The sequence below is a fragment of the Lactuca sativa genome, chromosome 2, assembly GCF_002870075.4.
Source record: "Lactuca sativa cultivar Salinas chromosome 2, Lsat_Salinas_v11, whole genome shotgun sequence".
Classification (NCBI taxonomy): Eukaryota; Viridiplantae; Streptophyta; class Magnoliopsida; order Asterales; family Asteraceae; genus Lactuca; species Lactuca sativa.
The window spans coordinates 158,182,718-158,254,806 of NC_056624.2; the positions used below are offsets into that span (position 1 = coordinate 158,182,718).

The window sequence follows — 72,089 nt, forward strand, 5'->3', positions numbered from 1 at the left end:
AAAATTTGACAAACTTCATGTTATTTTTCTTTTTTTTTTCAACTTTGAAAATAAAATATTTGCATCAATATAACAGAAAACAACCCGTGGCTCTAATACCACTGTTGGGTTTTGAGCATTCTAACACTCCTAAGTGTACATGCAACCCTAAATATCTTGGATTTATGTTTTCTCTATTATACATACAAATATGAACATCCAAGGTATTATCCTAATATAGCATACAAAACAATGAATATAACAAGATAGAATACATACCTCTTTGATGTAGAATGTCTTCATGAAGCTTGAGTGCCTAGTGCCTCAAGTGTGACACCTCAAATGGTTCACACAACACCAAATACACTTGGGATGACTTAAGAGAAATCCACAACTCATGAAATCGGCTAGCCCTTCTTTTACACACACTAGTGGCCGATTTTCGTGAATAATATGATGCTTATATAGTGTGTTACAATTAGGGTAAACCCTAATGGTCATGGCCTTCCATTTCCTTGGATCCATGGGTTCAAATACACCATGGAGCATCCTATGGGTTTTAGCCCAACTTGATAATCCATGGAGCATTAGCCCACTATACAAGTATGGATGATTTACACAATCAACCCATATATTTAATTAGTCTTCTTTTGATCACTTAATTAATTCTAAATTAATTCTTGATCAATACTAATTAAATAATCCTATTAATATATTAAAACTTATAATATATTAATAATCCTTAAGTGTTATTTCTCTCATTATAGTCTATCCAAATGCATGATGCCATGCAACCCAAATGGACCATGTCGGGTCGGGTCGGGTCAAGTCTTACCAATTATAGTTATGGACTTAGAAATTAATCCAACACAAAGGGCGAACTTCTTTTCAAAAATCGACTTAAGATCCGGATATCACCAACTACGAGTGTCAGGGGAGGATGTTCCGAAGACAACCTTCTGAACTCGTTATGGGCACTACGAATTCGTAGTGATGCCGTTCCGATTAACAAACGCACCTGTTGTATTCATGGACTTAATGAATAGGGTGTGTCGTCCTTACTTGGATCAATTCGTCATCGTCTTCATCGATGACATACTTATCTACTCTAGTAGTAAGGAGGAGCATAGTCAACACCTGCGACAAGTCCTAGAAACATTACGTTCGGAGAAACTCTATGCAAAGTTCTCGAAATGCTAATTTTGGATCCGAAGAGTCGAATTCTTAGGGCACGTGGTTAGCAAAGAGGGAATACACGTGGACCCTTCCAAAATCAAAGCCATTGAGAACTGGTCAGCACCGAAGACGCCTACGGAAATTCGTCAATTTCTAGGCCTCGCTGGCTACTATTGCAGGTTCATTCAGAACTTCTCCCGCATTGCGAAACCTCTCACAACACTGACCCAGAAGGGAGTGGCCTTTAAATGGGAAGAGAAGCAGGAGAGAGCGTTCTAGATGCTCAAACGAGCCTTGTGCACCGCACCAATACTATCCCTCCCCAAAGGGATAGAAGACTTCGTAGTCTATTATGATGCGTCGAATCAAGGGCTCGGATGTGTTCTGATGTAGCGAGGTAAGGTCATCGCCTATGCTTCGAGGCAGCTGAAGACACACGAGGTCAACTACACCACCCACGATCTTGAACTAGGAGTAGTTGTGTTTGCTATGAAAATCTGGAGACACTAACTGTACGATACAAAAAGCACGATCTTTATAGACCACAAAAGCCTACAACACATATTCGACCAGAAAGAGCTCAACATGAGACAACGACGGTGGGTCGAGCTACTCAGTGATTACGAATTCAAAATTCGTAATCATCCGGGTAAAGCCAATGTAGTAGCTAACGCCCTATGTCGGAAAGAATATGTTGGTCGTAGAGTCAAATCATTGACTATGACTATCCATTCACATTTGTCCACACAAATTAAGGCGGCTCAGCTCGACGCTTTGAAACATGAAAATGTGGCAGGTGAATCCCTGAGAGGGATGGATAAGAACTTGGAGGTTAAGGGTGGCGGAGCTTATTATTTCATGGATCGGATCTGGACCCCAAAACTCGGTGGTTTCAGAGACTTGGTCATGAATGAGGCGCACAACACTTGTTATTCCGTCTACCCAAGTTCATATAAGATGTATCTGGATCTTAAAAAGTTATACTGGTGGCCTAACATGAAAGCAGAAATTGCTACATTCGTGAGTAAATTCCTTACTTGCGCCAAGGTCAAGGTCGAATACCAGAAACTCTTCGGTCTACTACAACAGCCTGAGATACCGGAATGGAAGTGGGAGCGGATCACTATGGATTTCATAACCAAGTTTTCCAAGACAACGGGTGGACTTGATACCATATGGGTCATCGTCGATAGATTGACCAAGTCTGCACACTTCCTGCCGATCAAAGAAACAGACAAGATGGAGAAGCTTACGAGAACTTACATTAGGGAGATTGTACGACTGCACGGTGTTCGCTTATCCATTATCTCGGACAGAGATAGTAGATTCACTTCAAGGTTCTGGCAGTCGTTACAAAGTTCCCTAGGAACTAGGTTGGACATGAGTACAACCTACCATCCACAGACCGACGGACAAAGTGAGAGAACTATCCTAACCTTGGAAGATATGTTGCGAGCCTGTGAGATCGACTTTGGGAAAGCATGGGATACTCACTTGCCCCTTGTCAAATTTTCCTACAATAACAGTTATCACACGAGCATAAAGGTTGCTCTATTCGAGGCCCTCTATGGCCGAAAGTGCAGATCCCCTCTGTGCTGGGCCGAGGTGGGTGATACCTAGTTAGCTAAAGGACGAGTTCCTGACAGTACTCTCATAGGTCCGGAGATCATACGGGAAACGATAGAGAAGATCGTTCAGATTCATGAATGATTGAAAGACTCTAGAGACCGACAGAAAAGCTATGCTGATAAGCAAAGGAAACCGTTGGAATTCCAGGTGGGCGACCGCGTTTTATTGAAGGTCTCACCCTGGAAGGGCTTGATACGCTTCGGAAAGCGTGGAAATCTAAATCCAAGTTACATAGGGCCTTTCGAGATTCTCTCAAGAATCGGCCCTGTAGCTTACAAACTTAACTTACCACGCGAACTCAGTAATGTACATTCTACCTTCCACGTCTCGAACTTGAAAAAGTGTATGTCCGACGAGACTCTTGTTATCCCACTCGTGAGATCGAGATCAACGAGAGCCTCAACTTCGTGGAAGAACTAGTAGAGATCATGGACCGGGAGGCCAAGCAAACGAAGCAAAGCCGTATCCTGATAGTGAAGGTTCGCTGGAACACCAAGCGAGGACCTGAATTCACTTGGGAGCGAGAGGATCAGATGAAACTGAAATATCCTCTTCTTTTTACTTAGTTATTTGTCACTACTTATTTGCTTAAAACTCTAATTTTGGGACGAAATTCCCTCTAACGGGGGGTTGATGTGACAACCTGAAATTTCTATTCTGTACAACATTATAATTCAATAGAAGTCATTACAGTTTCTGCTAACTTTCAAGCTTTTTGGAATAAGTTTGAGTCTTTTTAAGTTACTACTTCGAGAGATACCAGGAGAGAGGATGGTCTAGGGTTTATTGTGCAACAATAATGTTCCAAAAACTCCAAGATTTTGGAGTTTACGGCCCAAATGGTATTTGGACAGTAAACCCTAGTGGCTATATATATGGCACTTAGCCATTTTTCACACTTTTTCACCATTTCAAGCTAGAACTCAAATCCTCTCAAGTAGCATCCGACTTTTCCTCCTTGATCTTCAACTTGTAAGTATTCCTAGCCCTAATAAGTTGATATCTACCAAAATCTAGTGATCTAACACACTTCCATCCGTGAAATCATTCCAAAAGTGTAGATCTTCAAGTTTCACCAAGAACACTAAGAACACACACTAGTGTTCTTGGACTTTTAGCACCATTTCAAGCTTCTATCTTGTAAGTACTTATATCTTAGAGTATCTTAAGGCATGTTACACTTCCATATATCAAGAAATCACACAAGAAACACCAAGATCAAGGTGTTTACGGTCCAAGATGTTCTTGGACCGTAAACCCTAAAAAGGGTGCCAAAGTGTGCTCTAGTCCCTCCTAAGCCTTGGAAACTTGCTTAGATCCCTTCCTTGATGAGTTAAGGGCATGAAAACATCAAAAGACCATAAACCATATGTCACAACTAGGAATTTTGATGCCATGTAACTACAACACTTATATCAATTATGAATCAACAATGTGAAAGCATGTATGATGCTTATCCAATAACAACAAAACTTCATCAAATACTTCATTCAAGCACTACAAATAGTCAACAAAGAATTGGAAAACCCTTGAAATCCCGGTTTAAGTCCATTTTGGACTAGGATTTCCTTATTGGACCTAATGGACCAATAAGTTTATAATTTAACTATCTTGAACCTAGTACTCTCAAATGGGCCCAAATTGGACACATATACATGAAACTTAATATTTTGGGCCTTATAAGCCTAAAATAAACTAGGTTAACTTTAATGAGCCTTATTGGGTCACAACCAATTTAATTTAGCCCTAATAGGTCATAACAATCATTCTTTGATTTATGTTGGACCAAAAATCATCTAATTAAGTCAAGATGTGGGCTTAAGCATACATGGCCCAATTATTTTTCCTTCCCCTCTCCATTCTCGGCCCAAACCACAAAAGAAAGGAAGGAGTTGACTTTAGGATAGCCACCTCACCATTATCTATTGGATTTCCATGCATTCATCTCATATTTCCATGTAACTATCCCATCAAAGATCTCTCTCTTCCTCTCTCTTCTTCTCTCGGCCGAACACAACACAAACACACACAATTCACTTAAACTCTCTCAAGGAAACTCTCTCCACCAAATTTTCGAGATTTAGGAAGCTTTCAAGGATATTATTCCACAAATACATCATCTAAGGTAAGATCTTACTTGGATCCATGATCTAGCTACTTCATTTCATCAAAAAATCTCTTCTAAATCTATTCAAACTTGTGATCTTGCATCTTAGAAGCCTCTAAATTCGAGATCTTCCAAGAAGACTTGCTAGGATCGAAACTTTCTTCATTTCTCTCTTCAAAACCGAAACCACAACTCAAGGTGAGCTTCATACCCCTCTCTTTTCGGTTTTTATGTGTTTCATGGGGGAGAATACAAGAAAATGTGTAGATCTATGTGTATGTGTATGCCATGTGTGATTTTATGCATGTATGTGTGTTTTTATGTGTTTTTATGATGAATATGTAACCAAAAAGGGGTGATATTCGAGATCTATGACATGAGAAAGGAAAAAAACATGATCTAAGTTATTTTACACTAAACTAGTCAAGGATAATAACTTATAAGATTATGATGAACATATTTCCAACATAAAACCCATTTTTGGGCTTAAATTGTCAAAAATACAAAACTTGGGTTAAAAATTGCCAAGTCACGGTTTCTTAAGGGCCAAAAGAGTCAAAACAGTTTCCATAATTGTTTTTCTGAATATTAAAATTTTCAAAGGACTTGAAATGTAAATTTTTAGCTTAATGGGCTAATTTTGGGCCTTTTAGCCCAATAAGCCCAAAATTGCAAAAATGACAACTAAAGGGGCTGAAATGAAACTTTCTTCAAAACAGGGGATAAAAAGGGTAATAAAACTATTTCAAGGGTCAAAAATGATTTTTATTTCCAAAAAGGATAAAAAATGTAAAGTTTTTGGATTTCGGGCGAAAACTGTAAAAATTATGAAAAGTTGGGTTTTAACCGAAAATTACTAATCTAAAAGGACTAAAACAGTTAAAAAAATAAATTTTGAGTTAAAACCATCATTTCAACAAATTTATGATACAAAGGTGTCAAGAAAATGTTTTAAGGGCTAAAAATGTCTTTTCTTTTATATAAAGGACTAAATTTGGTATTTTTATAAAAAGAAAGGTGTGAAAAGGGTCAAACTTCTACTTTTAAACAAATTGTTTCATTGAGTCAAAATACAAAAACCACGACTGCCGAAAAATCAAAAGATGAATACACGTTTAACTCCAAATATCGTTACAAACGAATCGATCGATCTCGAATCGATACCATTACAACAACCGTAAAATCGAACCCTCCAATAGATATGTGAAACCTAAGATGAGTAATTATTCCAAACTTTGGGCTTAGAAGTTTCAAATCATGCTTGTTGGACCTTGCAAGTCCATTAACATGATCTTTGGGCCCAAGGGATAATATTTATATGTTATTGGGCCTTCTATGGCCCAATTCCATATAAAGGGACCTTCAATGGCTCTCCAGTGCTTTTGGGCCCTAGTGATCCAATAGTATTGTCAGTAAGGTCAAAGTAATCAAATGCGAGATGGGCCAACGAGTCTTTCGCATCCCCGACGGCCTAAAGTAAACTCACGGAAGTAGCAGGATTTGTACTCCTCTTTTCCTCGTTTGCTAGGCTTATGAGTAATCAATGTAAATAGATTCAGGTTGATAATCGAGAGTAATCAAGGTGGTTGGATTAAGTGAGTTATAACGGGCGACGCCTCTAAGGATCGTTCGTAAACTATAGTTATAACTAGTCATTACTAATGCATGATTATAACAACTCACAAACCTTAATTAATCCAACACCACCCGAGTAATCAAGGAAGAGTAATCAAAATCATTCATTGTGGCGATATAATAAGTTGAGAAATCACTGTATTTTATGTTTTTGGAAAACATCGGGTTTTCCGGGGAAGTTCACCATTTTCACTTGTACGTTTAATACTAAGTTCTTCAATTATACATGTTTTGAAATCATCATGCATATTGTACGGATCTTCACACCTTTTTACAAACAATGGCCTTTTCAGAAAATATTGGATTTTCTGGGTTATACAAACTACACAAATCATTTTATCACAACATACTTATGAACTCACCAACATTCCATATGTTGACCGTTTTTCAAAATAACTTGTATTCTCAGGTAATAGGTAGGCCGAGGAATAAGTACCAAGTATGTTAGGGTGTTTTGCTTATGAAATCTATCAAACAATTTATGTATGGATTTGTAATGTTAAAACAATGTACTTGATGTGAACAATTCCTGTTGTAATATATTGATGCATGGTGATGTTTATGTTATGATTCATGTATATTCATTGTGATGATATTCAATTTAAGTCACGAGAGCCCTCGGACGTTTTCGCCGTCTGGTTCGGGGGTGTGACACCATAGGGGTTTACGACCGTAAACCCAAAGGAAAATGGTCTAAGGACCGTAAACTCCATTTAGGAGTGAAATGGTGCCCTAATCCCTTCCATAGGCTTATACTTCAAGTGGAAATGCTTCTAAGGACTTGTAGATCTTCAAAACAACATTTGGTCAAAGAAGTATGAGTTTACGACCGTAAACTCAATGGGTTATGGTCACAAAACCGTAAACTCGTATAAGGGGTTCCCTTGAACCCTAAACTCAATAACAATGTCCTACCACACTTAGATGCAATCATTAGGACTTATAGCACTTATACAAGGTGTATAACATGTCCTAGGATGTCTTAACTTTGTTAATTAGTTGTTTAAAGACTAATTGGATACATATATGTGTCATTATATGTTAACTAGGATCCTTGTGTGTGTTCAAGACTTCACTTGACACCTAGCAATCCTGTTTCATGAGTTCATCCATACCACTCACTACAGGTGAGTTCATACCCCCTTAATCAATATTTTAAATGTTTTTAAATGCTTTTATGGGGGGGGGGGGATACAAGTTGAATCATGCTAGTTATTATATCAATCACATGTGATTAATAAGTAGCATACGAATGGATTTACTACTCTTTTAGCTATTTTACCAGACAGATCACTTCAAATGGTTTTCCAAAACGTTTTTACTTGTTTAAAACTCTTTATCAAACTGTCTTACATACTAAATGTTTCTTTTCAAACTCTGTTACAATTGTGTTTCAAACAAAGGTTCCTTATACTTTAAACTGTTCTTATCAAACAAACTGGTTTCAAAACGTTTTACAAACTAACACCAAGTCATCCTTTCTTAGTTACTAAACTTTTCAATGGTTTTACAAAACTTGTTTTATACTTTTATATTGTCAAATGCATGCCTATGTATGTATAGTTATATAAGAAATGTTTAATGGACTTACGAAGGCTAGCTCGCTTTATCTCCTTTTCCTCGTTGGGATGTGGCTTTAGGGCATCGGTTATCCGTCCGAAGGTCGTCTAAATATTAGTTATATATTATGTATACATATATAGACATAAAATTCTATCAGTCAGTTCAATACCTTTGGGTAGCAAGGGTATACGTTCATGTTCATACGTACAGGTCATATTACTAGTAAACTACGATAGGCGTAGTTTAGGAAGTTACTAATACTATTACTAGAACAAAGAATCATACAATGAGTCAGTTCATTCATGAGTCAATACTTGCTAGATAGAGAGAACACACAGTACAGCTAGTACACACATTACATTTCAATACTTGCTAAATAGAGAGAGAACACACAATATAGCTAGTACACGCAGAACATTACAATACATATAGGCTAGACAGAGGGAGAACATACAATACAGCTAGCACATTCGTTACATATACATTCATGCAGTTATGTGACCCACTAAACGGGGACCATTTTTGCATCCAGAATCTCCTTAATTGGGGAGTGTATGAGTTTGCGTATAGATCTATACTGGATTGACTATCCTACACCTTGTTGCTCGCTACAGTGAGACTTGCAAGTCTACGGGTGTCAAATGTCATTTCTTACGGCGTCTTACATTATCGCTTTACTAGAGTTTGTAGCAGGATACAAGCCGATCACATGGTACTTTAAATAACAATTGGTTTAAGGTAGTTAGTACAAGAGTAGTTACTTATTACAGTACTACAGTACTATAATATTTTTCCCATTACATTCATTTGGTGAACATTCACACGATGCACGGTAATGTAAAAGCTATGTTTTTGGGTAATGATAGTCGGATTTGGGAAAATACACACTCTTACAAGAGACACACACAGATACTAGATGCCAGTGTAGAAGGCTACTTTTAGTTGGAAACATAGGTTTTTCTAGGAGGTTCAAAACTTTTACATACTTACACTTCATACTTACAAATACTTTCTTACAAATTAAGACACTAAAATACTTATGATCTCACCAAATCTAAAGCTGATACTCTCTTTCAAAATAACTTGTATCCTCAGGTCAACGGTAGACAGGTTCCGATGCAAGGTTTAAAGAAGATGGAGCTCGTTCAAGACTCATATTTCATTTTGATTTATACTTTAGTGTCTATTAAACATGTCAGAACACACTTGTATTAAAATTATATTATTAATGCAATGGATGATGTTGTTGCTTGTTTACTACTATTCATTGTTGTGATACTATACATGACGTCCTCCGCCCAGAACATTTCCGTCGTTCCTGGTTTTGGGGTGTGACAAGAGAGAACAGAGATTTTGTTTTGGATGGTTGCAAAAGCTTATCGGCAGTTTGATTTCGAAGAAAGCTTGGGTAGACTACATTGTGCACTAAATGAAGATTGTCGTACATAACTATAGAGAATCAGTTACGAGAAAATGGGCAAGGTCGTGTTTCCTTGTGGTCTGGTACAATATTATGACATAAAACAGTGTTGAGTCCATCAATGTGTTATAAAGAGACGCACGAAAACTACCAATAACAATGTTGATTGATTTCTTTCAAGCAACTATGCAAAAATGGTGGTGTCAACGACATAAAGCTGGAGGTAATTATTTATATTATATTACTTCCATTATAGTTTGGGTAAATGTCACTATAGCCCAATCAACTATCGTCATTTATCGGATGTGGTCACTAAAGTATTTTTTTTTTGCACAATAGGTCATTAAACTTACAACTTACCTGCCTATTAAGTCATTTTCGTTAGTTTTTAACATACCATCCGTTAACCAATTATTATAAATTACACGAATGGTCCCTATGATTTCAATTTCTTTCGTGGTTGGTAAAGTATAGATCTATATGGGGCCATGAAAACCCCACTTGCGATTGCTAGCTACAATCCTGATAACATACCTTCCATATAAGTAACTATTCGACGTCCAATGAACCGTCGTAATTAGGGGTATATTTACGGACATAGCATTGATTATAGGGGCTCACGTTAATACATTAAAATTGCTTTAGAGCTTAGATTACCATTAGGGACGCCTGGTATGATAATTAAAATACGTTAGGATCATTAGAAATCCTTAAAAGATAGTAAATTAGGGTTAACAAAAGATAATCCTAATTAAAATACGTTAGGATCGTTAGATATCCTAAAACGATGGTAATTTAAGATTTATAAAAGATACCCTAAAAAGATAGAAGGCTAGGTAAATAAGCAAGAAAGGTTTTCATAGAAGAATAGTATTCTAAAAAGAAATTCAAAATAAAAACTCGTGCACTCACCAACATTATGTTGACTTTCAAAATGCATATATTCTCAGGTTAATAGGATTAACGCTTTTATATGGTCACACTGCTCGGTGTTTCCGCCACAAAGCGGGCAAGGGGTTTGATAGAGATTGTATCAGAGTATAGGTTTAGCTATAGCAAATTAGTATTTCCTTAGGAATAACGGCTTAGTATTTCTTTAGGAATTACGACTATAGCTTAGATCAAATACTCCGGTTGGGTTTGTCCTCAAACCTATAACTAAAAATTTTATGCCATAAAATTTCCTACTGATAGATTACATATTGGAAAGATGACTAGACTGGAACTATCGTATTGGGTTGCTAGATTTCAGAACAGCTATAAGCCAAAATGGTCATGCCCACCGACTTTTCCTACCTGGTCGATCCATACATAGTCTAAAAGTATAAAACAAATAATAAACCACTAATCACAAATAAAAATATGTGGAAACACAACACAAAAACATAAATATCTAGGAAATTCAGTGTGTAAAAGTTGAATCACTCCTAAGCATAGTCTGATCAACTATGTTTAGTCTTGACTGAACCAATACACCATCTGAATTGGGATAGACAAATGAAACATAAAAACCATAAACATATACATACAATCCCAAACCAAATAAAATATGTTAGAATACATCAAAAAGTATCAAAATACATAACAAAACCCACAAATCTACTCCTCACTACCCTCCGACTCCTTGTCGTCATCATCGTCGTCATCGGAGTCTCCAGGATTGTAGCCTGAAGGACCAACACCATCGTAATCAATGTTTCGTGGTTAAAAAGGGGGTGGTACAACAGGATCCACACTAAGAAAAGGTGGATGGTCCATCCTCAGATGTCGCATCACCGCGACAAGAGAAGCCATCGTCCAACGGCTCTCCTCTTGTGCAACGGTGAGACCTCACATCACATCTCCAAGAGTAGGCTCCGGACGATCAGGTTGCGTGTGTCTAGGTCTCTAATGCCTCCCAAAGGTAGGCTTAGGAATGACCTCCGACACCACCTTTCGAATCGGCTCGATGATGTCATCCCCCGGTACCCGCCATGGCTGACCAACCTCCTTAGTCAACACCCGCATCTTCTTGAGAGTCGCATCACCCAACTCCCAGATAGATATGGGGACCATACCACTAGTAGCAACCCATAGGATAGGGATAACCTAGTAACCCAGTGACCCCTGCAAATCCTGCTCGAGGATGTGGTACCTAGAGCCATACCAGACAAGTAAACAACAAAGGAGAAAGGAAGGTAAAGATGAACCTCCGTCTGAGTGAGGCACCATATATAGAAAAGGTTGCCAAAAGGAACCTTGTCACACTCCTATCTATGAAAAATGGTTGATGAAACTAGTCATTTAAGCAACCGATATACAGGAGAACGGAAGGCACTCTCCTTGGCAGACCGGGAGACATAGGTCCTCCGAGCATGGGCCCAAACCTGCATAAAGTCATACTCCTGCAGAAGAGAAATTATATAATTGTCCAAAAATGCATAAAAATGAGGACTCAGAGTCTGCTCAATGTGTAAATCCCTAGACGCCTCCCCGGCTCGATGAGGCTACAGGAGCGAGATACGCCTCCCAAGCGAAAAGAAAACACTGAATGATCGGACCAGAGCCTCGACTCCTTGTCAAAGCTGACCGTCAAAAAGAACTCCCAGCAGAGCTCCTGGTAGATCACCTCCCGAATCTCGATAATCCGCCACTACCTGTGGCAGACAAAAAGCTCGAGACCGCTATCATCCCAAAGTAATCGGGTGAGGAATGGTGCTAGTTGAGCAGACAAGCCAGTGTTATCCGACACATTCCTAGATAGAGACTGAGGAATGATGACCTTATTGTATAGAAGGGAAATGAGGCGAGAAATGAAAGTACTCCGATCAGGAAGGTCATAGGGGAACTGTAACAAAGGATGCATTGGCCGATTATGAGGTAACTGACCCGTAGCCTGACGACCCCGTCTCGACATATCTGCAGGAAAATAAGGCAAGGAAATAGTTAGTATTAAGTTAGGATAAACTAAGAGGGGATTTAAGTAGGGCAGTCACGCCAGATACACGCCATATGTGAGTGCATGCGGCGCGCCCCAAGAACACAAAGAACAACAGGAATGACAACAAGTTGTTTCGTCTAATTTTCAACCTAAAAATCATTTAGGAATGTTTGCTTAGTACTCTAGAACACGTATAGGCTTAACATTTCATCCAAAACAACACCAAATTCCCATTTTTAGTTCAAAATATTCAAAAATTTAAAAATTCAAAATGAGAATCAATAGATGAATTAAACCCAAAATTGAGTATGTAGGAAGTAAAATTGGTAGTATAGGGCACTATATTACACCTCAATTTCAAAAAATACAACAAAATTTTGTCAAAAGATAAAATCCTCTAAAAACCCTAAAAATATGAAATTTAGCCCACAATTTAGGTTAAGATTAGCATAGAGGTTACCTAGTAGTAGTGTGATTGAATAGGGTGAAGAAATCAACGAAAAGCATAGGCGCGCCAAACGTTCGTCGCACGTGTGGCCCCGATAGTGACAAAGCAGATAAAGACAAAAGGAATATTCGAGTGAAGCCACAAAATCAATTTTAATGCTGATCTTTTATCTGTGCACTATGTGTGGATCATATGCCTGGCAAGCACACACAAGATTTTTTTTACAATTTTTACCCTACTGATACCCTAAAATAACCAAGGCCTTTAGGAGTCAAATTTTATGACAAGGAAGAAGGAACTACCTTGAGATGATCAGTAAGTTGCTAGGAAAGGAACGGTAAGTTGCTAGGAAAGCAACGACAACATGTTATGATCAGTAAGTTGTTAGGGAAACAAGAGTAAGTTTCTAGGAAAGCAACAACAATATGCTATGATTAGTATGTTGTTAGGTAAACAACAGTAAGTAGCTATGAATGAAAAGGCAACATTCTATGATCAGTGAGTTGTTAGGAAAACAATAGTAAGTTGCTAGGGAAGTAACAACAGCATGCTATAATCGGTAAGTTGCTAATGAAGCAACAATAGCATGCTATTATGTACCATTCGTCACTTGAGGTATTATTTATTTTAAAAACTTATTATTTATTTGTTGGGATATGAGATAGATAAGTGGATTATTGAGTTGGACTTTAGCAAAGTGGGCCGATAAGTAGGCTACCCGAAGACGTATGTTGGGCGTAAGCTTGGCGTACACGGGGCATAGTGCAACATTGGATGCAGGGGGGAGGCACGTACGTGCAGCGTACCAAGATGTACACGTAACGTACGCGAGCAAACTCAAAACCCTAATTTTTAGGGTTTAAGCCATATAAAAGCAACATTATGACTCAAACCCTAGCCTCCTTACCAGCCTCTCAACCTCAGAAACCCTAGATAGCCTCTCATCCTTCATCCTTGTGTGTTTTTGGCTTTGTGAAGTTCTTGGTGATGTTTAGAAGCTTGAAAGAAGAAAGGAGAAGTTGGAGAAAAAGAACTTGAGTATCTTGAGCTCAAGGATTCGAGATTTCATCACCATTTGGCACTCATTGGAGGTATAAAGCTTTCAACTTGCCTCATTACTGCTTAAATCTATGTTAATGGAGTTTTGGACCTCCTTAGGTCCCAAGAAAGGATTTTTATGATTCAACTTTGTTTCTAGGCTTAGGGTTGCCACCCTTGGTGCTAAATGTGTCCTTATGGCAGTAAAGTTTCAATCTTTAAGGTCCTTTTGTGACCATGCATGAGTTCTAGTCATTTTCATGGAAGTTAGTTGTTATATTCCAAGTTTGGGTCCATTTGGTGGGTTGCAAGCCACCAAGTAATCGACTTTATGGGTTAAGACATGTTAATGGACTCAGATCTATAAATTGGACTAAAGGTCTTAAGGGATTAAGCAGTTTTGAAGAATATGGCTTAACAGGGTAGTACGTTGGGCGTACAAGCCAGTACGCGCAACGTACAAGCCATGTAAGCTGTACGCTTAGCGTATAGAGGAGTACGCCCTATGTACTCACAGTTTTAACTGAATTCATGAATTTCATTTGCATTTGTTGAAATTTTTTAATAAGATAACAAAATTATATATATATATATATATATATATATATATATATATATATACTATTGTAATTTGGCAATATAGGAAAATCAAAAGGAATATAATTAACTATAAACATAAGAAATAAAGCGTTGATTATAAACATTTATATTAAAATGTATAAATGTGCAAAATAATTACAAAATGTTCATCATAATCAAAATAATAGAATATTCTTCATATGCATTAAACACAAAATTATATCACCTTGTACCACATCCCAAAAATATATATTAGGCCTTTATCAAAACATCTATTTTTAATCACAAAGCCATGCTAGCACCTTTTCTCTTGTAATCTTAAGACCTTACCAACATTCTCCTCGTCAATTCAAACTCCAAACTTTTCATGAATGTAGTTTCTTGTTCTCCATACTCTTTCACTTTAATTATTTTCTATAAAAAGACTGATCATTGATGCTATTCGGGATACATGTGCACTTTTCAAAGTTTTGGGGTAGAAAATAGTAACCGTTGGGAATAATGTTCAACATATAAATGTTGAAGTGTATTACACCCTTCACTGCGGATAATGTTGATGAAATTGGTGAAGTCTTTTGTTATAAAGAGGCATTGCAAGCCATAGTCTAAAGTTTCATCTTTTTTACAAGCTTTGAAGAAAAAAAATTTATTTGTATCTTAATTCGGTCATGACTGAATTAAGGACTTGCATAGAGAAACTTTCAATGTTAACAAAGTCGACATGATGAACAATCCCCCTTTTGTAATAGCGGTTAGGAGTACCATTTAAATCTCTATTATGATGTAGTTTGAAGCTGAATAAAGTGGTGTTTTATTCTCCTGTTGCAAAATGATAATGTAAATCAAGACAACATTATAAACTAGGTGTAACCTCACGCGTTGTGCAAGAATGCATTTTAGTGGTTGAAATAATTATGGGAAAAAATAGAAATATATTGAAATTTACGTTTTTAGTCATGTTTTGGGCATTAACTAAATTATCAAATAACATAACAATCTATCAACTTATATTTTGATACTATCTAATATAGTCCATACCTTATAAACTTTATTTTTACTTTTATAATATCCTATATAAATTATAAGTTTTTGTATAATGTAACGTCCGCAGATCCAGGCTAGTCAATTTAGAGGCAATAAGTGTCGAAAATGACTTTTTGCAAAAGATTATCTAGAATAAATAGTCTTAACCAAGTTGTAGTACATATTACAAGGTTTCCGTACATATAAAGAACGCCGAAATCCGAGTTATAACGAAGAAGTTATGGCTCGTCGAAGTTTCGCGACGGAATCGGCACGACACCGGGAAACGTAAATAGTGAATTTACGATAGAGCAATATTCAGCCTTAGCGATCTAAACGAAAGTCATAGAATACATTAAACTGAGATTGTCCATAAAAAGAACGCCCAAATCTGACTTCGTATGAGGAAGTTATGATTTTTCGAAGTTTCGGCTTAGCAGTGTACAGCCCGAAGTTCGAATATTAGATCGAGCGGTTTTTAGCCGACACAACCTAAACGAGAATCGAAGATCTCGTTAATAGTATCGTAACGATAAAAAGACAGACGAAAACGGACCAATCATGTCTCGACCTGTTAATAATATAACTTTTAAAATAAAGTCAAAATTAGTCGACGAAGTCTAAATAAAAGTTGTAGAGTACGTTCCTGTCTATGCGTGGATATAAAGAATGTCGAAAACGGAGCTCGTATGTGAAAGTTACGAATTTTTAAAGTCGAATGTGCAATTTGCGAAATCTGCGAGAAGGGTGATGACGTGGCCGCATCTGAGTCGTTACTTGTTGCCCAAGGCTTCGCTTCGGATCACGCCACGTAGCCTCGCAATTACGCCCCGCGTCCGAGGCCGGGTATGCCCCACGTACTTCGATTCTTATCCATCCGATGTGCAAGCCAGCTGGTGCGAAGCTGGCACCCTCATCCGAGCACTACGCCGAGCGTAGCCAAGGTTATGCCCAGCGTAATCCGAGGCCTCGCAGGCTATAAAAGGGGGCGAGGGTTTCCAGATTTTTCACACCAAAATCACTTCTCTCTCTAGTTTCTTTCTCTCTCTAAGTGCCCTAAACCCCCCTAAACCCTAGGGAACCCCCTAGCACTCGAGGGAAGCCTCGAGGCTCCCGGAGTCCCAAGAAAAAGCGTCTTTCGGTTTCGAAACGCTGCTCCGAGCAAAGCCCGGTGTTCTTTAAAATCCGATGTAAGTGAGCTACGCTTACGCAATTTTTAATATAGCTTTCAAATAATTATAGTAATGTTATTAGGTCCTTAAAATAATTATTTGGGCTATTATTATGAGTTATATAAGTATCGTTTAACGCTTATATAATAGTAATAGTAGTCAGACTATTAATTAGTCGCGGTTATCGTTAGACTAAACCCTAATGGTATTGATACTAGGTTTTATCGAAGGAAAATTGTTTTGAGAGTATTGAAGCGTTGTCCGAGTGCTGAGTCACCACCGTATCAGGTGAGTGCATAGTTTCTTTCATCTTACACATAGATATGAAGTATTTTAATATAAATTACGTGCTATGTGTGCATATTGTCTGAATACTTGCTGTCTATGCTGGTGAAAGATTTTTATACATGTTTTAAATGATGTAAACTGTATAAAGTATTTTATATCTACAAAATATGTTGGGTAAAACATGGGTAGATGAATGATGAGGGATAAAATCTGAAATAGAGGAACATTAGTAGTATGGTCCTAGTGCCCTATAGGTAAACATTGGCAACAATGGATCTAGTACCCTATAGATGAGCACTGACAGCTGCGCCACAACCCGTAGATGTTGTAGATCTATGGTAAACGTTCTAGCAGCTGCGCTCTAAGGATAGTATCGGCAGTTGCGCCTAATAGGGAGCCTTATGACCACGACAGTAGCGTTTAAAGGTCAATACCGACATAAGCGCCTCATAGAAAAAGTCCCAATTCTGGCAGCTGCGCCTAAGTGATAATATTAGCAGCTGCGCTTGACCACTGTGTCCTTGGCAACAATGGACTTCATGTTGTTTCCTTAGGATGATCCTTAGGAATGAATGAACAAGGGTTAGCTGATCCTTAGGGTAAATCCTTAAGAAGATAATAGGAATGGGTAATTGAGTTGATTGTTTGATGTTTAAATATAATAATTATATTATTGTGGGTTGAAAACCCTATGTACTTACCAGGTTTCCCAACCTGACCCATTCCAGCTTATTTGCTTCACAGGTGTCGATACAAAGCTACTATACACTAAGAGATTTAAAAGAGATGTAGATCACTAGTGTAAATAAATGTAAGTTCTGTTTATGTTTATGTTTCTGTATTGACGATGACATCCCAATGTTTTAAAATGAATAAAAAAAATACATTTCTTCGGAAATGCTTTGATAATGTATTTATCATGTTTTACTGGGAACAAATTCCGCAACATTTTTATTAAAAGAGACACTCTAATTTTCATAAAGCATAAACAAAATCAGTCTTTTCTGGCCGTGAAAATGGGGATGTCACATATAACATTAATATAATCTACTTTTATTATGTCCGATAATATTTTTTGGATAAAATAAGAAATAAGTTGTTTTGAATGAGCTATTAATAAACAATATTGAACTAATAAACTTTGTATTATACTATTTATATTACACCAAAACATCCAAGGTTTCATATATGAACTTTCAAATATTAAACATTGAAATTAAGAATGAAGTCATACAAAATAGATCATTATACATAAATGTCATCAAGAGTTTTAAAATAAGTTGATTAGTAAATATGATATTTAATTTTAATTACATATTTTGCAAGGCGTACGTTTGACTTTATGTTGGTGCGCCGAGAATCCTCTTCGTTAATTAGTACCTAGAAAATTAAGGTGAATAGGAATATAAAATAGATATTACTAAGCATTAATATAAATAATTAAAAAGTGTATGTGGATCTCCTACCACTGGTTAAAGATAACATATCTTTCTAGTGATATTGATTCCTATGTGAAATTGAAGTAGTCATTCTATGTACACATTGTTTTCTAATTACATAAACAAATATGATTAACCAAACATAAAAAGGTTATCTTTATGTAGGAAAAATATTTTAGTTAACTAACAAATTAAATAATATAATTTTAAGAGTTAGGAGTTTCAAAACATTAATCTTTTTATTAATCAATCAATTAAGTAGCACATGTTGAAAATTTTACAATCATTATTAAAAAACATTTGAAATATTAGATTTTAAATGAATTTTGGTTGAAGCGTTTTGATCTCTATTTTATATATATATATATATATATATATATATATATATATATATATATATATATATATAGAGAGAGAGAGAGAGAGAGAGAGAGATGGAAAGTATAACATATGTATTAGTTTTAATTAATTATCTTTTTGAAACGGTACAATATTTAATTAAATATTTTCGACATTACCCTATATAACATACGACCAATATATTAACGATTAAAACACAATATATAACGACTATATTACAATAATCCAAAAACGAAGAAAATATAAAAACGAATTACTATAATAAACTTACAAATTAAAATCTCTAATATAATAGCATATCTCCAAAAGTGGTCATAAGACCTCAACCCAAGACAAAAAACTTTAAGTTTGTTATCTTTCTGAAATTTGTATATGATTTGTATGTATATATTCCCAAAAGATTGACATTTTTATAGTAAACTTTTCACTAAATGCTAATTAAACATAATATAAGTTATAAAACTTTTGAGTGTTAAATCATAATTAAGAAAACTTTTGCGTTGCATTAGTTAAAAAATGGGGTTTTAAATGAATGTGGTTTGAGGAAGTTAAAAAATGGGGTTTCAAATGCATGAGATTCAAGAAAAAATGTTAAGTTTATAAGTATGTATGATGTATGATTTAAAAATTTATAATGATGACATTCTAAAAACACCGTAAAGCAGGCACAGTTGCACATTCTGCGTTGAATGTCTCATAATCCATGTTTGGTTATTTACTATTATTGTTTTGATCTAGAGAATTACAGTAGAACTTACTTTATTATTATTTTTATTACTATTATTATTATTTGCAGAAGATGATGTACCATTTCAAACCCTTATTGATCTTTATAAGAAACTAGGTGAATGTCCGCACGTTGAACAGAAAAAAGAAAACCAGCTTGTGTTTGATAGAAAATAATCCAAATTTATTTATACATTTTATATTATTAACCATATTTTCAGAAACATATATAAGTCTACATTTTGCTATAAAAATATTTATGCACAACATACAATGTTCGCCTAATTTATATGAATATAATGAAGTTTATATGTATTTTTTAACAAAGAGTCAACCAAGTAAATATTATAATATTTTAAAACCAAAATTTTGTACGGTATGTTATTTTGAGACATATAAATTACACTGTAATTTTTCTACCTACAACACATTAGTTAGGTTATCCAAATATTTTATGTAAGTCAAAAGTGTATTATAATTTACTTAAATCTAAGAAAGTAATTGACTAATTAAGTGCCATAAATAATAATTAGTTGTATTAAGTTATAAAACTTTTGAGTTGTGGCTAAGTATTCAAATGTTGAAGAGTTGTGGGAGTTTTTGTTTAAAATATAAGTTAAAGAAACTCTTGAATGGTTGTTCTTAATTATTGGAAAGTAAAGAGTCTTGAAGGTTTTAAATTAGTAGGGTGAAAAAATAACCTCTATTATAATAGATATATACATGACATACATAGTAATATAAGCTAGATGAAAGTGATAAAATGAGATATTGCAAGATCAAAATGACAAACCTGCATGCTTATATATAGAAGATACCATTCAACTTAAAAACAATGTAATATGATCAAGATCAAAGTGAGAAACTAGAATGTTTATATAGCCTTGCACTTATTTAACATTATAGTCATTAATGTAAAGAATATAAAAATACATGAGAGTTTAAATCAACATGGTGCTTGAAATTGTGATATGGAAGTTTCAAATCAATATAGTTTCTTGGATTTGTGCCTCTATTATTATAGATACTAATCCCCACACGCGTTGTGCAGGAAAACAATTATGTTAATAAAATATGTTAGAATTTACGTTTTAACTATGTTACTTTTGGCATTTTCTGTATCACTATAATAGCTTTTATGAACATGTTTTTGTTTAATAAAAGTGAGCAAACGAAAATAATACAATATTTTGTGTAATGTGTTCAATCATAAATGACGATGGGTATGTTATACCAGTATTACGTTGAAGATTTGGTATCTTTTATACACAACATCTACAAAAACGTTACTTTATAATGAAGTGATAAAATGATATTGTAAGACCAAAAATTGTTGAATACGTTGTTTGTTATTTCATATTGCAATATAAGTAGGGGTGACAACTCTCGACCAAACCCGTAATCCGACACTGACCCAACCCGAAAATAGACGAGTTTGGGTTGAGATTTTTGACCCGCCAACCCACCAACCTGTTTATTTCATGGGTTGGGTTGGGTTCTCTAGTTGGGTTCGTGGGTCAACCCGCCAACCCGTGTATATATATATATATATATATATATATATATATATATATATATATATATATATATATATGTGACTAGGTTATAATGTGGATGGACAACTATTGTGTGGACGTATGGATAATGCTATTTTATGAAAATTACTAAGAGAATATGTTGTTTAGTAATGTGCATACGTTCAATCTCACGGAACTATTGTTATTTTAATGGATTCTCAAAAATTCTAATTCATTTTAGTTCTCATTCATCGTTTTTTTATTTATATTAATTCTTACAGAATACGACTCAATAAACATCCTGATAACATTCCGACATAATGAGAATAATTAAAAAAAGTGTATAATAACCTTATAGACGATTTAATTAGTGAAAATGTTTAATAGTTAAAATAATTATTTAAACGGGTTATATGGGTTGGGTTTGATCCATTAACTTGTAAACCCGCGGACCTATATACTTAAACGGGTTATATGGGTTGGGTTGAGTTGAGGCTTCCAACCCACTAACCTATGACCCGCCAACTCGTCAACCCATATATTATATGAGTTGGGTTGAGTTTATGTTTTTTGACCCGTCAACCCGCCAATCCGAACCCAACTCAATTGCTAGGCATAAATATAAGTTTATATTTGAAGGCTGATAAAAATGAAACGGTCTCGGCAATACTTCGATATACCAAACTTTATAAAATTTTATTAAGTTCACTTAACATATGATATAAAAATTTATATTTGAAAGATATGATAAAAAAATTTATTAAGTTCACTTAACATATGTCATTTCAATTTTGAAAACAACAAAACTATTAGTAAAATTGAAGTGTTTTGAAATAACTATATATATATATATATATATATATATATATATATATATATATATATATATATATATATATATATATATATATATATATATATATATATATATATAGGTTCATGTGTTCTAACTATCTATTGTGTGGATATAAGAATGATTGTGGACCAATCATTTCAAAAACTTAGATAAGTGTAAGTTTGCAATTTTAAATTTTAGTGAATAATGCTAATTAATAAAATCAGTTATTAATCCCCTATAATTGTGGCATTACCTTAATTTTCTCACTAACCCTATTTATCTTTCTCTAAAACCATCGGTGTATATATATATATATATATATATATATATATATATATATATATATATATATATATATATATATATAATATTAAATAATTAAATAAATATATATATTAAATGAATATATATTTATTTAGTAATTAAATAACATTCTGAAAGAATGTTATTGCTGACATTAATGACAGATTTAATTAGTTTCCATATAAAGAGAATTATAATTATGGATATCATTTAATATACATATAATTATGAAAATCTTTTAATATCTATATTTATTTAATTAAATAATTATTTAATTTACTAAATTCCTATTGGTGTATTCTAGTACACAATAAATATAAGAAACAAAATAATCTAGCCCTATATATATATATATATATATATATATATATATATATATATATATATATATATATATATATATATATATATATATATATATATATATATATATGCCTTCAACCATAATAATATGATTAAAATTCGTTAATTTTGAATTAATTTCTTTTAATATGACAACCATTTAAATGCAATTTAAAATTAAACAACTGAATAGATCTTTTTATTTATATAATTACTTATAAGAATTAATTAAACATGACTGAAATATTTAATTTTTGTTTAGTCAATTAAAAGAATAATACGATTATCTAATGTGTAGACTGAATAACATGACTAAAATCTTGGAATCTACTATTAAACATTTAATTATGTGCATCCAATATTTAATGTGTTATTCATACAAGATTAATTGTATAAGGCTCGAAGTTATTATACAAATTTGTGATTATTTAACTTAGTATTGGTAAGAATAATATATATATATTAAATGCATTAAAGTGCTACTTTAATATTACGACTCTCCAAATTTCAATTAAAGGATATTTATAATTAGATCAAAGAGATTTTACATTCATTGTATTTAAATGACCCTTATGAGACATAAATAATTAGGATAAAAATATTTAAATTATGTTTACTCAATTAAATGCATAATATAATCATTTTTGAGTTATCCAAATATTATACCCAAATTCTTCAAACCAATTATTAAAAAACATAATTATGTGTCTCTATTATTTTGTGTGTATTTATATATATAAGAGTGTATGTTCTGTTTTTTTTTTGTGCACATATTAATGAAATATATAATACAAAGTTTTATATTTGAGACAACTAGAGAAGAACCCCACGCTGCGGAGTAGATTAGTAGATGGCAAAAGTATAGGGATCCAGAAAGCAGTGGCGGGAACAGAAGGTCAAGATGTGACGAACATTGGATAGTCCGATGGTGGTGATGATTATCCCCACATTTTCATTTTCATTCTATCTGTTAAAGTCAAGCTGACACTAATCCATGAAGTGCCAATCAAGTTTCACATCGATTTTGGTCCCTAGAACTTTGAAATAAGGACCAAAATCGATATGAAACCTTGAAATAATCACCAAAACTGAACAATCTTTCAATTTTGGACTAAACAATAAAAAAATAAAAAACACTAAGGTTATTTTATGTAATAATAATAATAATAATAATAATAATAATAAATGGTCATTCACAAAATTTAACAGATGAGGTGAGTTGTTAATTTAAACGGCCTAATAAAAAACAGTGAAATGAGAACCAAAATTGCAAAAAAGATTTCTTTTTGGACATAAACCAAAAAACAACTAAACTCAGGGACCATATTTGTAACTTACTCTATAAAAAAAACGAAGTGAAGTAGAGAAAGAATATTAAGGTTATTATTACGAAGTGAAGTAGAGAGAATATTAAGGTTATTATTGTAATAATAAAATAAAATATAAATCTACAACATCCTTTAAATGGTAGGGCATGATCGCTGCAAAGGCCAACAGAGAGGCTACCTATTGGAAGTAAAACAGATCCTAAACAATCTTTCAGATCATCACTGCACTCCTTCCACATTGAAAACAACTCATCTTCATCGGTTACAGTTGTGCCCCTTGAAATAAGATAATAAAAAATAAATCATAAGATAAAAAAATGATGCATAAATTTTTCAAAGTGTAGTGTTTGGCATTATTAGGATGGAACTGGAGAAGGAATGGAATCATACATTATATTGGAATGGTCTATTCCATTGTTCATTCCTTTGCTAGGCATGTATTGTTTCATTGCATCATGGAATGGAATAGAAAATTGCAATATAATCCATTTTTATTTATATGTTAATAATACTGGCACAACTTTGTTCATATTTTCAGAATTTTTATTAGATTGCAATTTCATTTTCTAAAAAATACTAATGAGTTTATATTTTATGGTATTGGTGTATAACTGTACATTACCTGTATATTTTCATTTGAGCTTTTTCTAGGTTTTGGTAAACCACTATCATGCTCGTGTAGCCTTTGGCTGCTGCAAATCAGGTCATCCAGATTTTTATCTTTTTTCAACACCCCTCATCTCCAAGTTCAAACACTTCCTGTTTAAAACAAAATACAAACAACAATCAAATAGTGTAACAAAGAAAGGAAAAAAAAGTATATTCCATTGTAGTAAAAATTATAAAGCATATTTTCTGAATCACTATCTTCAAGTATTCAATGGAAGAAACCTATATGGTCATCAGCATTCGTCTCTTTTGTAGTCTGGTTACTGTATGTAACCTATCAAGATTCAAGATGCTTAAAAATCAATAATGGAAATAGAAACATTAAAGATATTCACAAAAGTTAACCAATCTTGATAGATTGCATCCTTACAAACAAAAGTTAACAAAGTTTATTATACCCAAATAAATAAACGAACAAAAACAAAATAAAAAGAAAAATAGTTGGTTATATTGAAAATAAATGAAAAGTTTGAAAATTTTATTAAATGGCCTTACGTTTTTTGTTAGTCTCTGCTCTAACCTTTGTATGACCCATCATACCTTCTATATCAGTGTTATCGATAGCGATAGCGAAGTAATAACGATAACCTACCTATATGCTATGTAGCGATGGCGATAGAATAGCGACGACTATTTCATTTTAGCGATTGCCTATTAAAAAATTAATACTATTTATACCTTCACCTATTTAACAATTATAACTAATAAATAAGCTAAAACCCAATACTAGTGGCTCGAATAAGTTCTAAAACATGAATATTAAATAACTGATTCACAATAAGCATTCAAACTATAATTGAGAAGAACAAAAATTGTAAGTACATAGGTGTACGACAAAGAAAGAAACGAAGTGTAAAAGAATCTAGAACAAAAACCTTTGAAGCTGATATGGAGAGAAGGAGCAGTGCAGGAAAACTTTCCTTTATCACTCTACTTGGCATCAAACTAACATAAATCTCAGAAAACTTTGCTCCTATTTGTTTCAATAATATTTAACATAAAAACAAATGTTCAAGTTTCCTTAAAAATAGAACCAAATTTCCAGCAACTAATACTTAAAACAACTTCAAACAGGGAAGCAGAACTGGAACAAAAGTGGTAACACTGGAATTGTGATATAGGCAATTAAAGGAATTGTAGAATAGGAGTACAGAAATATGGAATATATAATCAATTGAATGTATTAGAAGCATTAATCATAACATCAGAAGTCAGAAACTAAATCGAAGAGGTGAAGCACAACTTTTTTTTTTCCGATCGATGTGCCAATCTTCAAATTGGTGATCCAAACACCAAATTGGCGATACCAAATGCAAAATTGGCAATACCAATCAATAATTAGACCAATTCCGATCAGTAAAAACATGTTCCAGCAATCAATTTTTCCATTTTATAAGAAAAATCGATTTAATTAAAAAAACACATTATCTCGCTACGTCGCTATTACCTCGCTATAAACCCCATAGCGACACACCAACGCCTCGCCTCGCTAATCGCAATAGTGATCGCTATTGACAACACTGTTCTATATCATATCAAATAACTCCAACCGTTGCACCTCAGTAATAAAGTGTCCTTTGAATTTATATCTAGTATCATTGGGTTTACCCTTCGACGCATCTAATGCAGCTTTTGCATTGAAGCAAGTCAATCTTTGGGTGATTGATCATTCAGGTTACGTCTTCCCAGAATTCTTCATCAACCTCTTTGTGTTCATTCAGGTTTACCCTCAAATGCCTAAAGTCCCATTTTTCTTTCTCCTTCGACACATTTAGAGTCATTGATCAGCCCGCCTATCATGAGAAAGTCAAACATATATAACACATTGCGTAAATTTATAGATTTAGAGTTACATGTTGGTTTTGCTTGGTGTGTGTAGTTTAATACCAAGATCATAAACTGTTTTATACATGTTTATTTATTTTGCTTCTCTTCTTCTACAAATAAATTATATAGAGAATATTAGCAAGAACATAGTTATATCGATGGCCCAAAAAGAAACTAAAACTTACCAATTCATATGCACCCTTACACAATCACAGAGAGATGTTGAGATTTTAAGTAGATTTAACCATAAACTTCCTTCAAGGTGATTGTTCTGAAATTGACTGCCAAATAAAGTACAGTGAACCCTTTGATCTTATAGTTTGTGCAAACCAACATTCGCTTCAAAAGCAATATAGTAAAGAAATAAACCATATGGTATAATCAAGTATGACAGTTTAATGAGCTTAGAAGGAAGATAACCTGTTAAGTTGTTATTGTCTAGAAGATTGCAATATATGTCAAATATCAGATAATGCAAGGTTACAATTAAAAATAAAATGGAAAATTTAATACCTTACCATTCTAAAACATGAAAATAATGATCATCAATGTTGTTGTTGAAGCAAAAGACCCAATCCGATTTGATACACACGGATCTTCGTGCCTCCATTTCCTAATCCTAATGTTTGGATCGATGGAAATTTGCCAAAGAGCTTTCAGTGATGTCACTACACATTAAAATGACAAGTTTATCATGAGTATTTGACTTTTTTTTCCAACATATTTGATAAAATAGAAGCTCCTGTAAATGCAAATCTTTATATAAAAACTCCTCCAAAGACATAGAAGCAAAGCAGTTTACCTTCATCAGGACGAATAGATTGATTGTCTGCAAAAGCAAGAAACAAAATCACGGCCCAACAAATCTGTACCATAAACACATACGCACAGTTAAATACACAACACACACACTGTTAAAGAGATGTTATAAAGAGAATTACCACAGTGGTGCGATGGCGTGTAGTTGCAGATCAATTATTAAAACTCTGTCAGAAGAAAACAAAAAGCTAGATGAGAAAGAGGGGTTCGAGAAGAGAAGGAGTTGGTGGTGGTTTGTGCTCGTTGGTAAGGGGGCGGCTGCCGGTGAAGATGGGTTTCGTGTACGAAGGTGCAAGGTGGCATTGGACTTTCTGAAGTAGCTAAGAGGAAGTGGCGATGATAGTGACGATGGGAATGTAGGACTTGTCTGGTGTGATATGGAGAAGATGGTAGCGGAGGCGGCTAGGGTTTATAGACGGTGTCGATAGGACATGAAGGTCGTGAGAGAAGCGGTGGTAGCGTCTATAACCGGTGATAAGAGAGATGGAAATTCGTTTTACAATTATCAACCCAAAAACCATAAATATGTCAGTCGTTTCAATTCCACACTAAATCGATTAAATATAAGCGATTAAAGAGGCATGATTTTTAGGGCTTACTGATGGATGATATGGTGCCGATGGTGAGCGCGAAAGGTTGGTCCGTGCATCGATGGGTACCTGATAAAGATGGTGCACCGGAGGTGGAGCAGGTGATGATTACCGATGAGAAAACTTAGAGGGTGTTTGGATAAATGCATTTTTAGCTTAATTAGCTTATTGCTTATCGTTTATTGTGGTGGGAATAAGCATTTTTTTAAAATGTGTTTGGATTAGTTTATTGCGGTGGGAATAAACAATAAGCAATAAGCATTTGAAGTGTTTGGCAAACAAAACAGCTTATATGAGTAAAATGACTAATAAGCAATAAGCATTACCCCCTTGCTTATTAAAATCAGCTTATTTAGCTTATTCCCACCGCAATAAGCTAATTTTTTAAGCATTCTATCCAAACACTTAAATTAGCTTATTGTGGTGAAAATAAGCAATAAGCAATAAGCTGTCATTTTTTTCCCTATCCAAACACCCTCTTAATTAGGAAGATTATGCTGGTGGAGATGAAAGGTACTGGGCCAATACCCCCATATTGGAAGTGAATCGGGTGTATCAAAAAATCTATACTAATACATGTTACATGTAATTTACTCATTGATTTGACACATGGCATTTTAATAGATTTTTAAAATTTATTTATTTCCACATGTAATTTTCTGATTTGTTCACTTATCACAACTTATTTCGGTTATAATATTGAGAGAAATAAATGTTTCCTTGAAAAAAAAAATTGATATATTTATAATGTAATAAATATCATAATTAATAAGACTCTAAAATTGATATTGATATTAAATATTGATTTTAAATTTAAAGTTTAAATATTAATATTAATTTTTTATTTTTAATAAACCCGTGTAGTACACGGGTCTCATACCTAATACTCCAATCAACCAAAATCAACCACTAAAAATGCCTTTATTTTTGTGATTTTTGTGGGAAGAAATATGGCCTCTATATAACACCAAATCATTTTTTCCTTTAAAATGGTTATTTAAACTGTTTTTTGGTTTTTATAATTATTGTTTTATATTTTATAATATTAAAATATGCTTTAGTGTAATTTTTGAGTGTGTGGTTGGAATTAAAATAAATTTTGGTGTTAGTTTTCCACAAAAATAGTGTGTTTTTTAGTGGTAAGGTTGGAATTGGTCTTAGGCAGCGGGAAGGATCGAGAGACGTGTCAGTGGGTTATCTGAAAAGATAACATGTATTTGGTCCATTGTTGGTGGAAAATATGGTAGGTAGGCCGAGACGGTGGAGGAATGATCGGGGAGGAGTGGATGGTTTAAAGACACAAGTTGCACACTATCCAGTATAATCCCTATTATAATAAATGAGTAAGTTTATTATCCTATTGACAAGTGTCATAATATTAGAAATTTTCATTAATATTATATGAAATCTATCATGCCACATGTCAACCTATTAATTATTTATTTCAAATTTTAAATTTTAAATTTCTCACTGTAAATATATTAAATTAATAATTAATAATTGATTATTCATTTCAAATTTCACACTCTAAGTATATTAAATTAAACATTAGAAGAAAATTAAAATAAACTTAATATATATATATATATATATATATATATATATATATATATTATTTTATTTTAAATTTCATCATTAAATCTCTTCTAAAACCTGAAAGTAAACCGACTATACCTAACAGAAACCATCGAAACCGACACCCCATATCGTGCCACAACTTCCCGAATGTAGATGTCGGCCAGCTTCTCAGCCGAGATACTCTCCTGGATAAGAATAAAGGTGCGCTCTTGGTCAATCGATCCAAGATGATCCATATCGACTCGTGATGAAGTCCATAGTGATCTCTTCCCATTTCCAAACAGGAATACCTAACGACTCCATTTTGATGTTAGGTTTCTGGTGCTCGACCTTGATTTTCCTTTAAGCCAAGCACCTCTCTACATATCAGGCTACATCCTGATTCATGCACGACCACCAATAATTAGGCAATAGATCTCTATACATTTTCGTCGCTCCTGGATGAATAGAGAACCTTGACTTGTGCGCCTCCTCGATCAAAACCTAACGTGCACCTCCCCTATATGGACCTAGAACCTCCGATGTACAGTAAATAAACCTCGTCTATCATAATCAAATGAAGAAACTTGAACCACTATACACTCACTCTTCCGATGCTCCTCCTTCATAGCCTCAACCTGCACTTCCAGAATCTGCTCCGGAAGTGAAGTAATCACGGTCATCCTTAGACACACGTCCTTAATCAGGGCAGTATCTGCCTTGCGTCTGAGAGCATCTACCACCACATTGGCCTTCCCCGGGTGGTAAAAGGATGTCACAATCATAATCCTTCACCACATCCAACCACACCCACTGCCTCATGTTTAGATTCGGTTGATCCATGTGACAACCCGAAATTTCCATTTTACGAACATCATCTATTCAATAGAAGCTAGTTTAGTTTCAGTGATTTTCAAGCTTTTCCGAACAAGTTTGTGTACATTAGGGTTTATGTTTTAGAGGATATCAGGAGAGTGGATGCTCCTGGTTTTGTGAAAATTGGGCATTCCAAGTTTCATACTGTTACAGTCCTATATCCAGAATAAAAATATTTTCTGCCAAAATATTCCAGGACTATAAATAGTTTTCTGAATTAAATTAATTCATTATTCACAATTCCAAATAGAGAAAAGCCATATTCTCTCTGACGGATCTTCGGGTTTTCATCCCAGATTGTGAGTCTACTTTTCTATATGTGTTTCAATACTTGTTTGATGCTTATTAACATCAATAACATGTTAGATTACAAGATCCGGGAGTTTACCGCCCAAGAACGTTCTTGGGGAGTAAACTCCAAAATGGAACTTTAATGCTTTCTAGACCCATTCCTATGTTAGAGGACTTATCAAGGAGATTGTGTATGATCTTTATAGGCTAGAAATCATCCAAGAAACACAAGTTCTTGGAGTTTACGGCCAAGGAACTACCTTGGGCCGTAAACCCCTTTTAAAGGGCAATTAGTGCCCTAAAACTTCCTCAAATGCTTAAGGACTTAAACCCTCAATTACTTGTGCTTATTTAAGACATCTAAACCCATAAAAATCATAAGTTTGTAGGAGTTTACGGCCAAGAACCCCTCTTGGGCCGTAAACCCCTTTTTGAAGGGTAAAAATCATTCCAAGCACACCTTAAGCCTTAAGACAATTTACCTTGCACCCTTGGGACTAGAATGGAGAGTAGAACACATAAAAACCACTCCTTGAAAGGAGTTTACGGCCAAGGAACATGGCTTGGGCCGTAAACTCCAAGTGAAGGCACAAAAGTGTGCCTCTTGTCCCCATTAGCCTTAGATAAATTCATGGAAGCCATCCTTGATGTTTAAGTGCCTCAAAACAATTAAAATCCTAGAGTTTACGGCCGTAAACTCTAGGGTGAATGACTTTAGGCCGTAAACTCCCATATGGAGTGTTCTAGAGCCTTAAACTACTTCATGTGTTATTCCAATAAAGCTAGGAGTGTTCTAGGATCAAGATAGCACCACAAAACACCCAAAACCACCCTTTGAGGAGTTCACGGCCATAAACCCATGAGTTTACGGCCGTAAACTCCAAGGTGTGGGGTTTGTTGGGTGGTGAACTCCTATACAAGGCCCTTTGATGTTTCAAACCCTTTTGCCTTGTCCCGTAGCAACTTAGATGCAACCATTTGAACCTTAAACACTCATAAAAGTGTTTAAATGTTTTCTAAGTGTCTTAACTTATTTATTTAAGTTATTATATGTCTAATTAGTTATATATATGCTTATTATATGATAACTAGGCTCGTGTGTGTAAACCAGTCTCCGTTTGCCGCCTAGCACGGTGTCCGACACTGCAATCCAAACGACTCACCACAAGTGAGTTCATACCCCTTGAATCAACCTTTAAAATGATTTTAAGTGTTTTAAATACTTTATGGGGGGGGGAATACAAGTCAAATACATATAAGTTATTGCTTCAATCACATGTGATTGCATTTAATCACATGTGATTAATAACTAGGAAAACAACGATTTTTACCACTGTTCAAACTGTTTATCAAATTGTTTCACTTCGAAATGTTTTACAAACTGTTTTACTATCCAAACTTACTTATAGACTGTGATTTAAACAAATGCTTCTTATACTTGAACTGTTTTATTAACTTATGCCTTCAAATTGTTTTATAGATCGACATCAAGTCGATCTTCTCTTGAAATTATATTTATGCTTCAAATGTTTTGTGAAAACTTATTTATGCTTTTATATATTCAATTGCATGCCCATATATGTATAGATGTATAAATAATGTTTAAAGGACTTAGGAAGGCCATCCGCCCTATTTCCTTTTCCTCGATTTGGATGTGGTCTGGTGGGATTTTGGGTGACCCTCCGAAGGTCGTTTCCATATTACTTATATATCATATATACATGTATAGACATAAAAGTACTTCCATATTCATTCTTATCGGTACATCATTAGTTAGTTACCATCGGGGTAACACAGGATCAATACATATACAGATATACTAGAAACAATACATATACAGATATACTAGAAACAATACATATACAGATATATTAGAAACAATATATATACAGATATACTAGAAACAATACATATACAGATATACTAGAAACAATACATATACAAATATACGAGAAACAATACATATACAGATATACGAGAAACAATACATATACATGAATACTTAACAATTGTGATCCACTGTATCGGGCATGCCTTAAATGTCATGGCCCGAGTTGTAGCCAGAATTCTCTTGGAGGGAGAGCGTGAGTTTGCGTATAGATCTATACTGGATTGACTATCCTACACCTTGCTGCTAGCTACAGCCGGACCTGCAGGTCTGCGGGTGCCAAACGTCATTTCTTTTATTACGACCATTCATTATGTCGTTGTTACCAGTCGATAGCATGGTGCAATTTATCACATTATACCTTAATATAAATCCGGTTTAAGGTAGTAGTATTTAGTACATCAGTAGTCTTATTATACAAAGCTACGGTACTACAATGATTTACCCATTACATATTTTAGTGATAATCTCACTTAAGCATTAGTGTACAAACTATATTTTTAACAAATGATAGTTATACTTGGGTAATTACACACTTTTACAATAGACAAGTTTACAAAACAGTTTAGCCTTGGTAGAAGGTTACTTTTATAGAAAATATAGGATTTTCTGAGAGATTCAAACTTTTACAAACACTTTCAAACATTTGCTTACATTTTTACAAACTTATACATTGAGACAGGTTCAAACGTTTTTACAAGAAACATTGACACTAAAATACTTATGAACTCACCAGCTTAATGCTGATAAACTCTTTCAAAATAACTTGTATTCTCAGGTCATCAGTAGACAGGTACCGAGGCCAGCTTTTGAGAAGATGGAGTGCATTCAAGACTCATCTCATATTATTTTGTGCTTCATTATTTTTGGTGTCTATAACTGTACAGAACACACTTGTATTAAAATTATATATTTAATGCAATGGATGATGTTGTTTGCTTATTTACATTTACTGTGTTGTGATACTATACATGACGTCCTCCGCCCCAGAACGTTTCCGCCGTTCTTGGTTTTGGGGTGTGACAATCCATCAGGTACCTTAAACTCTTTTGATCCGTGTAAATGGTACAACGAACTACATAGATGTAATGTCGTAAGATCCTGAGGGCGAAAACCATAGCCCCCAACTCTAAATCAGGCGTAGGGTAGTTCACCTCATGAGGCTTCAACTGCCTCGATGCGTATGTAATCGTATAACGCCGCTGCATCAAGACTGCACCCAAACCCGTGACCGACACATCACAGTAATCCACAAAGTCCTCAACACCCTTGGGCAGGGTCAGAATTGGTGTGTCACACAACCTATGTCTCAAGGTCTCAAAATTTGCCTGTTGCTCAAGCCCCCAACGAAAGGTGATGGTCTTCTTCGTCAACCGGTTAAAGGAACCATTGTCTTGGAGAAATTCTAAATGAAACTCCAATAGTAATTTGCCAACCTAAGGAAACTCTAAATCTCTGATGGAGACCTCAGAACCTACCACCTCATCAGTGCCTCAACCTTGGCCGGATCGACCAGGATATCGTTCTAGTTGACAAGGTTCCCCAGAAACTGCACCTCGCGCAACAAAAACTCACTCTTAGAGAACTTTGCATACAACTTCTCCATCCTCAAAGTCTCCAACAACTCTCTTAAATGCTCCTCATGTTACTCCTGAGTCTTATAGTAGACCAGGATGTCATCAATAAACATAATCATAGACCGATCCATCATATGCCTACATACGCGGTTCATGAGATCCATGAACACTGCTAGAGTATTGGTGAGCCTGGAGGGCATCACGACGAACTTGTAATGACTGTAACGAGTTCAAAAGGCTATATTATGTGTATCCTCTTCTCTGACCCACATCTAATGATAACCTAAACATAGATCAATTTTGGAAAACCATGATGCACCCTGAAGATGATCAAATAAATCGTCGATCCTCGGTAGTTGATAATGACTCTTTACCGTTAGCTTATTCAACTCTTGGTAATCGATACACATCTGATGCAACCCATCCTTTTTCTTCGTAGACTAGATCGACGCTCCCCATGGTTAAATACTCGTATGAATAAATCCTTTGTGTAACATCTCCTGCAACTGTGTTGACAACTCATGCATCTCTGTAGGTGCTAACCGATAAGTTTCTTTGGCTATCAGAGTAGCACGTGGAACCAAATCAATCTGAAACACCACCTGCCTCTCCGTAGTCACTCTAGGTAACTCCTCTAGGAAAATGTATGGGTATTCCTACACAATTGACACATCGCCCACTGTCACCTTACCCTTTTTCTGGGTATCCATCACATAAGCCACAAATTTAGAACAACCATACTGGAGATAAACGACTTGCCCTTGTCGTCGAGCAGAGAGCCAGACCACGCTAAGAACCCTCTCCTTGACTCACAAACTCCCCCCACCTAGGGTCCGGATAGGCACCAACTGATGCTCACAATCAATCATTTCCCCATTGGGGCTCAACCAATCAATCCCCACAATAACCTTGCTCTTGCTCTGGGGAATGGGAACCAAATCTATCGGGTACTGCTTGCTGAACAACTCCAAAGTACATCCCCGATTAACCCTCGATACTCGCACAGGACGATCATCGACAATCTCAACATGTAATGGATAATCCAGCTCCCCTGGAGCATCAACAAACCTCTTGCTAAGTGCAAGAGATACAATGGGTCAGGTAGCCCCCAAATCAAACAAAACAAGAACGTAGATATTGTTCACAAGGAACGACCCTAAAACATCACACAAATATAAGTAGAAAATAAATAAATAAATAGATAGGGAGAAAAGACATACATGTCACCACATCTAGTATTACACGAGCCTCCTCAGTTGTCAACTAAAATGCCTTTCTCCTCTTCACAGGCGCCTCCGCTTTGCCCTGACGACCATTTGTGATCCTCAAGGTTGCCGGAGCAGGTGCTGAAACCGGTCCCGCCACTGCTAGGCTAGGGAAATCAACCTTTTTTATGGCTCCTCTAATTGCAATGGAAGCAAATTAGACTCGATCCCTAGGTGGTGAAAGTGTAATCTCTGCTAAAGTGCCCAATCTTGCAACACTTGTAGCAGCCCAAACCACCCACCATGCAATCTCCGTATTGCATCTTTCCGGATTTGCCACATCGGCCCCGATCCTGCTCCCCCTTCGATCTCGAATCAAAAACCTTAGGCCTCTTGCCCGAACTCTCTGAACCCTGAACCTGATCCGACTTCCTTTTCTTCTCTATCTCAAGATCAATCTCCCTCTCTTTGAATCTTGCTAGCATGTCATCCAACATCCTATAATTGGACATGCCTACAAACTGTCTGCTATTCCTCCTCAACATGTCATGATATCTCTCCTTCTTCATCTCGATGTCTGCCACATACTATGGTACCAAAAAATCCCTCTCGCGAAACATGGCAGTGACCTCTACCACCGACTTAGTAGTCTGGCAAAGGTCCTGAAACACCCCCTCCATCTGTTAGACCTCAATAACAGGTGTGAACTCAACTTGAAACCTTGTCACAAAATTCTCCTAAGACGTCGAATCAACCGCCTTGCCTCTCATGGCATGGTCAACCTCCTCCCACCAGTCACGAGCTAAGTCACGAGCTATGTCTTTTAGAAGACATGAAGCAAATCTGACCTACGACCCCCAAGGCAGAAGCTAGTATGGAAGGCGTTCGTGATATCCACTAACCAACACCTACTCGCAATAGGGTCCTTCTTCCCGAAGAACTTCGGATCCCTACATGCCCGAAACTCCCAGAAAGTCAAAGAGAGAGCTCCCACCATTGCCATAATCTCACAACGAAAAGTACCCAAGTGCTCATCCGGAACCTCCATGATACCCTCCTTGATCGTACCGAAGATCACACAAGTCTGCTCAAGAATATTGCGGGTAATCTCTGACAAAATCAACTCTCGTATCTGATCATCCATGTATTTGGCTCCAGAGCTAGAACCCAAAATACTGCCGGTACCAGAACCATCACCGGCACCCGTACTGTGACAACCGTCAATTTTCGGTCAAGTCGAAGTCAACCAAAGTCAACAAGTCAAACCGGTCAACTCAATTTGCCATGAGTACTAGAGTTTACGTTATGTAATTTCTAAACAACTCTCTATTCTAATGAGAGATCATAAATCGAAAAGTGCGTACATCTAGATCTCCTTAACCTAAAACGGTGGTACGTGAAGAGCCAAACCAATAAAACAATGTTACATACTCATCGGGAGTATGCAAGATCCTTAAACAAGGCTTAACGGGGTTTACGGACCTTGCAGTGCGTAGCCGGACACTCAAAAAGGTCACCAATGAAACCTCTCTTAATCGTTTTCACTCCATCTCTTCGTATCAGAAATCTCTCCCAAATCTCTCTTTGTATGAGAAATCTCTCCAAGAATGTCAAATCTCTCCCAAATCTCTCTAAGTATGTGAAATCTCTCCCAAATCTCTCTTTGTATGAGAAATCTCTCCAAGAATGTCAAATCTCTCCCAAATCTCTCTAAGTATGTGAAATCTCTCCCAAATCTCTCTTTGTATGAGAAATCTCTCCAAGAATGTCAAATCTCTCCCAAAACTCTCTAAGAATGTGAAATCTCTTCCAAATATCTCTTTGTATGTGAAATCTCCCCAAGTATGTCAAATCTCTCCCAAATCTCTCAAAGTATGTGAAATCTCTCCCAAATCTCTCTCTGATTGAGAAATCTCTCCAAGAATGTCAAATCTCTCCCAAAACTCTCTAAGAATGTGAAATCTCTTCCAAATATCTCTTTGTATGTGAAATCTCCCCAAGTATGTCAAATCTCTCCCAAATCTCTCTGAGTATGTGGAATCTCTCTCAAATCTCTCTCGAAATCTCTCCCAACTTTCTATAATCACTCGGGGCATCCCGACCCTCGAATTTGGCGAAAATAGCCCAAAAACGGAAGTCTACGCGAAAAACGGACTTAAGGAACCGAAACCCCTCTTAGGAACCGAAACCCCTCTTAGGAACCGAACCCTCCTGATGAGGAAGGCTGCTGAACCGAACCGAGGGTACTGTTCATCCTAGCCGAACCTCGCATAAAAGGAAGAACCGAACCCGAAGGTACTGTTCACTACTGTTCACTACAGTTCCTTCGGTTCTGACTTCTCTTCGGACCGAACCTTCTGACCTTCGCTTCTGACTTCGGACCGAGCCTTCGGACGGACCCTCGCCCCTCGTTTCTTCTTCTGGCTCGCGCCTCTCGCTTCCGACCCAGCATCAGCATGAACCGAACCTCGGCCTAGGGACCGAACCTCGGCCTAGGATCGAGAGGCCTCGCTGGGAAGCCCTTTTTCTCCCGGTTTTCGATTAAATTAGCGTTTTAAGCCGTTTTTAAATGTTTTAACATGGGATTTTCACCCAAAACTTTATTTTAAAATATAAGACCCCTAAATTAATGATTTAATCATATTTTAAGGATAAAACCTTATCCAAAAGAGAGTAGGTAAAGTACAAAGGTAGAGTGTTGACTTTACCTTATTTTATGATACAAGCAACCCCATACCCACTTCATGATTAACCCACACTCCTCCCCACCATACCTTGTCACTTCCTTGTACTTTTTACCCCTCTCACAAGCCATCCCCACGTTCTAGGGCTGGTCACTCAACCTCTCTCCTCATTTTCTTTCAATCACTCTCATTCCACCAAAGATTCAACTCCAACTTTTCTCTCCAACTTTTCTCTCTAATTCAAGATCTCAAGGCTGATCATCAAGTGTTCTTCCACTCTAGGTAAGTGTAATTCATCCTTTTTGTGATTTTTACACTTCATTCTACTCAAATCATGGATATCTTACACAAACTCCATTATATTTGTGTTAGAGCTTCGAATCTTCAAGGGATTCTCCAAGTGTTCTTGATTTAAACACCTCCATTCTTCAGCAATCATCTACTGAAATCACACAAGGTGAGTTCATACCCCCATATTTTCATGTTTTCTCAAGTTTTTAGGGGGGGGGGGGGGGGGGGAATACAAGTTAAAACACCAAGAACATAACTACACTTTTCTAATAGCCTTCATCAGAAAAGTTCAACTCCATTCACAGACTGTTTTGGACCACTTAAACATTTTAGTTTTCAAAACTGTATTAGGTGTAAGTAGTTCCAGTTCTTAGCTTTAAAATGACTACTTGCACATCTCCATACGATTTTTCGACAATTTATGGTGATTTTTACAAAACTGCCTATCATTTCAAACACCAATCCGGACCAGTCTGTGATTATGGACTTTTTCACCCAAGTTGGAGGTCATTAAAAATCATGATAAAAATTATGAGTAAACTAGACACATTTTGGGAACTCTCAAAATTTACGGATTTAGTTTTCAGCTTCGTATGATTTTTCTATGAATTTTCAAAAACAGTGTAGACAGGTTGAAATTTGTTAACAGCTTATAACTTTCATAACACTTTGTATTATGTTGAGCAAAGTGTATAACGATAAGTTCCAAATATTGAATGTGTTTCCATGTTAGTTTATCATCATAAACTGAAATATAGTCATTCATGATAAGATTATTCATTCATTTAGAACACGTATATTAAGCTATAATGAGCATAGTTTATGGATTCATAGCATTAAAGCATTCATAAAAGAATTCTTATACATTACAAACGTTTTGGATAAACTATAATAGGTATAGTTTATGTATCATTTACTTCTCAAACTTATTTACCAAAGGTTTTCCGTTTAGTTCACGTAAATCTGTTAATGAATAAATTTGTGAGTCATTCCCTTCGGGTTACTTCTAAAGTAACAAATTCAAAAAGTCCTGTAAATTGTAACCAGAGTCTCTTGTAGGGAGAACGTGATAGTTGTGTATAGATCTATATTGGGTTTGACAAACCCACACCAGAGCTGCTCGCTACAGCTAGACCGGCAGGTCTGTGGTGACAAGTGTCATTTAACGGCGACGCCTGAAGAACGTCGTATTACGAGGCCGTCTATGTCAAGTATGGTTATGATAGCTCACATGTGGTATTAACAATCATAAGATTTACGGGTTCTAACTTTAAATTAGCGAGTTATGTCTATTTAACTCACTGAAATTACTTTAAGTATGGAAAAATACTTATACGCCTTCATATCAAAAAGGGTTTTATGTCGATTTAAAATCACTTTTTACATCAACAATTACATAATTTATTGTATACTTTCGGTCTTGGTATTTAAGACTACCCATCATTCATTACGGGATTTTTCTCACATCAGAAAGGGTTTTATGCCGATTTAAAACCACTTTTATATCTTTAAGTATGACAAATAGTTGTTCATTTTCGGTCCTGGTATTTAGGACTACATAACTTTTGTAAGGAAAATATTGGATTTTTCTTGGTATCATACATCTCTTTACAAAGATCGATTTTCAAACTCTTATTGTCAAAAGCTTATGAACTCACCAACCTTTGTGTTGACACTTTTCAAAACTACTTGTATTCTCAAGAATTCAGTGAAACAGGAAATCAACCACGTTTTGAGGATGGGACGATAAATCGTCGAACAGTTCATTTTGTATCATAATGTAATTGATTTGAATCATGTAAACATATACTTTGGTGTAACTTTTTCAATTATATTTATGATGGTTGTATTTACTTTGAGCACTATTATACTCGTTGTTGTGATACTCTACATGAAGTCCTCCACCCCCGGACGTTTCCGCCATCCTTGGTTTGGGGGTGTGACACGTACCACCACCAGAACCTACTCGAGTGATCACCAAGCTAAAAATAAACCATATAAACCATCATAACACACTCAAGGAGCACAACATTCTACAAGCTCCCTAGTATCATCGTGGCTTTCCTTGACTCAAGTACGAATCCACTGCTTCCAGTAGTACGGGCCTAATACTACCTTCCACATATATCCATACTTTCCTCAAAGATTGCCCCGGATCCTCCAAGTTACTTCCCTAATATTCCAGACAATCTCTATTAAAGCAATGCTCACTGCACCAAATCACTTCCTAGGTTCTCCTTGGATTACCATCCTATGACTCTTGTGTTGGGTTTTGAGCATTCTAACACTCCTAAGTGTACATGCAACCCTAAATACCTTGGATCTATGTTTTCTCTATTATACATGCAAATAAGAACATCCAAGGTATTATCCTAATCTAGCATACAAAACAATAACTATAGCAAGATAGAATACATACCTTTTTGGTGTAGAAAGTCTTCATGAAGCTTGAGTGCTTAGTGCCCCAAGTGTGACACCTCAAATGGAATCACAATCATCAAAACACTTGGAATAGCTTGAGAGAAAACCCACACTTCATGAAATCGGCTAGCCCTTCTAGTACACTCACTAGTGCCGATTTTTCCTCAATAATAAGATGCTTATATAGTTACACAATTAGGGTAAACTCTTAATTGTCATGGCTTTCCATTTCCTTGGATCCATGGGTACAAATACACCATGGAGCATCCATGGACCATCCTATGGGTTTTAGCCCAACTTGATTATCCATGGAGCATTAGCCCACTATACAAGTATGGATGATTTACACAATCAACCCATATATTTAATTAGTCTTCTTTTGATCACTTAATTAATCCTAGATTAATTCTTGATCAATACTAATTAAATAATCTTATTATTCTTATTATTAATATACTAGAACTTATAATATATTAATAACCATAAGTGTCTTATTTCTCTCATTCAAGTGCATGATGGTATGCAACCCAAATGGACCATGCCGGGTCGGGTCAAGTCTTACCAAATATAGTTATGGACTAAGACATTAATCCAACAGTCTCCCACTTGGATAAGTCTAAAACTATTATTGCGTATGACTTCAGGAACCAACCGACAATCGTAGCTCTCAAAAGCTTCTGTCGAACTCTGACCTTGTAGATGAACTCTGACCTTTGTCAGTGACTTGTCCATTAGATAAGGGATCATATATTCCTCCATTCTAGATATCATATGGACTGAGACATGGATTATAATCATTCTCTCTGTCCATTTGTTGTTTCCCGATTTCCGATTTATGACGACTGACTAATTGAACAAATCAAATCAGTCCTGGCCCGGCCGAGCACTTCCATTTGTCATCATCAAATCATCGAGGGGCCCACAGATATCGCTTTTATCCCGAAGGTAAAAGGAACGGATAAACTTCGACTCATATGGCTTGTTCTACTACTTGTTGAATCATACACAAAGGCACGTTTTATAGCACAGAGTTACCAAATGCGGTTTCGTGCAATCAATGTACTATCAACTCATAGTAACAACTCATATCTCTAGGTTTGAAGAATATAAGATATTATCGTCTCATGATCACTCGTGATAAAATCCATGAAGTGATTCCAATGAGCGCGGGTTGAATCCAATACTCAGAACTTATGAGCACTCATGATTGTTGTAGCCTTGTCCAACACCTTAGACCTCTACAACCCATCATGACAGTCTTAATTCATATCTACTTCCAAAATATGACCGACTGTGGATGGTTTGAATAACTTAGTCATTCCGGAAGAATAACCTAGTTTATTCGGGAAGTCAAAACATGCAAAGTGAAACACAATAATAATTGAATCTAATATGGTATCAACCCTTTGAACATAAATAAAACACCTTTTATTTATCACCATATGATTACACATTATTCATTGTATACTGTTTCAGCTATCAACTTTATTCTTGAATTTAAAACAATAGTTGTCCCATGCTCCAAGCATGTACACTATGTTTTCTTAAACACTAGTCATGCCACACACCAAGTATGCATACTATGTTTGTCTATGATCTTTACTTTGTGAACTAGATCAATTGAACATAACTTCAATGATTCTCTTTTCACACTCCCAAATCCTTACTGCAAATGCAAGAATTCTAAATTCATGCCATTTACTGAAATCTGTTAGATTCTAAACTTATATGCATTGATCCTCTTGTAACGATTATGCACAAAGTCAGAAAGACTTGCCAAAAATCATTACAGAGTATTCCAAAGGAGATCAACTCCTTGGAAACATCCTTCTTGCATTAAGTTTCCTAATCTTAAACAGATTGAAAATTCTAACTTTGAAACATTTCCAGATTCCATTTTGACTATCACTTCTGAACAAGAGTTGCCTCCTTACAGATTATGTCAATATGGTCCTTCTAGAATTATCACTATACTTCCAACTGTCCTTGAGCAACCAATCTTTGGTAAACCTTAGATTGTTCTCGACAATTGTTTAATCCTTTTAGTCATATCCAGTTCTAAACCTTTTTCCCTTCTTAATGCCCTAGGCATTTGGAAAATTTTTAGAAAGGATGAATATAGCACATGTAATCGATCCTATATCCGAAGCATATGGGACACGATTCATGATGTCTCACATAAAGACTAAACCAGTCTTTTGCTATAACATTTCCATTTCTATTTGCCAAGTTCTCATATTTCAGATTATGAAAAGGGATGCCGTAATCATAATTGAATTTTAGAACGCAAATAATGGACCCGTATACAGAATTTCCTTATGTTGAGCCATTCCAACATGAAATTCATATATATCCTTGACTAAATGATTAAAACCTCACGATCTAAGCTTATAGATTTGAGATGAAGTATAATTTCCTCTCCCTTAATTATAGCAAAACAACTCTTTCCCAATTGAAACTTTTGTTTTCTATAATTAACATTGCTAACTTGCAATACTTATCATAATTATCATGCTCCCACTAACATGATGATTATTAGCATAACACTTATGCTCCCACTAGCTTTGACATGTACTCAGAAATCAGCTGGACTTCTAGAAATCAATACTTCATTGACTTTCTTACCAAAGTTCAGATTTCTGATGCTAGATTGTTTTGATAAAGTTGTATCAAAATCATACACCTTCCCTTAGATAGCACACTTGTGAGTCTAAACAATTATGAAGAGGTATGCCGTAATCATAATGGTTAGACCTTTTTGCCACTTCTCACAAGTCCAGGTTAGTGTGCCGGTTAACCACACGCGCTCCACTAACGACTTTGAGAATGTAAATATCACAATTGCTATCTAGATAAAATCTACTTAGTGAAAGTGTTTCCTCACCATCATTTTCATGAATCGGAGAGAAACCTTATGACACTTAGATTTATATGGTGTATGTGTTCTTATCCATGTGAATTGTCAAAACCATAATCACAAGACAAAGATAATGACAAATCCAAACTCATATGGACCGAACTCAATCTTAACTTCTTGCCACCTGGCAGCTCAAGGGCCTGCCATTGCTTCCAAGTTGTTGTGCAACAAATTGAGAACTCTAAGAACTCATATGCAAAACCAACTTTAACCGGAATGGGCACAGAATATGTCAACACAATAGATTATAAACCTCAAATTGTGTGCTAGAGAAGAACTTTAGGTTTTATTCTTGATTAGTTCTTGAGACTTTCAAGACCTTTAAGACTCCCACTGTCCTCTTGACATATAAGACTCCCTTGTCAAACATCCAAGAGATAGTGCGGATTCTAATCAAGAAAAACACTTTACCCAATTGGCCTAAGTTGGTCTTTGTTTTATCCAAAACATCACAACTTACCAATTTCAAATGTACAAGAGTAGAAAACTTTTACTCTTACATTTGACAAGTGTTTTAAACCTTCTTTAAGACATGTCACTCAAATGACAATCTTGGAGTATGACTCTAAGACTTGTATTGGAACGAAGTATGACTCATCTTCTTGATTTAACCATTTCAACAATTCAAGTTCCTCTTCTTAGTCATAAGAATGCACTAAGATTTCCTTAGAGAACTAATTGTGATATGGTTTCTTAATCATTAAGATGATCACAAAACTGATACTAAAGTACTCTCCCATCTTTTCAGATTTGAGAAACTTTTATCCTACTGCCTTATTTGATTCTTCTTATCGATCTTTAGTGGTGGACTTAATCAGTGCACAAGAATGTGTACTCGATCCCTAAGTCCTTTACTTGACTCACACATCCATGTGAACAAGTAATTAGTCTTAATTTTCCAAAACTTGAAAGTTCTCATTCATCATGCTATACAACTTGCATGATTCCAAGTTCCGGTCCAATTGAAACTTGGGTGATGAGAATCTTTCCTTATTTGGTAAATCTAGACATTACCACAAATGAAAGAATCAATTTCATATTTCCACTCTTGCTCTTAATGGAATCATATAAGCAACAATTTTTCCTCAAAAGCCATTGTAAGGATATTTTAAAATAAATAAAATCAAAAATTTTCTTTTATTTTAAAACTTTGCGGAAAAACTTATCCTTACAATCCATATGAAAACTTGTTGTTATCTATTCCTTAAGCAATATCTCATAACTCCTAAGAAGTAGCTCAAGAATCCGATCTTCAAAAAATGCGATAGAAATCCATCTACGCGATCAGATTCAACATATTCTTTCTTTAAGTTTCTTCACTTTTTCTTTGATTCTTAAAACATCACCATGTGACCCAGTCACATCATGTATCAAGAATCTCAGAATAGAAACTTAACAGAGTTAGATAGTGGAATTTACCTGAAGTAGAGTCAAACTTATTGACTTTAACATCCTTAGGTAAATTTGGCAGCTTCGTGACCAATGCCCCCTTCCTTTGGCAATATAAACATATGGATCCTTTGATAATGGTACACGAGAATATCACAGACCTAGCTTTTTCTCTTTACCATTTGCTCAACCGAGTTGACTATGGCCGATCCCTTTCCATTGGGAAGAGAATGCTTTACTGGATATCCAATGTCATCATTGTCAATGTCCACAAAGTTTTAGGAAGTTGATCTTAACAAATAGATAAGATCATTAAGGGTCTTGTCATAGTCTTTTTCCATAGGTGTTCCAAAAGAACTCACTATATGACTTAGAAAGTAGTTGAACCACTAACTTTCTCAAGACTTTGACACCCAACTCTCCCGGCTTGTCAATATGTGACTACATCTCCAAGATGTGATCACACCTAGACCTTGCCTTGACAATAGGGCTTGAGTGACCTTAAACTTTTTCAAGAACTTGTGGGTTAGGGAGAATAATTGGAGGAGGTGAAAGAAGTATGATATCCATGGGACATCATCTTTATTAGGAAACCTTGTTTCAAGAGATTTGGGAAGATCATAGGTGTCTAAACCAGACATCTTTTGGGAGATATTCAAGATAGTTGATCTTAAGTCCTTAATATGACACCCAATATGAAATATTAAGGCTAGGACCCAACAAACTATTTTACAACATAGAAGAGGTATGCCATAATCCAAGCTATAAAATATTTGAAGGTAGGTGAATGACGATTCACCAATTTCCACCAAGATAAACGAAATGTATTATTAGGTTTTAATTGGTTTTGAAACTCCTAGATCTTTGAGATTCATTGAACTGTTCAATGGCATGTTTCAATCTCGAGTGTGCCCTTCAGGTTTTGTGACTGGGATGCCGAGGATCACAAAACAAGGTGTGAAGTAACCATGCAAATCACTTGGTACCCTTAATAAATTACCCCTCAATCGATGTGCCGGTTAACCACACACGCTCCATCGATACTATGATAAATATTAAGTTACCCTTTACCTACCTTGTTAAGTCCAAGTTAGTGTGCCGGTTAACCACACACGCTCCACTAACGACTTAGACAAAGTGTAAAGTGTAATTTCATGGATTAGCACCTTATTCACATTTTTCCTAAGTAACTAAGATAGGGTATTATTAAGAGTTTAGTTACTTAGTATTTTTCATTAATACTTTTAATGAAGGGAGAATTCTAGTCCTGTCAAACCCGTTCGGCTAACGACCCTCCACCAGTCAAGCAAGCGGTGGGTGAGAGTGGACACCCATTAAGTTGCCATTTTATAGGCAACAACCTTATACCCACCTTATAGACCGGCTTCGTGAATGAGGCGTACTAGCGGTAAGACTGACTTTACTCTTATACATATATATATTATTAACTTATAATATTATAAAGTATAAGGGTTGAATTTTAACTTTTAAAATTCTAAGGGCTAACTTGGAATTAAAGTATTCATAAGTGAAAACTTTACAAATTCCAAAACTTGAGGGCAAGTTTTGAAACTATTCAAAACTAATTAATTTCCATAACTTATGTGTTTAAAGTAGTTTTAATCCAAAAACTCTTCAAGTTCCATAACTTGAGGACAAGTTATGGAAGACTTTAAACTAATAAAAGAACTAACTTTTTCCTTTATTTTATAACTTATGGATTTAATTATGGTTACATATTTTTTCTTTAATGAAGTGACTCTTGAACTTCCATAACTTGAGGACAAGTTATGGAGTCATAAAAATTATTCAATGACACAAGACTCTTCATTTTGTAACCATTGCCAACTCTTATGAATTTTATGAGTCTTTAATGTGACTCTTCATGTAACTTGAGGACAAGTTACACAAACACATTTTATACTCAACTCTTAGATTAAAATGGATTGAAAAAAACTATTTCACTCAACATTTCTATTAATCTAAGCAACTCATAAGAACAAGATAATTCAAATCAAACTTTTTCATGTAATTAGTCTAAACCTTAAACTAATACAAAACATGAATCTATTGACAATTATCTTTGAAAATGGATTAGCATGAACATTACCACATCAAAAAACAAGTTTATAAGTTCAAAAACAACTTAGGGTAATGTTCCTAGTCCATTTCTAGCCAAAAAACTCGAAAATATGCTGTCTGGGGGTCCAACTCGTCGAGTGCATGAACAAACTCGGCGAGTTGGATCGAATTCATAACTTTTAAGGCATGGACTCGTCGAGTCTCCTGATGGACTCGCCGAGTCTGATGGCCAGACAGCACCAGATTCGTTTTTTCAGCTTCTATTGCAGGTATAACAAGAAAACAAGCCTAGGCTCTGATACCACTGTTGGGTTTTGAGCATTCTAACACTCCTAAGTGTACATGCAACCCTAAATACCTTGGATCTATGTTTTCTCTATTATACATGCAAATAAGAACATCCAAGGTATTATCCTAATCTAGCATACAAAACAATAACTATAGCAAGATAGAATACATACCTTTTTGGTGTAGAAAGTCTTCATGAAGCTTGAGTGCTTAGTGCCCCAAGTGTGACACCTCAAATGGAATCACAATCATCAAAACACTTGGAATAGCTTGAGAGAAAACCCACACTTCATGAAATCGGCTAGCCCTTCTATTACACTCACTAGTGGCCGATTTTTCCTCAATAATAAGATGCTTATATAGTTACACAATTAGGGTAAACTCTTAATTGTCATGGCTTTCCATTTCCTTGGATCCATGGGTACAAATACACCATGGAGCATCCATGGACCATCCTATGGGTTTTAGCCCAACTTGATTATCCATGGAGCATTAGCCCACTATACAAGTATGGATGATTTACACAATCAACCCATATATTTAATTAGTCTTCTTTTGATCACTTAATTAATCCTAGATTAATTCTTGATCAATACTAATTAAATAATCTTATTATTCTTATTATTAATATACTAGAACTTATAATATATTAATAACCATAAGTGTCTTATTTCTCTCATTCAAGTGCATGATGGTATGCAACCCAAATGGACGATGCCGGGTCGGGTCAAGTCTTACCAAATATAGTTATGGACTAAGACATTAATCCAACATCTTCACCATCAGTTATAGAAGGAACTCCCTCCAACACCATCTAACTAGCTCATGAATGTAATTACATATCACTGACACCAGATAACTCTTTGATTGTCTCATACTACAACGGTTGGACTCAAATGAGAGTTGCGTAATATGATTAAACATAACCTTCTAAAATTATCTAATCTCGATAATATGTAAGTTAACACATTTGCTTACCATTTAGCTGATACTAATGAGAACTCCTAAAAGCACAAAGCAAGCAGCATTCAAGCATTGAGTAATCCTAATCAAAGCATAACCTAAACTGGTAATCCTATCAAGTAACTGATCCAATACTAGCATCCAAGTCTACAAGCTCATATAGTAGGCATATAAAGGCATCTCTCCTAGTATTCTGTTATGCAGTTACTGAACAGATCCTTAGCCCTAATCTAGCATGTGATTCACAAATTCTCAATTTACAGCATATCACATAGAACATGTATGGGTATTTTGGGAAAAATTACCCGAGCTCTGTCGATTTCATGCACCACACCCCTTTCTCTTATTAGAAAATTATTTAATAAAACATTTTTTTTATAAAATATCTACCAAACCCTCAGTTTGATTTTAGACACACTCAATAGTATGCTTGAATCTCTCAAACCAAGGCTCTGATACTAACTTGTAGTGTCCTAAAAAATTATGATAAAAAATTTCATTTTTGTTGTTAATAACACCATTAACCAAACATATTTATAAAAACCATAAGGGAAATCAGAGTATGTCAATAACCATCCATAAGTACATCAAAATCAAATAAAGCGGAAAATCATGGTGTGTGTGTGTATGTGATGCGATCATCCCAAGCTCTTCATCTTCTAACTGGAAGTGCCTAAAACATACATTGAAAACCGTAAGCATAAAGCTTATTGCGTTCCCCAAAATACCACATACAATTCAGCTCAAGGCTTTACCAGGTCTGTATCATCCTGGGGTCTATTTCACCCCCGAGTTTATTTCAACTTAATCGATATTTTTCAACCGTACGAGTCTGTTTCACCCCCAGGTCTATTTCACCCCACGTACATATAACAAACAAGCATACAAGCATACAACAAGAGTCACAAAGACAACAAGAATAAACAACCCTATTATCCTGTAGTAAAGTGAGCAAACTCACCTTGATTTGCTGATAAACAAATAGATGCTCGGGCTGCTGAACCAGAGAATCCCTGCACTAATAAATCAAATAATACTCTAATTAATAATTCAGTCATAAACCATAACCGGGAACCTAATTCATTAAACCTGAATCCTAGGGTAAAAGGTTATTTTACCCTTTACCTTAATCGACCCAAAACCATGATCCAACACAAAAGCACCTGAAGCCCAACATGACCCAACCTTCTAAACTCATAGGTGGGAGTACGCTGAGTGTACCCAACTCGTTTGCCCCCTGTTCTCACCCTTGGCCAGATTATGGGGTTCGAATCCAATACACGCAACGTACATACAAGTAGGCCGATGTACTGATCAATGAGCCAATCCTTATATAGATGGCGTAATCCCTTAAGACCCCTTTCATCCAAACTTCAAATCCACTCTAAAACAAGGTCTTAATCCATAAAGTCGGAAGCTTTAAGCTTATACATGGCTTAATAATCCCCAAAAACCAATTTTTACACTCAAACCTCATGAAACGAATATCAACCCTTGCATGGTTGTGTTAAACCCATAAAGCTACCATTTTTATGCATAAGGGACTTCTGAAACACTAAGATCTACCATCCAAAGCTTCTGGAGTAGCTTATACTTACAAGAAATAACTCAGGGGACCAAAATATGACAAGAACTTCAAACTAGCTAGATCTAAGAGATGAATCAACAAGGTTGCAACTTTATAGCTTTTGAGACTTTCCAAGATCATGAGGATTCTGAGTCTTCAAGCTCCACCCCAAACAAGGCTTGATCACCAAGCTCCTACTTCTTCACAATGCACAAAAACACCAAAAGTTTACTATGAAAGCTCAAAAACACACAAGGAAAAGCTAGGGTTTCGTTGGGAGTCTTTAGAGGGAAGGAGGCCGACAAAGGGGCAACCTCAAGGTCTATAATGACATTTAAAGAAGGTCCAAACCCTAAAAATTAGGGTTTGTGATATGCTTACGTATGCCAGGGGTACGCATGGGTACGCCCATCGTACACTACCAACACCTGCGACCCACTTAAGGGAGTACGCCCTGTGTACTCCATGTTATGCCCAACGTAACAGGGACCAAAAATGCAATGTTTTCAAACTAAATCCAATATTGAAGAGTACCTGAAAGTTGATCGTTACAGAAGGGCATATGTGAGATTCACCCCTTGTTTTATCATCCATAAGAGCAAAAGACCTTGAGGATTTGAGATATAGAATATCTTTGATGAATGAAATAATGAAAGCTAGAAAATAGCTTCAAGAGTTAGCCATATTTCATCACTAAAATTTTGTTTTTCTACCTTAAATCAAGATTGTTTTCATTGGAAAAGAAAAAGAATGCTCTAATGTCAGTCTCTGTGTTTTTCCTTGAATGGATCTATATAGACATCTAGGTTAGAAGAATCATATGTTTCCTTTTATGGAAAGTTGTATCAATGCATATGTCCTAGCTGCCATTGTAACATTGTAGAAATATTGGGTGGTATTCTTCAGAAAAGTGAGGAATCTAATTTTTGGTAAGCTTTTGCAAAAAATAACACAATAATTTTACTTTTTTTACTGATATATGGAAAATACTTTACTACCTACAATAGCAACATACACACATTTTTCTATTGAAAATACAATTATGTGACCCATTATAGCAACATACTTACATTTCTGGCAGTGTGAAATAAATAAAGTACACTGGTAGCAAAATATAAGTACATGGCCATTATGTGTAAAAGAAAAAAGTATGTTGGTACATTGCTATCGAGGATAAAAAAGAAAATACCCGTAAGTTGTTATTACGGGTAAAAGAAATAAAGTAGATTGCTATTTTTTGCAATTTGTCTTTTTCACTATTCTGAAATGAGTACATGATAAGTGGTTTTCTTGATTACTACTACACTTATGTTGTATTTGTTTTTGGCATTTGGTGGATTTGGTTGATTTAGATTTAAAAAAGTTCAATGTAATACAAGTAAAATTGATAAAGAAAAATATAAAATGCAACAAAAACAAACTAGACCTTTTGAAACTCATTATTATTTGTAAGTATTTACGATTGAGGTTTGGATGAAAAGTAAAACAAAAGTTATATATATTTAAGGAACGGAAAATCTAATCTACTCCTAAACTACACCTTAATTCCACCTATGTCCACAATAAGACTTGAACCCTCGACCTTAAGGAGGGAGGGCAACACTTGATACCATTATAGAAGCCCTTTGATATATAAAAAATCCAAAATATAAATATATTTCTAGTTCCAAATATTGGTATGTTAATGGAGGAACATGTTTGCGTTCCCCAAAAGCAGGAATGGAACTAATTCTAGTTCCAAAATAAAAAGTAAAAGAATGTTGAATTAAACTTAAAAACATCTCAAAGATATCAATCAATGACTCTAATAAAATAAGTGACGGTAAATTTGGCATTAGGAGAGTGTTGGAGAAAGTAACCCTTCACATATTTGGCCGACTCCTTACACTGTGTCAAATAAGTCAGATTAGTAAGGATAACCAACCCTAAAATCCAGCTTCAGTTTCTTCAACGCCTAGAAGGGTAAACAGTACTTCACTAACTCATCTTGAAACATATGTAGAAGAAGAGAAGTGGGCGAGAAAAGGGTTAAGGATCTGACATTATGAACACCAGACAACAAACACAACGGATCTTCAAAGAGTCGCTTCTCATGTTGCTTAAAAATGGGTGTATGGTAATACAAACCTCAACAATCAAAAGACCCTGATGTTTTGGGAAATCATACCCTCGATACTCCAAGAATCCGAGTCCTAGAGAATTTAAGAAAAAACAGATTCTTATCGATTTGACTTGTTGTCGCCGATTTCACTTGTTGCATAGAAATCATACTTAAATAGAACGACAGGCTTTTCTGCTCGAGTTCTCCACACCATTCCCTTCTGCCGCAGGACAGCTCACCATAGTAGAAATTGACAACAAACGTTCCTTTTACATAATAAAAAACAGGAAAACAAGATGAATATACAACCTAACTCGCTGAAATCTTTTCTTGAAGAAAATCACTCAAAACTTCAATCCAATTGTGTTTATAGGAACCTAAAAACTAAATTTATATGAAAAATAAACATATTAGTATAGGACTAGGAAACTATAATGGTGTAACACCTCGAATTTCAAAAAAAAAAATCCATTTTTATTTCGCCAAACATTATTCATAAATCAAAGTCATAACAGAATTATAAATCATTATCAAGCAATATCAGAGTATCCCAAAATCCATAAGACATCATAAGCCAACGAATGTGTACAATCACGCCTCTGCCTTCCCGGAATCTACAAAAGTACCTGAAACACATTTAAATCAAAACTCTAAGCACGGAGCTTAGCGAGTTCCCCAAAATACCACATACACAAATAATTAGCCGCTCATGGCTATATCTCGATAAGGACCCTCTGTTGATGTGTCTCAGTGAAGACCCTCTGATCTCATGTCTCGGTATGGACCATAGCTTTGGGACAAAGAGCACATAAAACCCAAAACTAGCTAGATCAAACACATGATTCATCAAAGATAAAAACTTTATACCTCTAGCAGCTTGCAAAGTTGATGAAGGCTCTGGATCTAGAAGCGTTACTCCAACAATAACTTGATCACCAAGTTCCTTCTTCTTCAAGGGCCAAAACATAATAAGTCATTACCCAAATAAATACACATTATAAAGCCACCAAGATTCAAACTTTATAATTTTTAGATCTAGATCAATATGATTAGTGCATCGATCCACAAGCTCCAATGTAACGACCCAAAATTCGAGGGTAAAAATTTCATTTTTCATTATAGTTAAACACAGCTAACTTCTAAAACCAAACATTCCAAAAACATGATTAATTAAAAACATTTACCAGAGATCGTCCCAAAATAATATATTGTGGAAAAAAGGGTTTGTACGCTGCGATCAAGTTGAGCCATTCCTTTCCAAAACAAAGATACCTGAAACCATAAACAAAACTGTAAGCACGAAGCTTAGTGAGTTTCCCCAAAGCATACCCCACACAGTCCACATAATCACACAATCCATATTAGATATAGAAGCTACATAAACCACATAAGCTATGCATACAAACATATAAGGATGTCGTGGGCTCCTCCCAAGGTCATACTCCAAGATGGCATGGGCTCCCCCACATGGTCTTACACCTAAGTTTCATAGGCTCCACCATGGTCTTTAGCTGGAAAGCCATGGGCTCCCCCACATGGTCTTCAATCCAAGTGCCATGGGCTCCTCCCATGGTCTTTACTTGAAAATCCATGGGCTCCTTCACATGGTATTACATCCAAGTGCCATGGGCTCCCCCATGGTCTTCCCTACAAATATCACATACATAGCTAGCATAGAAGAAAGCATAACTAACTATCATACAACATATACCACTGGCATACTTCCTAGCACACAACTAGCTAACATGCCACATAATACAACTTTAGCTAGTGTACCACATATCATAAAATAGGTCGGCCTTGGTGCCTTAGACCCATTGATATGGTGAGAAGACTCACCTCGAATGTAGAAGCTTCCTGAAAGAAATCCTTAGATGCTGCCCTGTCCACTTTCTGAGCTATCAATACCAAAATATCACCCAATTAGCAATTGGGTTCTATACCATGATCCATAATCCAAACTTGGGTAAAATGACCATTTTACCCCTAGGAGATAGTTAAATAAGGCCCAAGTCTAAAACCAATCAAGTCTAAAACTCCAAAATCCATAAAGGCTTACTAATGGTCCACTAATGGCCCAATTTTCCAAATTGGGCCCAAACCCCTTATTGGGCCTTATCCTATGATCCAATCCTTTAATTAGCCCAAAACACAACCAACCAGACAGTCCCTTAGGGCCCAGGTATCTAGGCCCAACAGATGGCCCAAACTCGAAACCTAAAGTCCGAAATCCTAAACAGAGGCGTATGCCGGGCGTACCTATTTTGTACGCGGGGCGTACCTTCGCCTCGCATTGACCATCTACGAGATGGTTGACTCTGTACATGGAGCATACATCAACTTACGCGGGGTGCACTCGCAGAACTTCCAAGCTACTTTTGTGACTTAATCAGTTAAGAGCTTTGCGTCTAATCTTTAGAGAACCACCAAATGAAGCTCTTAATGCACAAAGTTGGCACCTTCATGCATTTGCATGGATCAAAGGGTCTTAATGACCAACTTAACCCAGTGATACTCATCTAGGACATGCATGAATGGTTTCTAGCCTCAAATATTGCGACTTTATGGGCTTATGACCTTTGAAATGCTAAGATTAGAAACTCAAAGCTCCTAAAGTGTTATCTACCCACTAGATCTTGCTCATGAGGCCAAAAAGGGACCAAAAACCCACATATTCATAAATAACAACATCTAGTCATCAAGCTCGGAACTTTTTATATTCCTTGAGCTGAAAATATAGCAAGAAGTCCCGATCTACAAGCCCTCCTTTAAACCATCACCTTGTATTGAACTTCCACTTCTTGAAATGCACCAAAGCCACCCAAAATGAATCCATAAAGCTCACAACACTCTTGGATGATGCTACCACTCGAAATTAGGGTTTAAGGCTCTGAGAATGAAAGAGAGGCGCACCCCCTTGCACTTAAGGTGCTTTAAATAGTGAGCCAACCCTAAAATTAGGGTTTTGGAGATCCTGGACGTATGATGGACGTACTCCCTGTACGCTGGGCGTACGTCTTTCGCACCCATGTTTCACTTATCCAACACTACGTCGGGTGTTCCCCAGCTTGCACTAAGCGTACTCATTGTTTATCACCTTTGCATGCATGTTGAAATACATGCTTTTCCCACCCAGGGACCAAAACTTCCAAAGCCTTCAAACTATCATAACACCCTCATTCTAGGTCTGTTTCCAACGAACCTTATGTCAACAGAAAGGTAACGAGAAGGCCTATTGTCACACCCCAAAACTGGAACGGCAGAAATGTTCAGGGGTGGAGGACGTCATGTATAGTATTACAACAATGGTATCATAGTAATCAAAGCAACAACAACCATTGTATTGAAAACATAGTTTTTACATTGTATCCAAAACATTATTGATTTAACATTTAAAACTATAGCAAAAGTTAAGATGTAATATTACTATGCTCAGTCTTTGCAACTCTTAAGAGGCTACCTGTCTACTAACTTTCCTGAGAATATAAGTGGTTTGAAAAAGTGTCACCATTAAAGTTGGTGAGTTCATAAGTATTTTGTTGGAAAAGATATGTTCTTTGTTATTGAAAATGTTAATATGCTCTTCCAGAAAATTCAATATTTTCTTAGTAATTAAGTTGTAATCTTAGTACTTTGATACTAAAAAGTATAAGTTTATTATATTTATAATCCGTGATTCGAGGTTCTGATCCGTGTAATTGGTATGACCCGTATTGTACCTCCTATGATTACTTAATGTATACAAGTTATATATAAACAAAATCGAACAGACAATCGATTGGGTGATTCTGCTCTAGGTCCACAACCAAACAAGGAACAGGAAGTAAGACGGAAATCACACATTCCACTGCCTATCAGATCTTTATTATAAATAATCATAAAGTACATATTAAGAAATCATAGATTTTAATAAAAAAAATACTCGATATATGTTTTGTAATCTTTTGTCCGTACCATATTAGTAAGTAATATTATGTTTTGCTTTTTGTATAGCTATGTGTAAATCTAGAAATTTAGTACTTACAAATAATGTAATATGGTTTTATTATTTAAATAAAACCCCTGAAATAATATTTGCTCTGAAATCCGAATGTAAGGTTATTAATCAAATAAAATTATTTGATGATACATTATTCGTAAATATGTCGTTGTTTTATGTTTGTGAGTTATTATAATCATATTGACCCACTCGGCCTGATTATGACGTTTTTCAGGCATCGGAACGTTAAAGACATTTGTCATCCCAGGCCTGCCAACCTAACTGTAGATAACAGTCGGGATGTGGGATTGTTAGTCCTACATAGATCTATACACAAATATCTCGCTCTCCCTACAAGAGGCTCTGGTTATAAAATCAGAACTTTTACCAATACTTAGATAAGTACACGATAACATCTCACAAATTGCTTCAGTGTTTTTACGAATAATAACTGAAAACCCTTTTTGTTCATCTGTTATCTGAAAACCTTTTCAATTCATCTGTTATCTGAAATCCATTTCTGTTTATCTATTATCTGAAATCCCTTTATGTTTATATGTTAACTTATACTTTGTAAAATAGATCCTTTGTTCCGTAAACTATACATGTTATAGTTTATAAGTTTGTTTTCATGTTATAACCTGAATCTTGTAAAAATAGTATCTTTGTTCCATAAACTATACCTATTATAGTTTATAATTTTGTTTCCGTGTTGGTGTGAAAACCGTTGCATCTTAACGTGTTTTGTAAATCGTTTTTAAAGTCAATAGTAACAATACTTTTCATATTTAGTAAATTTCACGTTTAATTTCCTATTAACGCTAAGAAAACATAATCAGAAATTTATATTTTTAAACACAAGATTTATTGTGTTTTACTTGTATCCCCCCTTAAAACAATTTAAAAATTATGAAAACGTAGGGGTATGAACTCACCTCTAGTGCGTGTGCTTGGTTGGTTACAACTTGGCTGCGATGATCCTTGGGTTAGAATACGTGTAAATAACTGTCCTAATTATTTTATACACATAATATTGTATATAAATTAGATAAGCTAATGAATTAAAGTGTTAAATCACACTAGATTGGGTTTAATACTTACAAAGAGTGAAAAGGTTCCTGGGAAATTAAGGATGAAGACGGTAAGTCTTCTTGGGATACTTTGAAGATATAAAGATATTATGAGTAACTACTTTGAAGGTTTGAAGATTCAAAGGATTTCCTTATGATTTTTGAGAGCAATTGTACGTAACTTAAGAGTGAAGAATTGGAAATGGTAAGTGTGTTTTCAGTTGACATATATATGGGATTATTATGTTTACGTTGGGATATGTAACTTATCATCTTGGAAATGGTATCACCGGCTAAATAACTAAATATCTAGATATTTTAAGGGAGTTTTCGGATGAACATATATATATATATATATATATATATATATATATATATATATGTATATATATATATATATATATGTATGTATAGGGGTGGGTTTTCGATCAAGATGGGCCAAGGATATTGGGTTTTCGATTCTAGGTGGGCTTTATAATGAGTGTTCGGTTCTTAAAGATGTGATTTCGGACTTTCCAATCCGAAAACCCATTTTTCCATAAATCATTGGCCGTAAACAACACCCTTAACCTTTTAAATTATGTTCATTTATAACACTCTAATTTAGCTTAAGTTTTTAATCCATACCTCTTTGTTAACTCTTTAAACAATCCATACTTGGTTAGGGTTTAGGCTTTGCTTGGTCTAAAAATTTTGAGTTGTGATACCTCCACTTTTATCAACTGATTCCTTTCTTAAGACCTTCCAAACAAAAATCCATTTTCCATAAAAGCCCAACTGACACTTTACTGAAATACCCCTAGGCTCTAAAACACGAACCGAACACCCGGATCACTTCTAATACATCACTCGCAACCAAATGGACCTAGATCTTACATTTTCAAAAGCCCTAATCCTTATGATGTCCGATCTTCGGGCCACAGCCTCAGAATAGGAATCGATTTGGAACAGGGCGTTACAACTCTCCCCCACTTAAATTAGATTTCGTCCTCGAAATCATTCATTACCATCCCCGACCTACCAGACTACCTGAGGAACAAGGCCACAACCCGAGAATACCATAGCCTTCCCAAGGCAACCGAGACCATCCCTAACAGAAATCTCAACCCAAAGAAAATGAATCCTTAATCCGTGGCAGAAGACCACATCTATCCTTCCGAAACTCGAAACTCCAAATTGACCTAGCTTCCCGATAACTGCCCACACTGAACCATCATCGAACTCATTCCATAAGAAAACCATCCAAAATAGAATACTTTCTACCCATAATACCTTGAGGTTTCCAAAAGAACAAGGTTATTGATCAAATGCGGCTGCAGAACGCTCAACTTGACAGGAGGCTCAAATAATCCTTCGAGAAAGAGACTCATCCGTGCAACGGTTAGACTCAAAAGAGAGTTGCGCAACATGGTCTAATCAATTACTCTAAGATTATTCAGTCCTTCTAGGAGTGACTTAGCAATTACCAATAGACCAGTTACTCTATCCATACCTGAAATCCTAAACATTAACACTACCCGAAACATTGAATTGTCCAAAACACTGAACTGTCCGACATAGCATGCTACCTCCTGGCTATTGTCTAAACCCCACCGAGGCCTCCCTGGTCTCAATTCGTCGGTCAATCATCTGAAATACCGAGTGTCAGCCCGATCGCTAAGTCAAAAGACTCCTACACAGTCGCCCCACGCGACTTTCGTACGGAATCCTTATCTGAAAATAGTTGTTGTCCGTTATCTTGCCACAAAGGCTATAACGACCTTCTGACCCAACCGATCGGGTCCAAATGTTGAATCCTGACGTCGCTAAACCCAAGGCCAAAAGTGAATGCTACAAGACCAATAATAGCCTTATATCACAAACGACCTTATATGGTCCATTGCTTCCTTGATCCCATGACCGATGTGGTGTTCCCATGGTATTATTACTGGCTCATCCAGGTCTAATTCATCTGGGGAAGTCCGTAAACCGCTCCATGGACTTGCCTCTCCTTCACTGTTGTACCAGAACTGGTGGGTGCTATGTTTCTTCCCATGGTCTAACATCACTCCCGTACTATCTACCAACCTAGTGAAAGCTACGGCTACCCCCGCAGACTTACAACACTTCTAACACTTTCTGACAACCTTGTGAATGTTATGGCTACACCCGCAGTCTTACAACACTTCTAACACTATCTGACAACCTTGTGAATGCTACGGCTACACTCGCAGTCTTACAACACTTCCAACACTATCTAACAACCTTGTGAAAGCTACGGCTACACCCATAGACTTACAACGCTTCCAGCCAACCCAACTGGCGCCCATGATCCTACTGCTTAGTTACCAATCCGAACATATCCCAAAGTTAAGCAACCATATGTTCTAATGTCCCAAACTGAACTCTTGTCCTGACTGGAATCCCCAACCTAGTTCCCTCAAACCCGCTATCAATTATCACACGAACGCAATCTCAGTATTGGGAAAGTTTCCGATCTTCCAATTCGCACTATCCTAAATCTATACAGTCGCTTCAGCCGTCTTTCTTTCTAACACAGATGTGGAACTTATCCCAGTTTCAAAACCGCTCCTGCTATGAATCTCTGATTAATTCTCCCTCACTTAGATTTGACTAAGTCTTCACGACACATGAGGATTGGGGGATTCCCAATCCTTCTTGTCCTCTAAAATCCAACTATTGAAAACCTACGCTTACTAATTCTAGCGATCAATTACCAGTCAAACCCTAAGACCGTCCATCCTCTAAAATGTTGAAGAGCTCTCTTGAAATATGTTGCAGTCCAATACGTCAATCCACCTCCCATGATATTATATAAACTCCTCGAGTTCCATGATGGCCACTAGAAATGTTAAACTTTACCCTGGCTAACAATTCTCGCTCCAACATCCATTCACGCAGAACCACTGAACTCTATCCGACCGCAATGCATGCGACTGACACCAGTATCCTTCTACTACCGCACCTCTCCTAGCCATGGTAGTGCTAGAACCTAGAAGTTCTCCCATACGCCACTATCGGTAGCACCAAAACATACGATGAAATCGCTATACCCCAACGATACAGGAAGACTATTCCGATGGAGCTAACCATAGACCTTCCACTCAATTCCCCTGAGCCGATCTAGAACTCAACCCTAGATAACAATCGAACACTTGGAATTCTCTATACTAGATACAACCCTCTTCTAATCCACTAACAATTCATGGTATGCAATTTGGCATATGATATTTCTTGAAATTACAGTCCACATACAAGTAGAGGAATAAACCCATAGATACACTTAACCAAAACTCAATGATATTTCAAAGAAAATATAACTACTGATTAAGATTAATTACTCCATAATTTCATTACAGAAAGTGGAATTCAAATTACATATCAGCAATCTATTGCGGCTCGATCTTGACTTCCAGAGGAAGTACCTGCGATGAATCCTGAGCAGCCCTAGCCTCTATGCAGGGGCAATTCGCGCTGATGTGACTAGGATGATGACAACGATGGCATAACTCTACCTCTAATGTGCATTCTTGGCATTTGTGACCCTTCCATCCGCACCTGTCGCATTTAGACCTGCTATGTACATCCTCCCATGCCCTTTATTCCTTTGTGTAACTACCATGACCCCTCAGGTCTCTGGCACCAGCTATGGCAGCGTTCGACTGCTCAGATTGTTGAGCCTGACTAGAAGTCCACTTCCTCTTCCCCAACTGCATTTCTAAACCAACCTCTTTCTCCCGCGTTACTTCGACTGTCCCATTAACCGCCTGTATAATTGAGGCCCGCCCCTCGAGTCAGGTGACTACTCTATCGGTGACATGCCCAATGATGTTAGGTAACTCCTCGTGTAGGGCTCACGAAACCTCCACAGTGACCCAATAATGTGGCAACCTCTCCTAAAAACAAGGTACATAACCTACCTCCGATCCCAAACAACTCGAGTCCACAATAGGATCCTCCTTTCAGAAGAATCGCCGAGATCCATAAGCTTCGGGCTCTAGATGTACCCTAAATGACCTCCAAAATCTCGGCCTGAAACTCCCTAAGACTATCCAATACCTCCAAAATCCCCTCCTTGACTGAACCAAATATCACAGGGGTCCGCTCTAAAATACCGCGGGTAATCTTCGACGAGATAATCTCCTGCATCTGCTTGTTAATCGACTAAGCACTTGCACCTGAGTCGGAACCCGAACCTGGACCACCTCTATGAGTGCTCATCTCCAAACTAAAAAAAAACACAAAACCACTGGTCAAAATATACTTGAGCATTCTCCTCCCCAAAGCTTATCAGATTCTCCAAGTCTATTACCGATTCGAGTATGGATCCTGTGCTTTCAGTAGTACAGGCCCAATACTACCTTCCACACCTATCCATATGTTCCTCAGCAATCCTCCCGGATCCTCTAAGTTACTTCCTCAAACTGGTGCACCCAAGTCTCACTAAACCACACTAATAATCCACTATAACATATCCTAGGCTTTCCTAGGTTACTGAACCCACCTAATCCTCAATTGCTGAAAGATTCCTAGTAATGTCAACTAGCTACCTTATGAATATATCCACATGTAGCAGGGATCAGATAATCCTTCAAGTAAAAGACTCATCTCTAGAACGGTTAGACTCAAACGACAGCTGCGCAATAGGGTCAAGTCCATCACTCTGATATTATCCAGCATGTGCTACATGTGACTTAGCATATTCACTTAGTAGTTAACTCACATCACTAAGAGTCCTACAAAGCACAAAGCAAGCAACATTCGGACAACAGAAAAATAACCAACATACTCCCATCAAGCAATTCTATCCACACATACAATTCACAATCAGGTCACTCATGTCACTAATCTCATCCTAGGCTTACCCTAGGGTAATATCCGACCCGTGAACTATCATAGAACATTTGGCCCACATACCATAACTCATGCTATCCACATCCATCCATCCTCGTTGCCAGCTGCCTTATGCATGCAAATTATATACAGAACAAGATCTAATAGACTGTCAAATAATAGACTCTACCCTAGGACCACAGGAAATAAGGCCAATTCAGCTATTCTAAGGCTATAAGATCCTAACCGTATACAATTTTCAAAACATCCACTTAGCAGTTACCAACACCAATAATCGTTATCATCCTAGCATGACATCCAGTATCTCTAAGCATCGCATATCAGACCAATCTATCGCTGACTACTCAGCACTAGCATACAAGTCTACCAGCTCATACAACATATAAAGGCGTCTCTCCCAGCCCTAACTAGCATGCGATTCACAAATTCATAAATCAGGTCATAACAGATAACATATATCGGTATTCTGGGAAACTTACTTGAGCTTGGCTGATTACATGCACCACACCCTTTCTTTTCTTAGAAAACTTTTCCTTGAAAACATTTTTCTTTTAAAGACTTTACAGATCCTCAGTTTGAGTTCAGACACACCAAAAAAATATGTCCGAATCCCTCAACCAAGGCACTGATACCAACTTGTAACGACCCAAAATTTGAGGGTAAAAATTTCATTTTTCATTATAGTCAAAACACAGATAACTTCTAAAACCAAACATTCCAAAAACATGATTAATTAAAAACATTTATCATAGATCGTCCCAAAATCATATATTGTGGAAACACGGGTGTGTGCGATGCGATCAAGCCGAGCCCTTCCTTTCGAAAACAAAGATACTCTGAAACCATAAACAAAACTGTAAGCATGAAGCTTAGTGAGTTTCCCCAAAGCATACCCCACACAGTCCACATAATCACACAATCCATATTAGCTATAGAAGCTACATAAACCACATAAGTTATGCATACAAACATATAAGGATGTCGTGGGCTCCTCCTAAGGTCTTACTCCAGGATGGCATGGGCTCCCCCACATGGTCTTACACCTAAGTGCCATGGGCTCCTCCATAGTCTTTAGCTGGAAAGCCCTGGGCTCCCCTACATGGTCTCACATCCAAGTGCCATGGGCTCCTCCCATGGTCTTTACTTGAAAATCCATGGGCTCCCCCACATGACTTAAATCCAAGTGCCATGGGGTGGTCTTCCCTACAAATATCACATACATAGCTAGCATAGCATAAAGCATAACTAACTATCATACCACATATAACCCTAGCATACTTCCTACCACATAACCAGCTAACATGCCACATAATACAACTTCAACTAGTGTACCACATATCATAAAATGGGCCGGCCTTGGTGCCTTAGATCCATTGGTATGGTGAGGAGGCTCACCTCGAATGCAGAAGCTTCCTTAAAGAAATCCTTAGTTGCTGCCCTGTCCACTTCCTGAGCTATCAATACCAAAATATCACCCAATTAGCAATTGGGTTCAATACCATGATCCATAATCCCTACTTGGGTAAAATGACCATTTTACCCATGGCCCACGAGCCCAAGTCTAAAACTAATCAAGTCCAAAACTCCAAAATCCATAAAGGCCCACTAATGGCCCATAAATGGCCCAATTTTCCAAGTTGGGCCCAAACCCCTTATTGGGCCTTATCCTATGATCCAATCCATTAATTAGCCCAGAATACAACCAACCATATAGTCCCTTAGGGTCCAAGAATCTAGGCCCAACAGATGGCCCAAACCCAAAGCCCAAAGTCTGAAATCCTAAAAAGAGGTGTATGCGGGGCGTGCCTATTTTGTACGTTGGGTATACCCTCGCCTTGCATTGACCATCTACGGGATGGTTGACTCTGTACGTTGAGCGTACATCGACTTATGTGGGGCGTACTCGCAGAACTTCCAAACTACTTTTGTGACTTAATCAGTTAAGGGCTTTGCGTCTAATCTTCATAGAACCACCAAATGAAGCTCTTAATGCACAAAGTTGGCACCTTTATGCATTTGCATGGCTCAAAGGGTCTTAATGACAAACTTAACCCAATAATACTCATCGAGGACATATGTGTTTCACCCGTGTTTCACTTATCCAACACTATATTGGGCGTACTCCCTGTACGTCTTTCGCACCTGTGTTTCACTTATCCAGCACTACGTCGGGCGCTCCCCAGCTTACGCTGAGAGTACTCATTGTTTGTCACCTTTGCATGCATGCTGAGATACAAGCTTTTCCCACCCAAGTACAAAAACTGCCAAAGCCTTCAAACTATCATAACTCCCTCATTCTAGGTCCGTTTCCGACGAACCTTATATCAACAGAAAGGTAACGAGAATTCCTACAATTTTATTAACTTATTCCTTTCATAAGACCTTCCAAACAAAAATCCATTTTCCACAAAAGCCCAACTGACAGTTTACCGAAATACACCTAGGCTCCAAAACACAAACCAAACACCTGGATCACTTCTAATACATCACCCGCACCTAAATGGGCCTAGATCTTACCTTTTCAAAAGCCCTAATCCTTATGATGACCGGTCTTCGAGCTACAGCCTTAGACTAGGAATCGATTCGGAACAGGGCGTTACATCCAAGCCAAGAAATGCTTCCTCATGAAACTCTTTCTTCCACAATAAGCCCCAAAAACCCAATAAATCACCAAAAATCTCAAGAATCACTCAAAAGGAGGCTAGGGTTTTGCTCTGTGGTTTAGAGAGGATGGAGGCTAACGAATGGAAGACGTTTGGGTCTATAATGATGCTTATAAAGGGGCCAAATCATAAAAACGAGTCCTTGAAGCAGCTCAGCGAACGCCCAACATTCCCATCTTGGCCCACATCAGTTTTCCTTAAACGCCATGCGTTCCCATCTGGTATGCCCCGCGTTCCCGGCTCGGTCCAAACCCTCTCAACTTCAAATGATCATAACTTCTTCATTATAACGTCGTTTTTTACATTCTTTATATCCACGTAAAGATGACGATTAGCACTATACTTCTATCAACTTTATTTTTCATAAAACCGAATCGAACTCAGATCCAAAATTCATGAAAGACCCGAACCAACACCTTTACTGATATCCTTTGCCTCTAAAGCGCAAACCAAACTCTTATATCTCACAACCTACCTTACTCACATCCAAAAGGGTCTAATCCTTTCTCATTTAAAGCGTCAAAACCTTCTCATACCCGGATCATGACCTACGAGCCTTATATCACAGAACGATTTGAAACAGGATGTTATAATTCTCCCCCACTTAAATTAGATTTCATCCTCGAAATCGTTACTTTCGACTTCTTCTGCCCTACCGGTCGATCTTGAGTGAAGGGGTCATCTCGCATCGAAGAGCACCCACGAATATCGCTATCAAAACCCATCTGAAGAATGAACCTTAACACTTTGCCCTCAGTCATCAAAAGAATAGCCTGTCGATCCTCCTGGGAGCTGCAACTCTACACTATGTCTGACCTCCCGACAGACAAAACCAATCCAATACCAAACCCATGATGATTCGGCTCCGAATCCCAAACTGAATGATCATACCCGAACGAAACTATCCACTGATACTCACAAACATAAGCCCCAACTACTTTCCAGTGCTTCATACCAACTCCGAATATAAAGCTGACTCCTGACCCAAAGGTTGAACTGATAAAGGCTGATCTAGCCCATCCGTTAAAATGAATCTAACAGCCTTCAATCCAACAGATCTATCTCAATCAATCACATTGCACGTGCAATCACTAAGTTCACTTCACTCCAAGTAAATACTAAAAACCAATGTGTAGTCACACTTCACCTCCGGCCCCCACGTTGCCTATGATCTATCCAAAAACCAATAACATTGTAGCTCTCCCACAACCCAACATCCATTTCTATAATGGTCCAATCATCCTAGAGAATTCTACGAGCCAAGTCTTACAACACTCGCACACTGACTTGTGAATGCTACGACACCCTCCGTCTTACAACACTACCACTCTGACTAGTGAATGTTATGGCACCCCGTAGTCTTACAACACTCCCACTGTGACTATCGAATGTTACAAAATCCCGGAGTCTCACAACACTCTTGCACTTGCCATGGGCTCACCCCATGGTCTTTCCATGACAGTCATGATGATGCATGTAGTCAGGCGTCAGATATACACTCGAACAGATGGTCCACCCTGGAGTGAACAATCATACAAGAACATCATAAACATGCATTAGACCAAGAGTTCTCAGGCTATCCAACATAGACTACAAGAGATACCGAACTGTAATCCCAATGGACCTGATCAATCGGTTAAGGCCCCACTGGCCTAACTTAAACTTGCTCCACACTCACAACCTCAATTATCTTGGATTCTTTCTAACCAAAAGGAACTCTGGCGTTCCTTCCAAATAATCTGATTCAAATTCCGCCATGGGTACAAACCCTAAAAGGGATCACACTTGGACCTATCCCCTGGCAGACTTAAGTAATTACCCCCACTTGGATTCATCGACTCTCTTAATGCCTTGCAATTGCTAGATTACCGAACCATCCCACAATATAATTACCAAACCACAACAATACAGAGTTTCCTGAACTAATACCCCATGATAAAAAATTAATAGGTGCCTACACCCAAACCAGATTAAGCACTTTACTACTCTCAACGAAGTTTGTCACGACCACTATTCTTCAACTTATATAGCTCGAAACTTTCGAAGTATTCCAACTTATTAATGAAGAACAAAAAATAATCAATGATTGAGGCTGCATTGACGACAACCCAAAACCCAATATTTACTGAGCAAAACCCACGCGAAACTACACATACCCGTTCTAGAATTAATTGACAGATCAATTGCTGCTCTTTTGGAGTATAGATAGCAATCTATATGTTGAACTGGAAAATCCTTCAACAACCAAAACTTGACCCATCGACCCAACTGAAGTGTTTTGAGCAATACATCAATCCTATGGTGTACATGCAAATCCTAATAGCTTTGGATCTAGTTTGTCTAATGAACATGCAATTGATAATCCAAAGCCATAAACTCTAGATCTAATAAACTATAACTAAAATTAGGGTTTAGATCTTACCTTTGATTGTTATATAGCAATAACAATCAATCCTTGGCTTCAGAAAGCTTAGTGCCTCAAGTGCTGCACCTCTAATGGAGTCACAAACACCGCTAAGCAACTTGGATGAAGAGGGAGGAGAGAGGAGGCACCAAAAACGGCTGGAAACCCTAAAGGAACACTTAGCCACACTTTTGGGTCTCAAGGGTTCTTTAAATAGGTAGGCAATTTGGGTTATCTAACAAGGAAACCCTAATTTGACTGCTTAAGCCCTAAGCAGCCCATGGACCCCTTCTGGAACATGCCTTGGACGATTTCTAATGGGCTTCCCCATAGAATTCGTCCAACCTATTATTCCAAGGTGATCCATAGCCCAATTGCAATTATCTTATAATTACAATTCCAGTCCCCTAAGTTTAATTAATCTCTTTTAGCCACAAAATTTATTCTTTATTAATTCTTGACTAATATTAATTAAACAATATGATTTCTCCTTTAAAATATTATTCTCATAATATATTAATAAATCATAATTAAATCTTTCTCTCCTTAATTCATCCTACATATTGCTATGGTGAAGGCAACCCAAAAGGACCATGCTCATAATTGGGTCAAGTACATACCAAAATAGTTATGGACTTAGACACTAATCTAACAGTCTCCCACTTGGATAAGTCTAATAACTATTTTGTATAACTTCATAACCTGATCAGCAATCGTAGCTTTCAAAAGCCGCTATCAACTCTGATCTTATCAGATACGCGTGTCCTTTAGATAAGGGATTATATATTCCTCCATTCTCAAGATATCGTATAGACACGAGACATGGATTTAAATCATTCTCTCTGTCTTTGTATTGTTTCCCGACATCTGGTTTATGATGACTGACAACAGACTACAATTAAACACATCAACTTAGTCCCGGCTTGGCCAAGCGCTTAGGGTGTCATCACTAAATCATCGAGGGGCCCACATATATCACTTTTATCCCACCTTGGGTAAACGGAATGGATAAACTTTGACTCAAATGCTTGCTTGCACTTACTAATCGAATCGCACACAAGAATAAGTTTGATAACACCAAGTTACTGGTGCGTTTACTTATCATCAATGTGCAACCGACCAACAAATAACAACTCACAAGTCTTGGTTTCAAGAATATACAATATTATCGTCTCACTAATCACCCGTGATAAATCCATGAAGTGATTCAAGTGAGCGTGGGTTTAATCCACTACTTTAATCTTATCAAAGCACTCATGAACTCTGCAGCAAACTTGTGCTATGTCTAAACACTTTAGACAATCTATAGACAGATTCATGACATTCTTCCTTCATACCTAGTTCCAACGTATGACTGACTGTGGAGGTTCGAATAACCCAGTTATTCTGGAAGTCAAAACATGCAAAATGAAACACAACGATAGTACTTAATCCTATATGGCCCCAAAACTTTTGAGCGTAAATAAAACACTTTTATTTAAACACCATATTGACTACTCTTTATTCATTGTTTAATGTTTCGGATAATCAACTTATTACTTGAATTACAAAAATAGTTGTCCCATGCTCCAAGCATGCACACTATGTTACCTATGATCCTTACTTTGTGGAATAGATCAATTGAAAACCTTTCCAATGAAACTCATTTCACAATTCCCAATCCTCATCATTAGTGTAAGAATACCAAATTCTTGCCACTTTTGGAATATGTCAGATTCTAACATTTTATGCAACGATCCTTTCGTAATGTAATAGCACAGAAGTCACCAAGACTTGGCTAATGAAATTCCAAGGTATTCTATCGGAAATTGTTACAAGACAATTCCATAGACCCGAAGTCTCATATTCAAAGTACATTCCTTTGAACATCCTTCTTGCATAAAAGTTTCCAATCTAGCCATAGAGTCTCAATATCCAACTCCTAATATGGAAACATTTCCATATTTGCCATATGACAACTCATTCTAAATAGAGTCTGATTTATTCAAAATAATGTCAACATGGTCCATTGAATACTATACTTCAAACTACTCACAAGCAAAAAATCCTTGGCGAACCTTAGATCATTCTTTGATAGTTGTTTAATTATTTTAGCCAAAGCCGTTCTAGTCCTTTTTCCCTCTTAATGTGCTAAGCATTTGGAAAATTTTAGAATGATCAAACATTATAGCATATGCAGTCGATCCTATACCCGAAACGTATGGAACACCATTCATAATGTCTCACATGAAGACGTGATACTTTACCAATCTTCTGCTATAATATTTCTAATTTCCATGTTCTCACAATTTTGATTATGAAAAGGGATGCCGTAATCATAACCAAATTTTGAGAATGCAATTATCCTTTCCATATATAGAATTTCATCATGTTGAACCATTCCAACACAACATTCATATATATATATATATATATATATATATATATATATATATATATATATATGACTAAATTTGATTAAAATTCCACAATCTAAGCCTTAAGATTTGAAATGAAGAATCATATTCTCTCCCTTAATTATAGCAAAACAACTTTTCAACCCCTACAACTTTGCAAAGTGAATCTTTGTTTTCTATAATTAATATTACTAACTTGAAATACTTAAAATAATAATAGTCATGCTCCCACTAACACAATGATTATTTCCATACAAGCATAACACTTATGCTCCCACTAGCTTTGACATGTATTCAGAAAAGACTTGAACTTCTAGAAAACAATACTTATTGAATTCCAAAGTCCATACGATAATCCTTTATCTAAGCTTCTTAAACTCATAGACCTTTTCTTAGATAGCTTATACGTGCGTCTAAACAATTTTAGAACTCATGTTACTAAGTCTCAAAATGTTCAGACTAATTGCCAAATCTCACAATTCGAACTATGAAGAGGGATGCCGTAATCATAATCGAATTTGAGAATACAATTTTTCACAATTGCAATCTTCTTAAAATCTCTCTTAGTGAAAGCATTTCCTTACAATCATTTTCATGATGGAGGGAAACCTCATGACACTTAGATTTTAAAGTGTATGTGTTCCTATCCATGTGAATTTTCCAAAACCAAAGTTTGTGACAAATCTAAACTCATATGGACCGAACGTGCTTAATCTCGATTTCTTGCCTCATGGTAACATGAATGCCCACCATGTCTTCCAAGCAACTCACCCTTTCATATCAATGTACTTTCCATTGATCAAGGTGCTTTGTCTTTATGCATTCATATGAGAACTCATAGAACTCACATGCATAATTAACTCAATTGGAATGGCACAGAAAAAGAGTATGTCATCTACGATAGGCTTTAAACCTCAAGTCGTGTGCTAGTGATGATCAACTAGGTTTAACTCTTGATTTGTTCTTGAAACCTTTCAAGACCATTAAGACTCCTACTGACTCCTTGACATATAAGATTCTCTTGTCAAGAAACATTCCTTGACAAAACAAATATTCAAGAGTTAGTGTAGTTTTTATCAAGAGTATTACTTCACATAATTGGTTTTAGTTGATCTTTGTCTTATCCAATACATCATAACTTACCAATCTCAAATGTGCAGGAATAAGAAGACTTTTTCCAACTCCACAATTGTTGAGTGTTATAAACCTACTAAAGATGTGTCACTGAATTCACAATCTTGGAGTATAATTCTAAGACTTGATATTGGAATGAAGTTGTAAAGGATTTCAAGGGGTAGGGTTTAAGTGGTAAATTGTAGACTTCTTTTGGAAAAATTATGGATGGGAGGGGCTAGAAGTGTCAAAGCTATATGTAAGTTGTATGGTATACGGGTTAGAACCCGTCACCCTACTTCGTAGCCTCCATATATATACATCAAGTGTTCCTAACCCTAACCCTAATAACAGATCAGCCGCCACTTGCACCTTATACCTTCCATCTCTGGCGCACCTCCTTCTACTTCTCCCCAGTCGTCGCCGACGACCAGATGGAGTCCCAAACGACGCCGCCTGCTGCCTCACCATCGAGATGCCGTCATGGCTTAGCTACCGGCGAAGGCATATCTCAATACTATTTCATTGTCGACCCCTAACACTCCCACAGTTGAAGACGGAGGCTCCGCTAGCCGGTGGTCAATGGTGATTCAGTCCAAGGTGGTCTCTGCTCATCCTCCTCACCCGTTCTCTTGTTTCTATTTCCTATTCGTGACCACTAGCCACCGCCGTTAGATGTCGTTGTGGCCGCCTTCCAGTGCCGTTGTCTTCTCCGTACACCACCGCGAGGTGGGTGGTTGTGTTTATCTCCGAGCAAGGACATGTGGGTGTGGGTGGTGTAGTCATTCCTTCGTTGGTGTGGCTGAGTTCATAGTTCCCAAGCGGGTTTAGATGTTGCTGTATTGTGCTAATTTTCGTGTGTGTGTGGGTTCTATCGAATGGGAGCTGTGAAGAACCACCATGGCAGTCGGCCATGGTGGCTGCCACCTCAAGGACCGCCATAACGGTTGGGTTTGCTGATGTATGGGTTAATTTTGTGTGTGTGTTGATTTCATTAGTGTGTGTTTGGTCGGAGTTCTAAGTATAAGGCATCACCACCACCGTGGGGTGGTGGCTGCCACCATGCACCACCGTGTTTTTGTGTGTGTGTGTTAGTAGGTGTGTGTGTTTACTTGAGATTTATCCTTGTAAAATGTAATTGGAAATGGAATAATGAGAAAGAAACTAAAAACCACCATGGTGAGGTGGTGGTTGCCGCCACCGGCCGCCGTGTCGGGTGGCGGTGTGTTTGCCTTGTGAGTTTGATTCGTTTGGGGGTGCTTGAAACCCTAATGGGCCTTGTGAGCTTAAGTGGGCACAATAAAGCTTAATGGACTCCAATGGGCTTAATATTATTCTAGTGGGCTTAATAGGCCCAATAAAGCCCTAATTAATCTAAAAGCCCAACAAGTTGATAATGGGCTAGTATTTAGGTTGGAAAACCCTAATGCAATCAAAACCCTAATTTTGGGAAATTAATCGGGACACACGGGAATTATTTAATAATTTGAGATATTAAATAATAATCATTGGCGGAAATTAATCTAAGCAATATTGGACTTAATGGATTAAGTCCTTAATGGGTTAAGTAGGAAACTTAACCCTAATCATCATTTTATGTGAAACCCTAATCTCACTTGGGTTTATTGTTGGGCCTTTCTATTGGGCCTTGATGATTGGGTTATTAAATGGGCTATCCAAGATCAAGCAAATGGTCTAGAGTAATTTAATGGGCCTGGGGTAAGGCTCATGTAAGGGGATTGGGCCTAATTTGGAAAATTGGGCCATAGATGGGCCAT

The 72,089-nt window shown here is 36.6% G+C and overlaps 1 long non-coding RNA gene across 8 annotated transcripts; it reads right to left on the reverse strand.

The window, feature by feature from the left end:
• Positions 1 to 23,863: 23,863 nt before the first annotated feature.
• LOC111883457 (uncharacterized) lies at positions 23,864 to 27,891 on the reverse strand. Of its 8 annotated transcripts, none has more exons than XR_006188229.1 (8): positions 27,745 to 27,891; positions 27,268 to 27,607; positions 27,129 to 27,192; positions 26,845 to 26,994; positions 26,512 to 26,607; positions 25,947 to 26,292; positions 24,453 to 24,589; positions 23,864 to 24,106 (listed from the first exon to the last, which is right to left on the reverse strand). It is a non-coding gene; the product is annotated as an uncharacterized LOC111883457 (long non-coding RNA). The 8 variants fall into 8 exon arrangements; XR_006188232.2 differs by adding an exon at positions 24,722 to 24,773 and having other exon boundaries at positions 26,108 to 26,292; positions 27,268 to 27,869; XR_002847442.3 differs by adding an exon at positions 24,722 to 24,773 and having other exon boundaries at positions 27,268 to 27,868.
• Positions 27,892 to 72,089: the final 44,198 nt, after the last annotated feature.